At 41.1% G+C, this 66,626-nt stretch overlaps 3 protein-coding genes, 1 long non-coding RNA gene and 2 pseudogenes across 10 annotated transcripts; 2 read left to right on the top strand and 4 right to left on the bottom strand.

Annotated features, from left to right (window-relative positions):
• Positions 1-265: 265 nt before the first annotated feature.
• On the bottom strand, positions 266-3,687 carry LOC120744047 (annotated as a pseudogene).
• Positions 3,688-4,366: 679 nt separating this feature from the next.
• Positions 4,367-10,068, bottom strand: LOC120743948 (annotated as a pseudogene).
• Position 10,069: 1 nt separating this feature from the next.
• Positions 10,070-12,002, bottom strand: LOC120743950. Its single transcript, XR_005698276.1, has 3 exons — positions 11,643-12,002; positions 10,993-11,099; positions 10,070-10,851 (listed from the first exon to the last, which is right to left on the bottom strand). It is a non-coding gene; the product is annotated as an uncharacterized LOC120743950 (long non-coding RNA).
• An 18,992-nt stretch (positions 12,003-30,994) lies between these two features.
• Positions 30,995-45,254, top strand: cdk11b (cyclin-dependent kinase 11B). Of its 6 annotated transcripts, none has more exons than XM_040047799.1 (20): positions 30,995-31,029; positions 31,771-31,901; positions 32,219-32,358; positions 32,936-33,063; positions 33,150-33,294; positions 33,619-33,794; positions 34,023-34,142; positions 34,266-34,364; positions 36,361-36,492; positions 36,567-36,641; positions 37,925-38,154; positions 38,268-38,358; positions 38,454-38,575; positions 38,672-38,777; positions 38,947-39,068; positions 40,400-40,507; positions 40,873-40,989; positions 41,396-41,544; positions 43,887-44,076; positions 44,611-45,254. In XM_040047799.1, exons 2-20 carry the CDS (start codon positions 31,791-31,793, stop codon positions 44,701-44,703), a joined length of 2,454 nt encoding a protein of 817 aa, XP_039903733.1. In that variant the 5' UTR covers positions 30,995-31,029; positions 31,771-31,790; the 3' UTR covers positions 44,704-45,254. The 6 variants fall into 6 exon arrangements, with proteins under 6 accessions (XP_039903733.1, XP_039903732.1, XP_039903737.1 ...); XM_040047798.1 differs by lacking the exon at positions 30,995-31,029 and adding an exon at positions 31,669-31,689; XM_040047803.1 differs by lacking the exon at positions 30,995-31,029 and having other exon boundaries at positions 31,676-31,901; positions 33,153-33,294; positions 33,658-33,794.
• A 1,057-nt stretch (positions 45,255-46,311) lies between these two features.
• On the bottom strand, positions 46,312-55,597 carry mmp23ba (matrix metallopeptidase 23ba). Its single transcript, XM_040047804.1, has 8 exons — positions 55,217-55,597; positions 51,973-52,109; positions 51,127-51,266; positions 50,536-50,703; positions 50,279-50,443; positions 49,327-49,437; positions 46,799-46,925; positions 46,312-46,686 (listed from the first exon to the last, which is right to left on the bottom strand). Exons 1-8 carry the CDS (start codon positions 55,358-55,360, stop codon positions 46,512-46,514), a joined length of 1,167 nt encoding a protein of 388 aa, XP_039903738.1. The 5' UTR covers positions 55,361-55,597; the 3' UTR covers positions 46,312-46,511.
• A 4,748-nt stretch (positions 55,598-60,345) lies between these two features.
• ubiad1 (UbiA prenyltransferase domain containing 1) lies at positions 60,346-66,253 on the top strand. Of its 2 annotated transcripts, none has more exons than XM_040047974.1 (3): positions 60,346-60,549; positions 61,593-62,218; positions 65,318-66,253. In XM_040047974.1, exons 2-3 carry the CDS (start codon positions 61,654-61,656, stop codon positions 65,803-65,805), a joined length of 1,053 nt encoding a protein of 350 aa, XP_039903908.1. In that variant the 5' UTR covers positions 60,346-60,549; positions 61,593-61,653; the 3' UTR covers positions 65,806-66,253. The 2 variants fall into 2 exon arrangements, with proteins under 2 accessions (XP_039903908.1, XP_039903909.1); XM_040047975.1 differs by having other exon boundaries at positions 60,422-60,444.
• Positions 66,254-66,626: the final 373 nt, after the last annotated feature.

The following is a 66,626-nucleotide window of genomic DNA, read 5'->3' as shown; positions in this document are numbered from 1 at the left end:
ATGTCACAAATACATTGCACAAAGCGCATCTGTGGCTGTGTACCATTCGTGGTGCGTTGGCTCCCTCTACTGGTACGCGCCTCATTCAAATGTCGCCACACATTTAAAATTGCAGGGTGTCTTTACACTGTCATAGCTCCTAGATAGATTTCTTCAGAGCTGAAAATCGCTGTGATTATTCACCATAGCCTGCTGAGTCTTACAGTGAAAGAACGATGTCAACGTATAGCATCGTTGGTTACTTTAATTATGTTTGTTTTTTTAAATCAAATCCTACAAAACAGGACCATTGTGACACAAAACCTCTCACACACTAACACAAACTCTTTATACAGATACAGAGCTTTACATGTATAAATAAGGCAGACAAAAATGCATAAAACACAAGCTATCCACAGACTGTCGGTGGACGCCATGTCACTTTATTTTGTTTTTATCTTGTTTCTTTTTGGTGTAGCCTCATTAAACAAAATGTTTATAAAAATGACCACTTTTATTATGAATTATTATGAAATTAATAATTCATTATTAATTATTTATTATGAACACACCTGCCACCCTCAAGTAGAGGTGGCAGAGAGGAGGCACTTGGAGTTTCGGTCGAGAAAGTGTCCGTGTGACTGAGTCCTGTCCCAGCTCTGCTTCAAGGTCTGTCGGTCCAGCTTGTTGAGGGCCTGAGAGCAAAGACGGATATCCTGGACCAGCTCTGACAAACTGTCCAGGTCTTGACTCTCCCAGGGGCCAGAGACCTGACAACCTGCAGGTTAAGCAACAAAGAAACATTTTATTTCATATCCATAATTTCCATTTTCCCCCCTATAAATATTTGACATCCAAATGTAGCCTGTTAGCTAGCATTCAGCAATGTTTTCTGCTCCATAAAATGGAAAATTAATTCACAACTAATTTTTTTTTTTTTAATCTTTAAACCACACTTCTATATTGTAATGTCTGTGTGTGTAATCATCATGTAACACCTCTGTGCATACATACTAAATGTTCAAACTTAGAAATGCGTCAAAAGGAAACGGACTGATAGCAAGAAACAAACTGTTGCCAAGTACAACTTTGCACAGGTGATAAAAACATCAAAGAAATCCAAATTGTGAATTAGTGTGAAACGGTGAATCTAAGAATAGCTTTAGAAAAAAAAAGGAACTCCATGGAGTATCTCCAAGTTCAGACATACCTTCGAGGTTTAGAAGTGTCAGTGGTCGACAGGCCTCTCTGACAGACGCCAGGATGTTGTGAAGTACCGCTGATGTAACAGACGGATTTCCTGACAGATTCAGACTCACCAGTGTGGGACACGACGAGAGGCACCTGTGAAATAATAATAAAAAGTCCAACAGGCCAGTAAAGAGTGACAATTTAAACAAAGGCAAAGCCCCACTAACATGAGTAATAACTGAGCCGTAGAAATGACGCCCTCACACACACACACACACACACACACACACCTCGCCAAGGTAGCTACACTGCTGTCTGTCAGCCCATTTGCAGCCAGGCTGAGGTGGGTCAGAGAGCACTCGTCCTGCAAAAACACAAAAGTCTTAACCTGATTGCACAATTATATCTTTCGACAATAAATGACATTGCATGATTTTTGCGTGCACACCTGTGACAGGACTTTGGCGAGGTGTTCCAGTGCCGGGTAATCAGCAGGCCCTCTGCAGACAGCTGACAGGTCCACGTGTGGGAGGCAGTGGAGGGGCAGAGTCTTTAACACCAGCTCAAAGCCGGTGGAGCCCAGGGGATTGAGGGACAGGCACACTGCTTTCAAATGGCCTGTGCCTGAACGTTCAGAAGATGTAAAGTTAGTTGCATTTTTGCTTATGGGTGGGAGTTCAGTGAAGCTTAAGGCTTCAGTCAGCTGCTTGTTAGAGAGTCACCTGTGAGCGCGCTGGCTAGCAGCAGTCGATGCTGCTGAAGGAAACGAGCAGTGAGGCCGCAGGCCTGCAGAGACCGCTTGGCTAGCACAGGGCAGCAGGACAGCAGACAGGACAGAGACTCAGACACGCCGTCCCCCAGTGGGTTCATACTGAGGTCCAGCTCCTCCAGGCACTTTGAGTGGAAACGAGCAGAAAAAGCAAATGATCACGAGAGCCAATTCTCTCTGACAGATATCATTGATACGAATCAGGTTAGCTTGTTATTAAGATCTAAGGTAGTTATTAGACCAGAGGTACTTAAATACAGGTTAGATGGTAAACCTGGAGCTGCCACTATTGGCTAGCTGAGGCCCTTACCGGGAATGCAGGTGCACTCTGTCCCTTTAAAGCATTTACAGCCTTCTCCAGGCCGTCCCCTGTAATGCAGTTGGCAGAAATGTCCAGCAGCTGCAGACGAGGCATGGTGAGCGTTGTGGCAATCAGCTCAGGGAGAAGGTCGTCAGACATACGGTTTCCAGAAATTCGCAGCTCCGTGAGGCTGGCCTGAAGTTTTAGGGCACGGAGGAGCGGGCCGAGGGAAGAGGCGGCCAAACCGAGACACTTGGAGTCCTGACACGGAGGAACCCCGGTCCCGAACCTCACATAGCCGGGAGACACGCTTGTTCTCATCTACAGGTAGAAAGAGATGGTACTTCATAACAGAATACAAAAATGCACATGTGTGCGTTTCACAATGCATTTCCTCTGTGTTGCTCACCCACTGCCAGACTTTGACAGGCCTTCTTGTATCGCTCAGGGAGAGGAGGGAGATCCCCACGAGCAAACGTCAGCCAGAACCCGCAACACAAACCCATCAGTTATCCTGCACTGGTGCGGGAAAGTGAAGCCAAGGATTCAATCCCAAAAACTGTGATTCCTTCAGTGTCTCCTGGAAGCTGGCTCCAAAAGCAAGTCATCATCCAGTCTGGTAATAGAAATGGTTCTAATCTTTACAGTTTCTCAGATTGTAGTTTCTCAGGCAGCTTGTTAACATAATCAGCCCTTCACCTTCTTACCAGAATCATACAGTCTAAAACCTGCACGCCTCATCTGGGTAAGAAAGATGAAGTCATTGTGGAAGGACCTAGAACCTCCATTCCTTCTATCAGTGATTTAAAAAAGACCTCTGTGTCTATGAGAAAGTCTATTTTATGAATTTGGGCCATACTTTGCCTAAGAAAAGGAGTATGCTCACTGGCTGACATGCAAGCTGTTTCACAGTCATAGCCGTCCTCTTGTCACTGTGGGTTTTTCTTTTTAAATCCAAGATAGCAACGGTGACAACATTTGTCTTAAACACTGGTGATCAGACTTCATCAACCAATCATGGTAGTCTTCAGCATCTTTTAAATTGTCTGTGGTCCAAGTATGGTCACTTCTGGCTCTCCTCAGTGTCACCTCACATCTTCATGTGTGTGCAGGACGGCCAGTAGCTGGTCCTGCGGGGAGAGCAGAGCGCCTTCTTTCTGCAGAGAGAGACGAGGCAGGAGGCCACATTTCTGGTAGTAACGCTGAGCTGCCTGCTCACACAGCCACGACACAGAGCGGGAGTTGGCCTCACTGGGATGCAGAGCAATGAGAGGTGATTAAACAGAAATTAAAAACAACAACAACAACAACAACAACAACAACAACAAAAAAACACTATACCAATCAGATTGGGATTTATTTTTATGTACTGCTCAAACTTAAAACTTTTCACCGACCTTTGTGGAACTGGGATCAGGAAGACGTCTTCCTGAACCCGGACCCTCATTCTGATTGGTGGAGGAAGTGACGTGGGCATAGGAGCGACCAAAGTTTGAGTTGGAGGCTAGAGTAAACAAAATAAAACATTCAAGCACTGTTAAAACATCTGTATTTAATGTCGTCAACTCTTTGTAGAAAGACAAAGCAGAGTCTGTGGAGGGATCAGAAAGTCTAAACATCAGGAAAGTAAAAGTTTGTCAGGTGATGCTACAAAACACCAAGGTATAACTATATATAAGATCCGAAATGGGCGATGTCATCTTTTACTCCTGACAAAGCCCACAGCATCCAGGCTGCAGAAATATGTAAAAACAGCTCGCCCGTTTTGATCAGCTCGCGCTCATTTACTTCCACATTCATCACTGTTCAAAATGAATCAGAAATGAAGACACATCATCATCAAGTTATATCCCCTAGTGACACTGAATTATAGTTATTCTCTCACTGAGTGTGCATTTCCTGAATAATTCATGTGTAGTCTCACTCTGACTATCACCTTTTCACACTTGGAGTGACTTATTCACAATCACTGTGTTGTGTGTGTTTCCTTAGTTAGTGTTACTCCATCCGTAACTAACAAACAGCAAAAGAGCATTCCACTTCTGACCTGAGCATGGATAAGGAGAGGTGGGGGCGGTGTGTCTGATCTCCAATCGTCATCATCTGTATCCCCAAGCTGTTCTTTCTCTGAGAGAGGCCTCTACTGGACAGGGAGGAAACTGCAGATCCTGAAAGAAAAAGGGCACAACAAGCTAGAAAAGTGGGAAAAGCACGAAAAAGAAAAACCAAACAAACCCAGTCTAATCTGCAGGCCGTGTCCGAGTTCAAATACTTGTTTTGAATTCCAGCTGCAGAAGATAAGGCAGTTTCCTCTACTCTTGGCCCAGATGAGTGTGGTAAAAAGCAAACTTACAAATCAGATGTCCTTGCAGAGCCTTAACTCCATCCTGTACATCCGATATGGACTGAAGCTGTCTGGTGAGGCTTGCTATGAACACCAGCTGCCTGATAATGTTGATGACCCACTCTTTCTGTGAGCCAGCACAGCCTGTGTGTGTGGAGGGATGTCGGAAAAAAAACAAAAACAAAAAAACAATTAGCCTGAATTAGGACTAGTTGTCATCATTTTTTTCACATAGCCACGGTTTTTTCTATGGTCTGTTTTTGGGCCATTAATGTAGTTTGGTAACAGCATTATGCTTAAAAATGTTCATCTTTTACTGTTACCTTTTGTGGATCACAAGGTTTAAAACTACTTAAAAACACACACAAACACAACAAAGTAACTCCACCGTGTGTCTATCCGGTCTTTAAGTGATGACGTGATCAATCTGGTCTACTACTACTTTTGGGCCCAAACTACTCTGCGTTTAATAAGGCTGTTGTGTTTTTAACATGTTTTAATGCTTTGTAACTTGTTCTATTTAATCTCAACAAGCCCCTTACAAAAAGTAAGCGATCACTGTCGGCCTCTCTCAGTTTTTATTACAACTATTCATTTTAAAGCTCAGTTTTTAAAACCTTACCATGTAACTACAGCCCAGGCAATGCAGCAGCACATTAATGACTAGCCTGTATGTGGATGGATTATCTCAGTTGTTCTCTTGACTGAAGTTTGGTCCGTTTACAGCATCCTGTCATGCCACTGCATTTGTCCCCAACCATCGGGAACCCTCACCTTAACTCTTATCCAGTGGGAAAAAAGTTCCCCTTCATCACTGTGTTAATGTTATGCTAGCATAGCTGTTTCGCTAGTCACATAGCACATCACTATATACCAGCTAGTCAAACTTCAGTAACCCTACAAACATCACTGCTGCTTACTTTCCTGTCTTCATGTATGTCAGAAGTGATAGCAGAGCTGTGCCTTTTAATTTGTTTTAGAAATCCCTCAGTCAGAACCTGGCATATTATATTTAGACGGAAACTAGCGAGCTAACTCTCTGCTAACTTCTAACTTCAGACAGATTTTTAACTCTCAGTGATCATTTGACTTTGGGACCTGCAGTGTAGTTTGGGTCCAGACACGGCTAATGACCAGACTTAAAGACCAAATTTCGGGTCACTTTTGCTGGTCCCAAGCCCAAATAAAGAAGCTAGCTTGAAGCTTGACATAAAAAACAATAATTGCTAAGAAAAGTGTCATTTGTAGTTCTAAATATATTCTAAATGCATTTAGATCGTTTTTACTCACTTTATGTCTCTTCCACGATGTTACGTCTCTCTCCTATGTTGGTTACAATTACATAGGCACTTAGCAGGACAGTGGAAAAACCCAGGACCACAGTGATACTGAGAATTCCACGGTGTTCACTGTCTTCAGCAACCTTACAAGGGCCGGTTGAACGGCTACAGTCTTATCATACATGTGCAGTGTTCCTACAAGCCATAAGGTTACCTTGAGTGAGGAAGATGATGATTGAATGTCCGTCTGAGTCCATAGGTTGAGGTGCAAGCACATTTCTCCCATTCTCCACAGAGGGCAGTGGCGCATAGGTGTGACGTCACTAACACTTAAGTTGCCTTTTAGAGTGATAGCAGAAAATTGTGAGCGTTACACTTGTATGCGGCTTGAAGTAGGCACACATTGGCAGGGATGTGGTTGGAACGGCTGACTAGATAAGGCCTGGTGTCCAGCTAATGAAAAAGAGCCGAAAATTGGGGTGCGGCTGCGCGGGTGTGCACTTTAAATATAGCACTTTTGCCCTGTCATTCTGGGCCGCCCAAGTGGCTCATGGGAACGTGACAGGCCCTATGGCAGAGACTGAGGACAGAGGGCAGTGGTTCGAATCCCGTGCGGACCATATGTTGGGGACAAAAAAAAAAAAAAAATGTAAATCCCTGGCTCTGAAATTCACCTGCTACGCTTGCTAGAAGCCTACAGGCGAGCCTACAGAATGGGCTCTCTCTGCCTTTTTTTTTTTTTTTTTACCCCTGTCTCAAAATCTCTTCCATCAATCAATATTGGTTGTTATGGTTGCTATGGACGCCAAACACACCATGCATTGTCGCTTTCTCAATCTCTTCTTCATGTCCGAACAAACGCTCAAGTTTGCCTTAATTAACACAAATTATACATCAAAATGTAGGTATTTTTCTTGCCTTTCACAAAATGGCACTGTCATTATTGTAGGAGTTGCCGTTTTCTCGCAAATGGCCTCGAAGCAACACAGTTAAAAAATGTCCACATTCAAAGTCTATGGAGACTTGAGTGAAAATGACAGCTGAAATTCTGTAACAGAGCCGTTTTCAACTCCTCATATCTCCTAGATGTATTTTTCTTTAGAGACCTGAAAACCGCCTTGATTTTTTTTTTCTTTTTTAGTAAAGCCTGCTGATTGTTACAGTGAAAGAATGATGTCGACAGTCCGTGTACTTTTGGAGTTACAGAACATTTTGTAACACGAAGAAACGGCAGTTTTCACCTCTCAGTTGTGGTAAACGCTTGAAATATATTATAGGGCAGGCCGCAGCGTAGAGAACGCGCTTTGGAAGCGAGAGACCCAGGTTGAAATCTAGCCAGTGGCAGTATCTAATATCTTTCCCTAATTCACTTTATAATTACAAATTCTCAACACTTGAACATTCCCACGTGTGTTCTGATCAAAACAGTGCAAGAATGAGCTCTTTAGCTTTTGATTTACAACTTATCCACATTTCTTTGCGGACACTCCTGCATGTCACAAATACATTGCACAAAGCGCATCTGTGGCTGTGTACCATTCGTGGTGCGTTGGCTCCCTCTACTGGTACGCGCCTCATTCAAATGTCGCCACACATTTAAAATTGCAGGGTGTCTTTACACTGTCATAGCTCCTAGATAGATTTCTTCAGAGCTGAAAATCGCTGTGATTATTCACCATAGCCTGCTGAGTCTTACAGTGAAAGAACGATGTCAACGTATAGCATCGTTGGTTACTTTAATTATGTTTGTTTTTTTAAATCAAATCCTACAAAACAGGACCATTGTGACACAAAACCTCTCACACACTAACACAAACTCTTTATACAGATACAGAGCTTTACATGTATAAATAAGGCAGACAAAAATGCATAAAACACAAGCTATCCACAGACTGTCGGTGGACGCCATGTCACTTTATTTTGTTTTTATCTTGTTTCTTTTTGGTGTAGCCTCATTAAACAAAATGTTTATAAAAATGACCACTTTTATTATGAATTATTATGAAATTAATAATTCATTATTAATTATTTATTATGAACACACCTGCCACCCTCAAGTAGAGGTGGCAGAGAGGAGGCACTTGGAGTTTCGGTCGAGAAAGTGTCCGTGTGACTGAGTCCTGTCCCAGCTCTGCTTCAAGGTCTGTCGGTCCAGCTTGTTGAGGGCCTGAGAGCAAAGACGGATATCCTGGACCAGCTCTGACAAACTGTCCAGGTCTTGACTCTCCCAGGGGCCAGAGACCTGACAACCTGCAGGTTAAGCAACAAAGAAACATTTTATTTCATATCCATAATTTCCATTTTCCCCCCTATAAATATTTGACATCCAAATGTAGCCTGTTAGCTAGCATTCAGCAATGTTTTCTGCTCCATAAAATGGAAAATTAATTCACAACTAATTTTTTTTTTTTTAATCTTTAAACCACACTTCTATATTGTAATGTCTGTGTGTGTAATCATCATGTAACACCTCTGTGCATACATACTAAATGTTCAAACTTAGAAATGCGTCAAAAGGAAACGGACTGATAGCAAGAAACAAACTGTTGCCAAGTACAACTTTGCACAGGTGATAAAAACATCAAAGAAATCCAAATTGTGAATTAGTGTGAAACGGTGAATCTAAGAATAGCTTTAGAAAAAAAAAGGAACTCCATGGAGTATCTCCAAGTTCAGACATACCTTCGAGGTTTAGAAGTGTCAGTGGTCGACAGGCCTCTCTGACAGACGCCAGGATGTTGTGAAGTACCGCTGATGTAACAGACGGATTTCCTGACAGATTCAGACTCACCAGTGTGGGACACGACGAGAGGCACCTGTGAAATAATAATAAAAAGTCCAACAGGCCAGTAAAGAGTGACAATTTAAACAAAGGCAAAGCCCCACTAACATGAGTAATAACTGAGCCGTAGAAATGACGCCCTCACACACACACACACACACACACACACACACCTCGCCAAGGTAGCTACACTGCTGTCTGTCAGCCCATTTGCAGCCAGGCTGAGGTGGGTCAGAGAGCACTCGTCCTGCAAAAACACAAAAGTCTTAACCTGATTGCACAATTATATCTTTCGACAATAAATGACATTGCATGATTTTTGCGTGCACACCTGTGACAGGACTTTGGCGAGGTGTTCCAGTGCCGGGTAATCAGCAGGCCCTCTGCAGACAGCTGACAGGTCCACGTGTGGGAGGCAGTGGAGGGGCAGAGTCTTTAACACCAGCTCAAAGCCGGTGGAGCCCAGGGGATTGAGGGACAGGCACACTGCTTTCAAATGGCCTGTGCCTGAACGTTCAGAAGATGTAAAGTTAGTTGCATTTTTGCTTATGGGTGGGAGTTCAGTGAAGCTTAAGGCTTCAGTCAGCTGCTTGTTAGAGAGTCACCTGTGAGCGCGCTGGCTAGCAGCAGTCGATGCTGCTGAAGGAAACGAGCAGTGAGGCCGCAGGCCTGCAGAGACCGCTTGGCTAGCACAGGGCAGCAGGACAGCAGACAGGACAGAGACTCAGACACGCCGTCCCCCAGTGGGTTCATACTGAGGTCCAGCTCCTCCAGGCACTTTGAGTGGAAACGAGCAGAAAAAGCAAATGATCACGAGAGCCAATTCTCTCTGACAGATATCATTGATACGAATCAGGTTAGCTTGTTATTAAGATCTAAGGTAGTTATTAAGACCAGAGGTACTTAAATACAGGTTAGATGGTAAACCTGGAGCTGCCACTATTGGCTAGCTGAGGCCCTTACCGGGAATGCAGGTGCACTCTGTCCCTTTAAAGCATTTACAGCCTTCTCCAGGCCGTCCCCTGTAATGCAGTTGGCAGAAATGTCCAGCAGCTGCAGACGAGGCATGGTGAGCGTTGTGGCAATCAGCTCAGGGAGAAGGTCGTCAGACATACGGTTTCCAGAAATTCGCAGCTCCGTGAGGCTGGCCTGAAGTTTTAGGGCACGGAGGAGCGGGCCGAGGGAAGAGGCGGCCAAACCGAGACACTTGGAGTCCTGACACGGAGGAACCCCGGTCCCGAACCTCACATAGCCGGGAGACACGCTTGTTCTCATCTACAGGTAGAAAGAGATGGTACTTCATAACAGAATACAAAAATGCACATGTGTGCGTTTCACAATGCATTTCCTCTGTGTTGCTCACCCACTGCCAGACTTTGACAGGCCTTGTTGTATCGCTCAGGGAGAGGAGGGAGATCCCCACGAGCAAACGTCAGCCAGAACCCGCAACACAAACCCATCAGTTATCCTGCACTGGTGCGGGAAAGTGAAGCCAAGGATTCAATCCCAAAAACTGTGATTCCTTCAGTGTCTCCTGGAAGCTGGCTCCAAAAGCAAGTCATCATCCAGTCTGGTAATAGAAATGGTTCTAATCTTTACAGTTTCTCAGATTGTAGTTTCTCAGGCAGCTTGTTAACATAATCAGCCCTTCACCTTCTTACCAGAATCATACAGTCTAAAACCTGCACGCCTCATCTGGGTAAGAAAGATGAAGTCATTGTGGAAGGACCTAGAACCTCCATTCCTTCTATCAGTGATTTAAAAAAGACCTCTGTGTCTATGAGAAAGTCTATTTTATGAATTTGGGCCATACTTTGCCTAAGAAAAGGAGTATGCTCACTGGCTGACATGCAAGCTGTTTCACAGTCATAGCCGTCCTCTTGTCACTGTGGGTTTTTCTTTTTAAATCCAAGATAGCAACGGTGACAACATTTGTCTTAAACACTCGTGATCAGACTTCATCAACCAATCATGGTAGTCTTCAGCATCTTTTAAATTGTCTGTGGTCCAAGTATGGTCACTTCTGGCTCTCCTCAGTGTCACCTCACATCTTCATGTGTGTGCAGGACGGCCAGTAGCTGGTCCTGCGGGGAGAGCAGAGCGCCTTCTTTCTGCAGAGAGAGACGAGGCAGGAGGCCACATTTCTGGTAGTAACGCTGAGCTGCCTGCTCACACAGCCACGACACAGAGCGGGAGTTGGCCTCACTGGGATGCAGAGCAATGAGAGGTGATTAAACAGAAATTAAAAACAACAACAACAACAACAACAACAAAAAAAAAAACACTATACCAATCAGATTGGGATTTATTTTTATGTACTGCTCAAACTTAAAACTTTTCACCGACCTTTGTGGAACTGGGATCAGGAAGACGTCTTCCTGAACCCGGACCCTCATTCTGATTGGTGGAGGAAGTGACGTGGGCATAGGAGCGACCAAAGTTTGAGTTGGAGGCTAGAGTAAACAAAATAAAACATTCAAGCACTGTTAAAACATCTGTATTTAATGTCGTCAACTCTTTGTAGAAAGACAAAGCAGAGTCTGTGGAGGGATCAGAAAGTCTAAACATCAGGAAAGTAAAAGTTTGTCAGGTGATGCTACAAAACACCAAGGTATAACTATATATAAGATCCGAAATGGGCGATGTCATCTTTTACTCCTGACAAAGCCCACGGCATCCAGGCTGCAGAAATATGTAAAAACAGCTCGCCCGTTTTGATCAGCTCGCGCTCATTTACTTCCACATTCATCACTGTTCAAAATGAATCAGAAATGAAGACACATCATCATCAAGTTATATCCCCTAGTGACACTGAATTATAGTTATTCTCTCACTGAGTGTGCATTTCCTGAATAATTCATGTGTAGTCTCACTCTGACTATCACCTTTTCACACTTGGAGTGACTTATTCACAATCACTGTGTTGTGTGTGTTTCCTTAGTTAGTGTTACTCCATCCGTAACTAACAAACAGCAAAAGAGCATTCCACTTCTGACCTGAGCATGGATAAGGAGAGGTGGGGGCGGTGTGTCTGATCTCCAATCGTCATCATCTGTATCCCCAAGCTGTTCTTTCTCTGAGAGAGGCCACTACTGGACAGGGAGGAAACTGCAGATCCTGAAAGAAAAAGGGCACAACAAGCTAGAAAAGTGGGAAAAGCACGAAAAAGAAAAACCAAACAAACCCAGTCTAATCTGCAGGCCGTGTCCGAGTTCAAATACTTGTTTTGAATTCCAGCTGCAGAAGATAAGGCAGTTTCCTCTACTCTTGGCCCAGATGAGTGTGGTAAAAAGCAAACTTACAAATCAGATGTCCTTGCAGAGCCTTAACTCCATCCTGTACATCCGATATGGACTGAAGCTGTCTGGTGAGGTTTGCTATGAACACCAGCTGCCTGATAATGTTGATGACCCACTCTTTCTGTGAGCCAGCACAGCCTGTGTGTGTGGAGGGATGTCGGAAAAAAACAAAAACAAAAAAACAATTAGCCTGAATTAGGACTAGTTGTCATCATTTTTTTCACATAGCCACGGTTTTTTCTATGGTCTGTTTTTGGGCCATTAATGTAGTTTGGTAACAGCATTATGCTTAAAAATGTTCATCTTTTACTGTTACCTTTTGTGGATCATAAGGTTTAAAACTACTTAAAAGTAAAAAGTAAGTAAAATTTATTTATATAGCACATTTCACAGATAAAAATCACAAAGTGCTTTACAGTAAGATCAGACATACAAGTTAAAATTAATTAAATTAGTTAAAAGCCCGTTTGTATAAAAATGTCTTCAGCTGCTTTTTAAAGGAGTCAGTAGAGTCTAGACAGCGTAAAGACAATGGCAGAGAGTTCCACAGCCTAGGTGCCAGTGCCTGAAAAGCCCGATCCCCACGTGTTTTAAATCTAGTACGTGGGACCACCAGTAGCTTCTGACCTGAAGACCTAAGTGCTCGGGATGAAGCATGAGGTTTCAACAGGTCAGAGATATACTGGGGAGCTTCACCATGCAGAGCTCTAAAAGTTACAACTAAAATTTTAAAATGAACCCTAAAATTTACAGGCAACCAATGAAGAGAAGCCAAAACTGGAGTAATGTGTGACCTCTTGTTTGTACCAGTTAAAAGTCTTGCCGCTGCATTCTGTACAGACTGAAGGCGATCCAGAGCTGATTTGTTAAGACACGTAAAAAGACCGTTACAATAATCCAAACGAGAAGAGATAAAAGCATGAATAATCATCTCAAGTTCTGCCTTTGACACCAGTAGCCTGAGTTTAGAAATGTTTCTTAGATGATAAAAACAGTTCCGGACAAGTTGTTTAGAGTGTTTCTCAAGAGACATTGAACTGTCAAATATAACACCTAAGTTTCTGAGACTCGACTGAAATGAAGGGTCTAAAAAACTGATATGCTGCCTAATTTCTGAGAGCATATGATCAGGTGCAATAATCAAAGTTTCTGTTTTATCTGCATTTAACTGAAGGAAATTGTCATTTAACCATTGTTTGATTTCTGACAGACAATTATTTAAACAAGACAATTTATACAACTCAGAAGCTTTGAAAGAACAGTACAACTGAATGTCATCAGCATAGAGATGATAAGAAATATTATTGTAACGTCTGATAATGTGGCCTAGAGGGAGTATATACAGCAAAAAGAGAATAGGACCTAAAACAGATCCTTGAGGTACCCCAGAAGACAGAACTGATGTTTCCGACAGCACATGATTTATACAGACAGTAAAGGATCTCTCAGATAGATATGACATAAACCATTTTAAAACAACGCCAGTAATCCCAAACAAGTCCTTCAGCCTATTTATCATGATGCTGTGATCAACAGTATCAAAAGCAGAGCTGAGATCCAACATAACCAGAACAGTGTACTCTCCAGAGTCTGCTGCCATCAGAATGTCACTAGACACTTTAAGCAAAGCGGTTTCAGTGGAGTGCAATTTGCGGAAACCAGACTGGAAAATGTCCAGAACATTGTTCTTTTCCAAAAAGTTGTTAAGTTGTTCTGCAACTGTTTTTTCCAAAATCTTTGACACCAATGGAAGTTTTGATATTGGCCTGTAACTGCTTGGAAGAGATGGATCCAAATTTGGTTTCTTTAATATTGGTTCAACAATAGCTTGTTTAAAATAGCTGGGAACTGAGCCAGTATAAAGAGAAGTATTAATTATTTCCAGAATACAGGGGCCAATAGAATCAAACACACTAATGAAAAATGATGGAGGAAGTACATCAAGGTGGCTTGAAGTCAGTTTCATTCGACCAAGCAGAGCACTGATGTCCTGTAAGGTAACAGGAGTAAAAGAGGACCAGGTATCAGAGGTAAGCAACGTGTCAATGTGATACTGAGAGGATGATGGAGAAATATTAGACCTGACAGCAGCGACCTTATTAATAAAATAGTTTAAAAAGTCATTACAGTCAGATTTAGTATAGACTGGTACATGAGGAATATCAGGAGAGACAAACACACACAAACACAACAAAGTAACTCCACCGTGTGTCTATCCGGTCTTTAAGTGATGACGTGATCAATCTGGTCTACTACTACTTTTGGGCCCAAACTACTCTGCGTTTAATAAGGCTGTTGTGTTTTTAACATGTTTTAATGCTTTGTAACTTGTTCTATTTAATCTCAACAAGCCCCTTACAAAAAGTAAGCGATCACTGTCGGCCTCTCTCAGTTTTTATTACAACTATTCATTTTAAAGCTCAGTTTTTAAAACCTTACCATGTAACTACAGCCCAGGCAATGCAGCAGCACATTAATGACTAACCTGTATGTGGATGGATTATCTCAGTTGTTCTCTTGACTGAAGTTTGGTCCGTTTACAGCATCCTGCCATGCCACTGCATTTGTCCCTAACCATCGGGAACCTACGGTGGCCCTGAGAGGCCAAACGGACTGCAACTTCAGAAAACACTTGCAAAACATTAACAGTGCAGTGAATCCTGCTTGTGCCGTGATATTCAGGACTGCAAACCGAGCAGCATCACTGACTTTCAGCCTGTTGTGTTTGTGGACATATGACTGACTTTAATTATCCACAAAATCATCAGATTCTCTGTAAGATTAAGGTCGACTATCTAACAGCGTATAAAGTAAAGGCTTTAAAACAAAGTAAATGCTGAAAGTACAAACATCGCTAATGTCACATAACTTTGCCGGCATGTGGCCAACAGTAATGTTTTAATGTTCCTCATTATTAAACATTTGCACATAAATAAGTGGCATATTATTCAGAACTTACTTTTGAAAGTTTACTCTTTGGCCGCTCCACTTCTTTGAAGTGTCTCCCAGTCCCAGTGCACTTGTTAGCATGTTTTGGTTCGTGCAACTGGTCCGTCCGGTTATTGTCTCCCCAGAAACATTTCCGTTGTCCTTTTTCCTATTTCCGTTGTGTTGTGTGTGCTCTTTTGCATTGTTTTTCTTTTTGCAGCATTTTTCTTTTTGCAGCGTTTTTCTTTTTGCAGCATTTTTCTTTTTGCAAGTGTTTTTCTTTTTGCAAGTGTTTTTCTTTTTGCAGCATTTTTCTTTTTGCAGCATTTGCATTTTTTGTCTTTTTGCAAGTGTTTTTCTTTTTGCAGCATTTTTCTTTTTGCAAGTGTTTTTCTTTTTGCAGCATTTTTCTTTTTGCAAGTGTTCTCTGAAGTTGCAGTCCGTTTGGCCTCTCAGGGCCACCGTACCTTTGTTTGGCCTGCTAAAATGGTGCCCGGAGGCCACGCCCCCTCCCGTGACATCATGTTCCAAAGCCCTATAGACAATAACACCAAATTTAAAAGAAAGAAGAAAAAAAAAGAATGTTACTGTTACATTTTGTTATGACATCATTATGATGTCATAGTAGTGAATCCATAAGTAGGGGTAAGAATCCCAAACTTTCAGTCAGTTTATTTGCAACACTCAAGATTGCAGCATTCAAAGGTAAACCTGAGAAACATTTTAAAACAGTTGAATCTTTAACACAGTCACTTCATCAACACTCTAACATGTCTCAGAGTAAACACGGCAAAAGTCAACAAGCTTACGCTGGCTTTACTACAATGGACCACCAAAATCCAGAGCCAAATTCTGAAGAAACACATTTCCAGCTTCCACTCAAGAGGAAGCGAGGCCCGGATTATGCTGCACAGAATTGCAGAAGTCCCGACAGCTGCTCTCCACCAAGGAAAAAGAGACGAATCTGTGAAGAAAAAACTGTGTTGAAAAGACGATACAGTCAGATTTCAAAAGGGGCAAAAACAACTCTGAGAGCTACTCTCCAGAGAGAAAGAGGATGAGAATAGACACTGAGAAAAAAGAAACAGCAGTGACTCCGAGCATCCAAAAAGGTTCTTCTTCAAGGACTATCCAACTCCAAGTTCAGAAAAAGAACAATATGAACTTGAGTTATCAAAACCTCTGAAAACACCAAAAGCAACAAGAGGCCAGAACAAGCAGCAGTGACACAGGATCCAGAAAAGTTCTTCGTCAAGACTATCCAACACGTAGTTGAGAAAATGGATGTTACGACCTCGAGTTATACCAAAACCTCTGAAAAGACTCCAAAAGACAACAAGAGGCCAGAACAAGCAGCAGTGACACAGAGCATCCAGAAAAGTTCTTCGTCAAGAGCTATCCAACACGTAGTTGAGAAAATGGATGTTACGACCTCGAGTTATACCAAAACCTCTGAAAAGACTCCAAAATACAACAAGAGGCCAGAACAAGCAGCAGTGACACAGAGCATCCAGAAAAGTTATGCGCCAAGGACTTTCCAACAACTAGTTGAGAAAATGGATGTCACGACCTCGAGTGATACCAAAACCTCTGAAAAGACTCCAAAATACAACAAGAGGCCAGAACAAGCAGCAGTGACACAGAGCATCCAGAAAAGTTCTTCGTCAAGGACTATCCAACACGTAGTTGAGAAAATGGACATTACGACCTCGAGTGATACCAAAACCTCTGAAAACACTCCAAAATACAACAAGAGGCCAGAACAAGCAGCAGTGACACAGAGCAGCCAAAAAAGTTGTTCGCCAAGGACTATCCAACTCCTAGTTGAGAAAATGAACAATATGACCTTGAGTGATACCAAAACATCTGAAAACACACTGAAAGACAACAAGAGGCCAGAACAAGCAGCAGTGACACAGAGCATCCGAAAAAGTTTTCCGCCAAAGAATATCCAATACCTAGTTAAAAAAATGAACGATATGACCTTGGGTGATACCAAAACCTCTGAAAACACACCAAAAGACAACAAGAGGCCAGAACAAGCAGTAGTGACACAGAGCATCCAAAAAAGTCCCTGGTCCAGGACTATCCGACTCCCAGGTCAGAAAACAAACGATACGGCCTTGAGCGATACCAACACCTGTGAAAACACACCGAAAAAGAAAGAGAGTCCAGAAGACCAGAGAGAAACAAACGTGTGGATCATTGGGTCCAGTTACATTAGACGAGCCAAGGGTGAAGCAAAAGAGATTTTCGGAGAAAATTTCGGACTTAATACCAAAGTCCAGTGGTTTGGCAAACGAGGAATGCGCTGGGGGGGAGTCCTTCCTTGTTTTTATAAGGAGCTATCCACACAGAGCCCACCTGACATACTGGTAATCCATGCTGGGGGCAATGATTTGGGACTCTTTTCTGCTTATGAACTTTCTTCTGTCATTGAGAAGGAATTGATGCAATTGCACACAGAGTTCCCCTCAATGACAATTGCATATTCATCCATCAATGAGCGTCAAGTGTGGATATATGGAAATCCAGGCGAAATCAATAAGGACAGGAAGACTGTGAATGCCAGCATCAGAAAGGCTGTCGACCGCTTCGATGGAGTGATTATTGAGCATCCGCACATCAGGTTTTTTGACAACTCCATTTTTTTACGCAACGGAGTTCGTTTCTCCAAGAAAGGAAATGAACTGTTTCTGACAAGCATCCGCACGGCCATCCAGAAAAGTCTTCAGTCACGTCACTGAAAACTGACTTGAGACATTTCTTTCACAGTCCAGAAAACCATACGTTGTTCATTTTAGGCAATGTGAGCAACATATAGCTAACGTGTGCTCTCTTTTTTCTCTTCCTCTGCCTCTCACCCCCCAACCAGTCATGACAGATGGCTGCCCCTTTCTTAGCCTGGTTCTGTCAAAGGTTTCTCCCTTATTATAAGGGAGTTTTTCCTTTCCACCGTTGCCCAGCGCTTGCTATTAAAGGAGATCATTCGATTGTTGGGGTTGATAGTTTAGAATCTAAACTAAACTAATAAACATAAAACATCAGGTGAGGGGTTCACATAGTATGGAGCACTACAAAAATTACAAATAAAAACATGTAATTGGTGGCAAATCAAAAATAAAATAAAAAAATTGAAAAATATCTCTTACTGCTCTGTTTATTTCCTTAAATGAACACTTGTACTTTTTGTCATAGAAGAATAAGAATATTAATATGAATATGAACACCAAGGCGTTCCCAGGCCAGCCGAGAGATATAATCTCTCCAGCCTGTCTTGGGTCTGCCCCGGGGCCAAATGCCTGGTGGCACCCTTGCCTCCATGGGCACCTTAACTCATCACTTTTGGCAGCAGAGAATGTATTTTATGAACTAATATTAGTAGGCTGAAGCCTTTTATTTGAGCTGTGATTGTTTTTGTTATTAAGATACATATTAATATGTTTTTTTAAGGATCAAGATGTGGGTTTGTTTTTCCAGCTTTGTTAACAGTTGTTTTTTCAGAGATCAGATGTCCTCACAGGACAACATATACAAAAATATGATTTTACAGAATATGATGCATTGGTGTGGATTAAACAGTGTAATAGTTTTGATATTTACCTTAAAGAGCAGTAACGTTAATCAATATTGCACAGATAGAGAAAATCAGCAAAGTTATTGGCTTTAGTTTTGATATTTTGCCAGTAAAACAGTTTTATGTCTCCTGAGGTCTTTTCATTGTTTTATTGTTTCTTTTGCTAAAGAAAAATATCCCTGCCATTCCTCATTGTTAGCTAATCATGAATCCATCACTGGATCACACCCAATTGCTAGCACAATAATCATGTTTAAGGTTGTGAGCTGGTGTCTGATTTGTGTTTTCGTTAAATAAAAGACATCATCTGCACAAATGAACAACTTCATCAGAAAACAGAAAACTAAGTGTCTGTCATGGTCCTGAGTCTGTGTTTCCTTATGCTTTTGTTCATTCCGAGTATGTATTCTGTTGTGATTTTGCCATTTGTTAGGTTTCTGTTCTTTGCCTGCCTGCTCCCACTTCTGTGTTCCCTCTGTCTGTCCATGGTGTTATTGTGTCTACTTATGAGTCCGCCTGTCAAGTTCAGTGTCCTGTCTGGTTCTCTGTCTGTTAGTTTCCTGTTTTATTCTGAAAGTTCATGTCTCATGTCAGTGTGTTCAGTTTTACCACTCCCCTGTCTCGTTAGCCTAATTTCTCCCAGTTGTGTCTCCCTCCTGTGGCCCATTCCCTGATTACTCCTCGTGTATTTAAGCCCTGTGTTTTCCTGTGCTCTCTGTTGCGTCGTCTGTTTAACTCCATGTCCGTCTGCATAATTCTGTGTAACCCGGTGTTCAGGCTGCGTCTCTCCGCCAGCTTTCTTTGTGCATTTTGTTCCTCCTCCCGTGCGTGTTTGGTTTAAGTTGAGTTCTTTAGTTTTCCCCAGTTTAGGTTTGTTTGCTCCCCGCTCTGCTCCTCCTGTTTTTGTCACCTTATCACCTCTGCAAATAAACATTCACTCGCACCCCAGCCAGTGCCTGCATTTTGGATCCTTTTCTCAATTCACCACACGACTGCTGCGCAGCCGTGACAGTGTCTGATGCTAAAATACCACATATGTTCCCTCCTATAACAAAAATTAAAAACTAAGGATTATTTACAGTATTATATTTTTTATCAGATATGTTCCCATTAGTTTGTGTAAAAATTATTAAACTGCAGAGTGACAACCAAAAAACTGGTTCACTCACACCTTAGACCGATGTTGGACAACATGCCTTCCTCTAATGTTAAGTCAGTCTTTGCATTTTTTCCAGGTAACTCCCACAGGCATGACACGATGATTAAAGCTTGGATGTGTAATCTGTCGTGTGTATTATGTGCTCTCCAGCAAGATAAATTCATGTTTTTTATATAGTTTAAAAAGACTGTTTGCAACATAGGGTACAGAGGCCTGTTGATTCAAACAGGTTTGTTTAGATGCACCTTTTTTGAGTGCATGTTTTGTATGATAAGTTTTAATCTAAATAAACACTTTAATTAGTAGCTTTAAATAACAGTCATCATACCCTGCAGAATTAGAGACGGAGCAGCCGGGCTATGTAAAAAGCGTAAGGGGGCGTGTTCGCAGTCATGTCCAGAGACACTCCACCACGAGTTACTACTGAGCAGACTCTGGCTCCAAAAGTAGAACATGGCAGCGCCCACAAGCGGGATATTTTGGCTTCATTTTCGCACAATGGGAGGAAGTGCTGTCGCATCGTTCATCTTTTTATACAGTAATTGGTTAGGACCAATCAGCCAAACAGCAATCTTCTCCTTAAGAAATTTCAAAAATATACAAAACAATATATATAACTTCATAAGTCGACAAAAATAAAATCCAGAAAAATCATGTCGCTTTTCAGATTCATGATTCTTTCGGTTGCATCATAAAGATGTTTCAAGTTCAAGTTTATACACTTAACCTTAAGTTGAGGTCTTTCATGTTTCTTTAACAAAAAAAATCCCTATTCAGAAATCTCTCTTCTATATGATGGTATGTGTGTGGAAATGTGTATGCGTGTCTGTGTGTGTACAACGGACCACACGGCAAGCATTTGTTTGGCCTGCTAATATGGCGCGTCGAGCAGAAATCCTGGCCACGCCCCATCCCTTAAGATCCCGCTCCAAAGTCCTGTTAACCTACGGATCTACAAAGAAGACGCTGCACTTTTAACTCTGAGGGAGATGGAGAATGAGCCTATTTCCAAAAAAAGTGGAGTGTGTTCCTTTAAGTACTATATTGTATATATTGTCAAAAACTAAAGTGTACACACACACACACACACACACATACACACACATACACACACATACCATCGAATGGAAGACAGATTTCTGAATGAGGATTTTGTTTTTGTTAAAGAGACATGAAAGACCCCAAGTGTACATAAACAGTTGTTGTATCTTGTTTACTGTATCACTGACAGATAATTTCAAAGTAAAGTTAATGCTACATTATAGTGAGATATTTTGTAATGTGAAATACTGTAAGCAAATGAATAAACAACCTCATTCTTGCTAGACCTTTGACTCAGATGTACATAAAACATTATTACTTTTATTATTATTATTATTATTATTATTATCATTATTATTATTATTTCACTAAATATATTTTAAATAAATGATACTTTGATATACATTCTACTGTAAGGTTGTAAATGTATTTTCTTCACCCTAAAATATCTTTTGAAATGTATTTTGGTCTGAAACTAATAAAGATCACACTAAAGTGATGGTTCATCATAGAAAGGAAGGCCTTCTCTGAATGAGACAAACTCAGAATCTGTGTCTTTCTTTTCTGGTTTAGAGACTTCAGGAACTTATTTTTTTCCATATATGATGATGATCATGATGAATGAATTATGATCACATGGAAAAGATACCGTTTGTATGTTTAATAACATGAAATATTATTTCACACAACTTCTTACTTGTATACGGTAAGTGTTTAAAGCTGCAAAAGCGGTTCCGATCCACACTCCAGTCCAGATGGTGGCGGTAAGGCACCTGAAGTTGTTTGCCATCTGCCATAAATAGATAGAAGAAGACAAAGCAGGATGTCGTGTCACTACCCGATCCGTACCGGAAACCCGATCGGTACCCCGCATGCGCAAAGGTGTCTACTTCCGGTCGAAGCGTTTTACGATAGTTACGGGTCAGAGTATCTGTTAAGATGTTAAGAATAATAAGAATCTCTTAAAATAGTCAAAGGAGCTTGCCAAGAAAAGTGTCTGGACTTCTTTAAGTTACTTGAAGACGTTTCACCTCTCATCCGAGAAGCTTCTTCAGTTCTACAGTTCTTGGCAAGCTCCTTTGACTACGATGACCTGGATGACTGAGAACCTTCACAGACAAATCTCTTAAAATGTTTCCAATAATGAAAAATTTCAATGTAATGTAGACAAAAACGAAAAATAAAAAGATAGTTACGGATCAGGACTCCCCGATCCTTACTGCGCATGTGCAAAGTCGGACCGTACAAATCGGGTCTATCCGAATATGTGATGTCTTGATAAACCAAGCAGATATTTGAAATTTACACAGCTACTTTCTCGCCTGAAGATATGTTAAAAGTTTATTTTGTGACCCAGAAAGATTAATAAGACTAATTTTAAAACTCAGTAGCGGCCGCCATTGTTGGCAGCTGAAATTTGGCTGGGCCGCGCTATGAATTCTGGGATATGGTGAGCCACGAAGGACACACCCGACCCATCCTTCAAATTCGGGGAAATGAAGGACGCATTTGTCGGGGGGGCCAAGATGGCGGAATAAGCGGTTGTACAATCTGCGGGTCTGATTAGGAAACGTGATTTTGATGTCCTGAAAAATACTTTACTGACAAACAGTTACTCCAAAAGGAAGTAGAACGCAATCGAAACCCCCCGGAAGTTACTTTGAAAGACCCTCAGACGGACACAAAGATAAACTTAGAGCGATAAAAATGGCTAACCCCAAGCTAGCAGGTAGCCTTTCCGATCACGATTACAACCTTGCTGCTATGCAAGAAGCATGTGAGGAGGAAGATATAGAAGAGATGGAACTTCAACAAGAAATCGCAAGACCCATGGGTGACCACACTCCGTTACCAAGTCCCAATCCCAAAAAAATGAAAAGCAAAACTACCGGGAAGCAGGTGAGCATCGAGAATATACAGGGAGTGCAGAATTATTAGGCAAATGAGTATTTTGTCCACATCATCCTCTTCATGCATGTTGTCTTACTCCAAGCTGTATAGGCTTGAAAGCCTCCTACCAATTAAGCATATTAGGTGATGTGCATCTCTGTAATGAGAAGGGGTGTGGTCTAATGACATCAACACCCTATATCAGGTGTGCATAATTATTAGGCAACGTCCTTTCCTTTGGCAAAATGGGTCAAAAGAAGGACTTGACAGGCTCAGAAAAGTCAAAAATAGCAGAGGGATGCAGCAGTCTCAAAATTGCAAAGCTTCTGAAGCGTGATCATCGAACAATCAAGCGTTTCATTCAAAATAGTCAACAGGGTCGCAAGAAGCGTGTGGAAAAACCAAGGCGCAAAATAACTGCCCATGAACTGAGAAAAGTCAAGCGTGCAGCTGTCAAGATGCCACTTGCCACCAGTTTGGCCATATTTCAGAGCTGCAACATCACTGGAGTGCCCAAAAGCACAAGGTGTGCAATACTCAGAGACATGGCCAAGGTAAGAAAGGCTGAAAGACGACCACCACTGAACAAGACACACAAGCTGAAACGTCAAGACTGGGCCAAGAAATATCTCAAGACTGGTTTTTCTAAGGTTTCATGGACTGATGACATGGGGCCTTTTCGGGTTGAGGATGGAGTCAAGCTCAACTCCCAGTCCTACTGCCAGTTTCTGGAAGACACCTTCTTCAAGCAGTGGTACAGGAAGAAGTCTGCATCCTTCAAGAAAAACATGATTTTCATGCAGGACAATGCTCCATCACACGCGTCCAAGTACTCCACAGCGTGGCTGGCAAGAAAGGGTATAAAAGAAGAAAAACTAATGACATGGCCACCTTGTTCACCTGATCTGAACCCCATTGAGAACCTGTGGTCCATCATTAAATGTGAGATTTACAAGGAGGGAAAACAGTACACCTCTCTGAACAGTGTCTGGGAGGCTGTGGTTGCTGCTGCACGCAATGTTGATGGTGAACAGATCAAAACACTGACAGAATCCATGGATGGCAGGCTTTTGAGTGTCCTTGCAAAGAAAGGTGGCTATATTGGTCGCTGATTTGTTTTTGTTTTGTTTTTGAATGTCAGAAATGTATATTTGTGAATGTGGATATGTTATATTGGTTTCACTGGTAAAAAATAAATAATTGAAATGGGTATATATTTGTTTTTGTTAAGTTGCCTAATAATTATGCACAGTAATAGTCACCTGCACACACAGATATCCCCCTAAAATAGCTAAAACTAAAAACAAACTAAAAACTACTTCCAAAAACATTCAGCTTTGATATTAATGAGTTTTTTGGGTTCATTGAGAACATGGTTGTTGTTCAATAATAAAATTATTCCTCAAAAATACAACTTGCCTAATAATTCTGCACTCCCTGTATATGAAGTTTTACTTGGCTTCACAAAAAGATGCGAGGAAAGGTTTGATTCGCTTGAAAAGAAGTTGGAAGCCTTTGAACAACGCATTGAAGTAAACACACAGGCAACCCAAAAAAGAGAGAGGAAATTGACAAGCTAAAGAAAAAGGTGGAGTCGCTGGTAAAGGAAAACAAAGAATTAAAGGAGAGCTGTCTGGAGAGTGCACGGTACTGCAGAAGATGGGACCTCAGAATACTGGGTCTGACAGAGAAAGAAAACGAGAATACACATGAAACAGTGATCGGCATTCTAACAAGAGTGGTTCCTTTGTCAGTGGAAAAACTGCAGCTTATGGTTGATACAGTACACCGACTGGGGAAGAAAGACAATGCTGTGAGCAACAAGGTGCCAAGACCAATCATCATACAGTTCAGCATGAGGACAGCTAGGGATGAAGTATGGAAGAAATCCAAAGAGGCCAGGGTCTGCAAAGAACTGAACATAAAATTTAAAGAGGACTTCTCCAAAGAAGACCGTGAAGCTCGGATCAAGCTGTGGCCCAAGGTGCAGGAAGCTCGAAACAACGGCAGAAGAGCATTCCTGAAGGAGGGTTATGCAATAATAGACAGTAAAAGAATTGATCCGTGAGATGCACTTGAAAAAGTCACTGCAAGTTAACTAAAAAAATGTATGTATGTATATATATGTGTATGCATATGTGTATATATATATATATATATATACGATCGTGGCTCAAGAGTTGGGAGTTCGCCTTGTAATCGGAAGGTTGCCGTTTCGAGCCCCGGCTTGGACAGTCTCGTTGTTGTGCCCTTGGGCAAGACACTTCACCCGTTGCCACCTACTGGTGGTGGTCAGAGGGCCCGGTGGCGCCAGTGTCCAGCAGCCTCACCTCTGTCAGTGCGCCCCAGAGTGGCTGTGGCTACAACGTAGCTTGCCATCACCAGTGTGTGAATGTGTGTGTGAATGGGTGGATGACTGGATATGTAAAGCGCTTTGGGGTCCTTAGGGACTAGTAAAGCGCTATATAAATACAGGCCATTTACCATTTATATATATATATATATATATTAAAAAGAAATAAAAAATAAATAAAAAATATGAGAGGGTCATAAAGCAATGTCTTAGTTAGATGTGAGCTATAGAGAGCTAGAATTGCTACTTATATAAAGGGGGTAGTACTGTGATACGGTCTATGTACTGTTATGATTACCTATGTAGGACACTAGGCTTATTCCTGCTTCAAGCATTCTTTTCTTCTAGTAAGTGCCAAAGAAGCCGATACTGTTCTTGTTTTGTATTTTGTTTTCTTGTTTTTTCCCCTTCATCTTATATATGGCTGTTCTATTAAGTTCTTTAAATGTTCGAGGCTTAAAAAACAATGTCAAATGTAAGGCCATGTTTCTATTCTGCAAAGAAATTAAGGCAAACATTCTTTTTTTTTTTACAAGAAACACATTCTAGTAAGGAAGAGGAAACATTTTGGAAACATCAGAAAGTATTCTTTATTCGCATGGTACTACTCACTCAGCAGGAGTGATGATTTTAATTAACAAATTTGCAGGGAAGGTTATTGATCATAAAAGCGATGGAATGGGACATTGGATCATGGTGTTGGTAGAAGTCTGTGAACAGAAAATTATTCTTATCAACGTGAATGGATACAATAACAGGTCTCTAAACAGAAACATGATGTCAAACTTAAGTAAATTAATTGCAAACTGGAGTAATGAGGACGGCTAGTTCTACCCAGGTAATAACTGGAGGCAATTTTAACCTGGCACCTAACTCATGGCTTGACAGGCAACACAGAGAGGGAAACAACCAGAACACGATAGCATTATTTGTGACTTTTGTACAACAACTAATATGATGGATTATTGGAGGATGACAAACCCAAATACGAAGAAATACACTTGGTTTAGTCCAACAAATAAGAACGTATGTTCAAGATTAGATTATTGGCTTGTCTCCCAAACAGTATCATCATATGTTACTAAATGTGAAACCTAATCAACCCCACTTACTGATCATTGTCTGATAAGTCTGTCATTATCTCTACGTAAACAACAAAGATCTGAAAACATATGGAAATGTAACAATAGTTTATTGCAAAACAAGCACTTCTGTACACAAGTTAAAAAACTTAAATTAGAAATTAACAATATGAGGATGACTAATGTCAGTAAATGGGAATGGTTTAAATATAGTGTTAAAAAACTAGCTATAGAAACGGGAAAGAAAGTGTCTGCCCTACGCATACGTAAACAGAAAAATCTAATTGAACAAATACATTTATTATGTGGTAAACCTTGTATGATTGCAGAAGAGCCAGAATGCTTACAATCTTTAAAAAATCAACTAGATGAGGTGTACTTGATTAAGGCTAAAGGAGCATATGTAAGGTCTAAAGCCAAGTGGATTGAGCATGGGGAAAAAAATTCATCTTATTTCTATGGTCTAGAGAAGCGTAGACAAACAAAGAAAAAAATAACTAAATTGAGTAAGGATGGCACTATGATAGAGGAACCAAACCAAATTAGTGAGGAAATTAACATATTCTATAGTAATCTGTATAAACCAAGAACCGAAAAAGAGAATGCAGACATCTTTTTTGATATGATTAAAGACCAGGTAAAAAAATTGGAAGAGGAAGATAAAATATGGTTAGAAGAAGATTTGAATATATCAGAATTAGAAACGGCTCTAAAACAAATGAAAAATGGAAAATCGCCTGGAATTGACGGTCTAACGATTGAATTTTATAAAACCTTTTGGCAAGACATTAAAGATTTGTTATTTAATGGCTTTTTGGATTGTTTAAAAAATGAAGAACTATCCCCAACAATGAAAACAGGATTAATAACCTTATTGCCCAAACCAAGCAAAAATTTACAAGTGCTAGACAATTGGAGACCCATAACACTTTTATGTAACGATTACAAATTATTAGCCTTAGCATATGCAAATAGGATTAAGAGCGTCTTAACCAACATAATCGATGAGTGCCAATCAGCGTTTATTAAAGGAAGGCAGATTCATAATAACATAAGATTAATATTAGATGTGATTGACTACCGATCCTTTATTAATTCAGAAAGTTTAATATTATTTGTTGACTTTTTTAAAGCATTTGATTCAATAGACCATAATTTTTTATATAGATCTTTAGAACTTTTTGGATTTGGAAACAAATTTTGCAAAGTGATCAAACTGTTCTACAAGCAGATTTATAGTTATGTTTCGCTCAATCCAGGCACAACACCTAGGATAGACGTATTCCGTGGAATTCGACAGGGTTGCCCAATTTCTCCAAAATTATTTATTCTTTGCACTTTGCAATTTTTGGACGCAATCAATTATCCAAATCAGAGGGCGTCTCAAAGATGGTTTATCCAGCTTACTCATTATACATTACCCCAAAAAGTATTAAAAAGATTAACTCCATAATCTATCAATTCATTTGGCGCAATAAAACACATTACATTAAAAAAATCACAACTCGTCAAAGATTACACCAAAGGTGGTATAAAGACAATGGATTTTCAATCAATGGTTGGAGTATTTAAAATAAACTGAATAAAAGCCTTCCTCTTGAAACCTGACTCCATATGGTTCCATATCCCTAAAAATATTTTCAAAAAGGTGGGAGGGTTGGATTTTCTCCTGAAATGTGATTTTGATATATTGAAGTTGCCTGTGAAACTGTCAGACTATCATAAGCAGGTCTTGTCTTATTGGAAGATGGTTTTTGCCCATAACTTTTCGCCACATTGCTCCACCTTGGAAGTTTAGGGGGTTTTTTTTCGCTGTAAAGAGAAGTTTTCTTCCCACACACAATGGACGCTAATGTTTTTATCACGGAATGAAACTCAAAGTAAGGTCAGTACTTACATGCTTTAAACGCTGCATGCTCATACTCTCTCCCGCACTCGATATATTATCCATTGTTGATCTGCACACAGCTGTTGCCACGAATGTTGCACTTGCTTACGTCATTGTCATGACACATTCTGGTAAAAAAAAAAAATCACGATTTTAGTAACGCAGTAATGCAGCGTGCTTACGGGAAAGTGTTGGCAGAGGTATGAAAATGCGCAGGAAAATCTGATGTGCATGGCAAACTTCACCGATGACATTTAGGGAGGAATAAACACACATCAGCCATCGGCCATTTTGATGAACGCATACGCCCCCTAGAGCGCATTGACTTTATTAACAGCCACACAAATGTAAACCACACATCAAACATAAATGAACCATTTGCCTGTCTCCATAATTGAGAGCATTTTCTCTTCTTATGTCAACACCCCCACTTGCTCTCATATTATGATGCTCTTAAGTAAACAAAAAAACAACAAACAAAGGGTTTCTTCCTCAGTACTGTATACATGTCCGTATACCATGTTAATGCCCAAACATAAACTTCTCAAACTTGAACAACTTAACTTTTGTTGCAGGTTTTGTCATTACATCTGCAACCATCTCTTCTGTTGAACAATAATCCAGAGTTATTTTTCCTGCACTCACAGTTGACCTCACAAAGTGGTACTTTATGTCAACATGTTTACATCTCTGTCTCGTCACAGGATTCTTGGCCAACGCAATTGCACCCTGATTATCTTCATGAACTTTTGGCAGTGCATATTTTTGTCCATCAATACCTTGTAACAGTTGCATTAGGTACAAAACTTCTTGTAGGGTTGCAGCTAAAGCCATGTACTCCGCTTCACAGGTAGATAATGCAACAGTAGGTTGTCTTTTGGTTTTCCATGAGATTAAAGGACCATCTACAGACAAGCTTATGCAGTAACCAGTTGTACTCCGTCTGTCTGTTACATCAGCTGCCCAATCAGCATCGCTGTATGCCCACAACCTCAGTTCTTTGTTGTCACATTTCCTGTAACACAGTTCTTTCTCGGTTGTCCCTTTCAGATACCTCAGTACATGTTTTACTGTAGTCCATTGGTCTTCAGTTGGCTCAGTAAAGTACTGTGAAAGTTTACTGACTATAAAACTCAAGTCTGGTCTTGTGCATGTAGTCAAATAGATCAGACTACCAACTGCCTCTCTGTACCTTTTGACATCACTCATCCTTTCTGCATCATCAGCATAGTTTAGTTTTTGCTCACAGTTTCCTATTGAAAAAACAAAAGTTGTATCCAAGATGGCCGACTTCTAAATGGCCACCACCTATCTTGAGGAGTTTGCCCCCTCACATATACTAATGTGCCACAAACAGGACTTTAATATCAACAACCATTCCCATTTTATTACGGTGTATCCATATAAATGGCCCACCCTGTACATGCAGTCATTCACACACACACACTGGTGATGGCATGTAGCCACAGATGCCCTGGGGCGCACTGACAGAGGCGAGGCTGCCGGACACAGGCACCACCGGGCCCTCTGACCACCACCAGTAGGTGGTGGACACAACAAGGACACAACAACCTGGGCTCGAACCGGCAATCTTCCGATTACAAGACGAACTGCCAACTCTTGAGCCACAATCGCCCATATGAGTGGTACAAGCCAGATTGTTTTATTTAGCAAAACTGATTAATAGTTAAATATTATTGTTGAGGGGCACAGACAGGACTCTGCACGCACACACATTTAAAAAAATTGCGTCAACAAAAGGGCACTTTGGGCACCTACCAGGAAAGGGACAGGTGTTCAAGCCCCCCCTTTGCATGTGTCAAAGTATATTTTAAATATTTATTCAATTCTTTTCCAAACCCCAGCAGCTTTCTGTTCTAAGTTTTGAGTCTCTACTAAAATAAAAATAAAAGCATTCTAAGTTATTTGTTTTTATTCAATAAGCAGCAAAGCTATATACTATTTTTGTGAACTGTGACTTTCCCCTGTTAACCTTTGATCACCCCCTCACCTGTATGTATCATCCACAGGTGTCTTATCAGTTTGCATTTGCCTTTCCTCACTGTTTTTAGTCAAAAACTTAACCAGCCTAAACATTTGGACTGTTTTTGTTGTAACCTACAAAAATCCCTTTTGCCCAGAATGCAATACCACCAAAAGGTAAGGTGTCTATCCTGTGCTGGCACTTTTAAATTTAAGCCAGAGATCAAAAGCCCTGCCTCCTGTGATAACTTGGCTATAGTACATGTCAGTCTGTCATAAATTCTGCTGTAATCTTGCTCTTCTTTTTTCACCTCATTATATGACTCTATCTCAGTTATAAACCCCAGTGTGGTTCATTATGGTTTCATCCTGTGCAGATAGTAGGCTACATATGAACTAAAGATGTTAATGATGATGCTCATGATACTCCCCTGTGCCAGTGAAAACTCGATTTGATGTCTTTTGTTGTCTTTTCTTTGGCTACACTGCAAAGAATGTTAGTGATCCAGTTTGATGGAGTTGGAATAACAGCTCCCTCTGGTGTCTGTAGCATGAATAAATTCAGCAATCACTCATTTTGAGGCATGTACTCCACCCTGAGAAGAAAGCGTTTAATGTAGTTTTCTTTGACAAATATTATATGTTAACTTCTCTATGCTCTACTCTGCCGATGACCTTACATCAGCAAGGTGCTTTTAAGCCCCCTCCCCGACCCTCTGTGACTGTAAGTTTGGTAAGATGCTAAGATCTTCCGTGCACAAATAGATGTTATATCTGCACTTATAATCAAAAAAGACCTGCACTCCCTCCCTTCTGGCCCACTGTACAGCACTGTAAAAAGTGAAGGAGGGCATGCATTTTGGACTTTTAACTGTATTTTCATTAGTTTTACGCTATTTATAGACATTTAAAATGACACCTGTTTTTTCACTATCTATTATTGAAATACAACTTTGTTTTATAATTGCAAGACAGCCTGGGAAATAAGCCACCAGAATTCTTTCTTTAGTTTTTACATTTAATTCTTACAATAAAGATTTGTGATATTATATTATATTATATTATATTATATTATATTATATTATATTATATTTGACCTTGTTGTTTTACACCGGAAGTATTACATACGTTACCAGCGCGTTGTAACTTCCGGTGTGCCATAATACCGCTGCGCATATTTCAGGTTTGTTTGACCATTTCATTCGCTCGGTCAATAATTTTAAAGTTAACTGCATTTATGCTTTCAATTTTAGATATGCACACGCCTATATGTGTGTAATTGATTAACATTATTGGCAATATGAGTAGTTTCTTTCAACACCATCTTATTAGCTGTTGAAGTTGTTTAGCAGTGATTCCCCATGTTAGCTTTCGCTAACTAACGTTTAGTAGCTAGCTTGTTAGCATCCACCGCTTTAGTCAGCCGATTTAGCAAGAAGTCGCTTTTCGACTGTGTTGCTCTATGTATTGGCATGTTTTCCCACACCATAAAGTTAATATTGGGTATTTTATTTTTGGTGGCGACCTGTACGTGTCTAACTACACTTGGTTGGCGTCTCTGATATATGAAAGTGGTAAAAATGACTGACGGCTGAGCAGCACTTGAACTCTCCGACACACTGCACGAGGGCATTAAACAGCGTGTACACAGTGTATGTTATGTCCACCGGCTAAAATTGGAAATCCGCAAGTCTTTCATTGTCTTCCGTTACTTTATTTAATTATTTCAAAAGCCGTAATCTGTTTTTTATTAGTAGTTGTCCAAAGCAAAGACGGGGGTGGGATTCTGAAGCGTTGATCCTAATTCAGTTGAATGGTAAATTAAATCAGTAATTAACAAATGGTAAGCCCCTTTCTCTGATTCAAACAAAGCTAAGCTAAGGAGACAGTACTGAACCCTCTGTGTGTTTGTGTTGCAAAGCAGGCGGTGGAGAGCAGACGCCGATGGGGGACGAAAAAGACACCTGGAAAGTTAAAACTCTTGATGAAATCTTACTAGAGAAGAAACGCAGAAAAGAATTACAAGAGAAAACTGATCCGAAACGCCAGAAAAATGTAAAGTATCTAAAAGCTAATATACAATCTATGTTACACATGCATGCTGACACAGAATGCAACAAACAGATTTGTGAATTAATGTCTTAGGTCTCAGTTATTGTCATGTTAGCATTTTTATCTTAAAACCCAGATGTTAATTTAGGATAGGAATATAGAATTTATTAAGAAACATAGCCTAATTAATTTAGTCTAAACATTAGTGAAGTTGCTAAATACAAAAATGTTGTGGTCTTTTTTTTGTATGTTAGCCCTCTTGTACTCACTGTCTTCTTGTAGGCTTTAACCCCAAATTCTGGATTTCTTGTCTTGGCCAGTTCTCAAAGGGCCTTGCTTCACAGGCGGATGATCGGGAAGCCAAACGAGACACTCCGGAGGAAGGAGAACTTCGGGATCAAAGAATGGAAATAACAATTCGTAACTCGCCATATGCACGTCAAGACTCAATGGAGGACAGGTACTTGGAAGTTGGGGGAAATTATGAGTGGGTAAACTGATCCATGACTTTTTCTTCTTTTTTTAAATGTGGAAATTAGTATACATAACCAGCAGAAGCTACTATAACATACAGCTAGCATGCAGGTTAGCAGCAATAACTTATTACAAAGTTATAAGAGCTTAAAGCTGCTGTATAATGTTAATTCAGGTCACGTTTTGTTGTTGTTGTTGTTGTTGTTGGGCTTTTTTTGTTATTGTGCGGCAAAGCAAATTTGCTGTATCAGTTGGGACAGCACAACAATGCAGAGGACACACTAAACATGCAATGCAAAATTACAACATAAGGGCAAAATTATGAACATGCAAAATATAGTACAATACAGTACAGAGTACTATAAATAATATAATTAATATAAATAGCAGCAGATTATTGACTTTTAAGTAGTCTGCTATTGCTTATAAGTGGTTATAAAGCCAATTCTGAACAGATTTATTTTATTTTATTTTTTTAGTGGAATGATCCATAAGGGTATTAGACAGATATTGGTTCTGAATCGGTGCAACTCTCCTCACAATGTTTTCTTTGTTTCTTTTAGAGGGGAAGAAGACGAATCACTAGCAATTAAGCCTCCACAGCAAATAGCAAGGAAGGACAAATCTCACCACAGAAAAGAGGAGAAGCGAAAAGATAAAAGACGTCATCGCAGTCACTCAGCTGAAGGAGGTTCAGAGACTCTGCTTCACATGTTTTACAGATACATATTTTTATTTTTAGGGCTGTTTTTTCATGTCTGTTTGTTACTTAAACAGCAGGAAAACATGCACGACTCAAAGATAAAGAAAAAGAGCGCGAAAGCGATCGCAGGAAACGTCACTGGGAAGAGGACAAAGCCCGGCGAGACTGGGAAAGGCAGAAAAGAAGGGAACAGGCCAGAGCTCATTCACGTAGAGAGAGGTGAGCACCAACTTTGGCCAGAAGTAAATAATCTCATGTCAGTTCAGATAATTTCTGATAATTTTGCCTCTTTGATATTGTCAACGCTAACTTGTTTGAAAATCTGTTTTGTTGAACTTTTGTTGATTGCATGTCAGAATGTTAAATCCTGTCAGCGCTAATGTGTTTGATCCTTTAAAAAAAACACTAATTTTATATGTGATGTTCCTTTTTAAATTAAATAAAGATGTGAAACATAAATAATTCAAGTTAATACTTAACTACTGTCCATTTAAAGAACCAAAGAAAGCAGTGACAAGAGTGAACTTTGGATTATCCAAACAGACCTCCAGTGGACTCTGCTGGGTTTTTTTTGGATCACAGGGACCGACTGGAGCAGCTCGAGCGCCAGCGGGAGCGTGACCGAAAGCTCTGGGAACAGCAGAAAGAGCAACGAGAGCTAAAGGACCGGGAGAGGAGGGCTGAAGAGCGACGCAAAGAAAGAGGGACTCGACGAGAAGGTCAGTGAGTGTAACTAAACATGGTGTCCTTTCCCAGCTGTGTAATTTCAACACAGAAGAAGAGTCATAATTTTATTCTCATGTAACTGGGGAAGCAAATGTATTTAAGCAAGTAAGCAAATGTCTCAAAATGCTAAACTGTGACTTGATGGATTGGGATTTTTAGACCCTGCAGCCTGTCAGGCAAACCTGCATCAGTGATTACCTAATAATTTTTCTCATCTAAAGTGCCATCTCGGATGCTACCTGAGGAATATGATGACAAGCCAAAACAAAGTCACCGCAGCCGTAGTCCAGTACGTGTTCCCAGAGAAAGGTCTGATCACAGTGAAACACGGAAAAGCGGATGTGAGTTTTAAATTTTTCTTGTTTTTTTTTATTTTTTATCAATGGTTATTGTTGAGACTATTAAGAGATTATTGTGGCTCCAACGTAACTCATACTAATTTTAATTTTTTTTCTTTTCTGCAGCATCAAAAGAAGAGAAGCCTGAGAGCAAAGATCTGCTTGCTGATCTGCAGGATATCAGTGATAATGAAAGGAAGACTAGCACTGCAGAATCCTCCCTGGGTGAGTTAAATTGTAACCTACAGATTTAGCAATTAGCAGATAATAATAATAATACATTTTATTTATAGGCGCCTTTCAGACCCTCAAGGTCACCTTACAGTAACACGTAAACAATACCATAAAAAACATAAGAAAAATGTATATATAGCAAACATGGTAGATAAAATTTAGACATAAACAGTCATAAAAGTATAAAAGCAAATATAAAAACTGAGCAAGGTAAAAATGGCCTAAGACAGATCAGGTGTATGCAATTCTAAATAGATGAGTTTTGAGTAGTGATTTAAAAGTGGGGAGACAGTGTGTGGTCCGTAGAGCAAGTGGAAGTGCATTCCAAAGTCTCGGGGCAGAACAACTAAAGGCTCTGAGTCCCATGGTAGTCAGGCGAGCAGGTGGAACTGACAGAAGGGAGGCTGAAGAAGAGCGGAGTGTACGAAGGGGTGAGTATGTATGGAGAAGATCGGATAGATATGGAGGAGCAAGGTTATGAAGTGCTTTGAAAGTGAGAAGCAGGATCTTGAAATTGACACGGAGGTGAATTGGGAGCCAATGGAGCTGTTTAAGAACAGGTGTTATATGTTCAGTGGATCTAGTTCTGGAAATAATATGAGCAGCTGTATTTTGAACCAACTGCAATTTATGGAGGGATTTATGAGGTAAACCATAGAGAAGAGAATTACAGTAATCCAGACGAGATGTGACAAGAGCATTGACAAATATGGCGGTACTGTGTAGTGTGAGTGAGGGACGAAGACGGTTATTACGGAGATGAAAGTAGGAAGACCGAGTGATATTATTTATATGTGCTGTGAAAGACAGAGTGCTATCGAGGATGACACAAAGGATGGTGTGACAACAGAGTTATCAATGGATAACGAAAGACTGGTTGGAACTGTAGTCAGTTTTGATCTGGTGCCTATTAAAATGAATTCTGTTTTATTGCCATTAAGTTTAAGAAAGTTAAACTTAATGGATGTCAAAAACTCCACTACAGCAGACGATTAATATTGATAGGGATGTTCGTTGATTGGTCAAACTTGGTAAGACTTCTGATCATCATCAGAAGAATAGGATGACAACAAATATCTACCACAGCTCATTGTGTTAGGAAGGCTCTGTAGATTTGCAATAGGGCTGCACGATTTTGCATAAAATGAGAATCACGATTTTTTGGCTTAGAATTGAGATCACGATTCTCTCACGATTTTCTTTTCCAGTATAAATATTTATTGCACTTATCAACTGCACATCAACTTCGTAACAGTTGAGACTGAACATAAAAACAATAAATAAACATAAAAACAACAAATGTCTCACGTTTTGCTGTTGCCGCAAAATGTTGTACTGCTTGAAATTCCGTCTCCACCGTTGCTCGACACTGCATGTACAGAGCAGGTAGTGCAACAATAGAAAAATAGTTGCGGGACGGCACTGTGTAGCATTTGTCTAGGGTGTTGATCATTTTCCTAAATCCCTCGTTTTGCACAGTGTTGATGGGAGCCATATCTTTGGTCAGGTGATAAGTAATAGCCTCCGTAATTTCTTTGTGCCTGCGGGAGTTTGACGGGTATAGGGAAGCGCTGTATAAGGTTCCCGTTATTGATGTTTGGGTGGTTGACCGGGACGGATTTTCTCTTGTCACTTTCTCTCGTCATCCCTGACGTGCTCTCCGTTGTTTTTTCCCTGCTAATTTTAGCATCACACGGCACAGCTTCTGTATCACGTGGTATAAGGCTCCGCCCTTGTCATTTGTTGAGCAGGAAGAGTGAGCGCTTGTTTTCATGCAGATTACGTCCCGGATCAAAATGCAGTACAATCGTGGTCGTCGTCGTCTTTTTTTTTTTTTTTTTTTTTTTTAATCGTTGTCATTTGGAAATGAGATCGCACATAAGTATGAATCGAGATCGCGATTTTCTAACGATTAATCGTGCAGCCCTAATTTGCAGTTAATTTCCAGTTTTTAAACTGTTTTTTTATCTTTCCTTATTTCATTTAGCATCAGCGTCTGTTTCTGAGGAAGAGGAAGATGAGGAGGAAGATGAAGAAGAGTCCAGCAGCCAGAGTGAGGGTGAAGAAGAAGAAGAGGAGGAATCTGCTTCAGGCTCAGGGCGGTCTGAGCAGAGTGCAGGTACAAATATTTGTGGCCCATACGGTTCTATCACTGCCATCAGATGCTTATCAAAGTGGCTTTCTTCCTCTCAGAAGATGTGAGTGAGGACGAGCAGTCTGGGGAAGATTTTGAACAGGAGAGGGAAAATGGAAATCACATACCTGCAGGTGAGTAAACCTCAGATATCAAAGAGAGTAGAAATCATATTTGGAGAAGTAGAGAGTTTTTTTTTTTTCTTAGCTTTTTATACCCAGCCAGGACTCTAACACTGCAGACTGTGCCTTTAAGAAACAATCGCACCACCATAAGGGCAAAACACAGAAATAGTATGAAATAGTATTCAGGCAAGAATGAAAAAAAAAGTTCCTTAAATTAAGCCCTTTACTTTACTTTAGTTTTATATTCGGTAATTAGATGACATCAAGGCATCTGTATAGCTAGAAGATTTTATCAGCCAAATGTTACTGTGCAAAAAATTCAGTACTGTTAAAAATGTACAGAATTTTCACATTTAAGAGAACACATTTTTTGATGGTGTTTTGAAGATGTGTATAGATTTTTTTATTTGATTGTTTTGACCTTATGTCACTAAATTAATTACAACATTAGCATGGCAAAAGAAAAGAATCTTTAAAGTCATCATTTTTAACTCAAACTATGGCTGTTTTTTGTTTTTAACTACTGTGCTTTAGTAATGATGCAAAATAAATACTCTCTGTAGCACATTCATAAATGACTAAACTTCTGATAAAAACTCCCCTCGATCACAATCTACACAACATTATCAACATTATTATTTTAGTTCACAAACACTTCTTATAATGACTAACTGCTCCTGAAATTTTGGCGATGTTAGCTGTTTATACAGTAAAGTTACAGCGGGATACAAATAATATCAGGCTGATCCTGCCACCATTTGTTCCCCCGGTTCAAATCACGGACAAACAGTATCACGCAGCTGTTTGTTTTTGAACCCATTTTGCACATAGAGGCATTTTTTTTGAAAAATGTATTGATAGCAATGTTGAATATTATTACACAGAAAAACAACTACATGTAAAATTACGCCGTGACGCCTCTGCCTTTCTAAATGGAGGGACAGTAACTGCGTGTGTATATGTAAGCGTGTAAAAACTGAAGATAGTCAGATTAACAGTAGCAGTATTTTGTCTATCTGCTATTGTAGAAATTCATCTCATGTAAACAATAACATGGCGCACAGCGTGACGTCAAAAAAGGCACACACCTTTGATGTTGCGTGACAAACTCCGTATTCCTCATCCACACGTAAACGCAAAAACAGAGTTTTCGAAAATCTCCAACCTGGCAGGAGTTTTTCAAAATCTTGTAAAACAAGATTTTGTAATACATTACAATTTAGAAACTAAATTGTAATGTATTCATTTAAAATGCATACCTTATTTATAACATGTAACCGTTTGCCACACAGTACCAGAGTCCCGTTTTGACCATGACTCAGAAGAGAGTGGTGAGGACATGGAGGAGGAGGAGGAGGAGGAAGATGAGGAGGAAGAAGAAGCAGGAGAGGGGGAACCCACCCCTCACTCTCAAACTCATTCCCGTTCAGCCACTCCAGAAGGGAACTACATCCCAGAGTCTCCCCCAGTCTCACCTGTGGAGCTGAAGAAGGAGCTGCCCAAATATCTGCCGGCTTTTCAGGTTAGGGTCACAAGTGTTGCGCATCATCCATATGAGCGCAAATTATGGATGTATGTTATTATTTTTGGCCCATTTTCTGTATGTTATAATCTTGACTTGCATTTTGTGTTCAGGGTTGCCGCAGTGTTGAGGAATTTCAGTGTTTGAATCGCATAGAGGAGGGAACCTACGGCGTGGTGTACAGAGCCAAGGACAAAAAGACCGGTATGAAAAGAAAGATACTCATCTATTTACTTTTGTGCTCTTCAGCTGGGTTTATTGTTTTTAGTAAAACACTGATTATAGTATCATGTTCACAGATGAGATTGTTGCGCTGAAAAGGCTGAAGATGGAGAAGGAGAAGGAGGGCTTTCCCATCACATCTTTAAGAGAAATCAATACAATTCTCAAAGCTCAACATCCAAACATCGTCACAGTAAGGGTAAGAAAACATTTTGATATTTGCTTAGCTATTAACATTTCACCATTTACAGCTTCTACTAATGATTTGTACATACAACTAATCCTTTCCTATCAGGAAATAGTTGTTGGAAGCAATATGGACAAGATCTACATTGTGATGAACTATGTAGAACATGATCTGAAGAGTCTGATGGAAACAATGAAGCAGCCCTTCCTGCCAGGTAGAATGGATACATTGCTTGAATCCATTTTCGTGTATGTCTGTGTGAGAGAAAGGTTGAAAAAAGATCTTCTGACTTCAGTAGAATGTAAGATCTCATAGATGTTTCTTTGCTTCTGGGTTTACCTCTGAAGGTAGTTAACTGTACAATGTGCCACCTTCTCTTCCAGGAGAAGTAAAGACTCTGATGATTCAGTTGCTCCGAGGAGTCCGACACCTCCACGATAATTGGATTCTTCACCGTGATCTGAAGACGTCCAATTTGCTGCTGAGCCACAAGGGTATTCTCAAGGTATACCAGGAGAGCAATTCTAACTCTGAGGGACTAATGGTGTGGTAACCTTAGGCTACGTTCACACTGCAGGCGAAAGCGCATCAAGTCCAAATTTTTTGACCCTGTGCGACCTATATCCGATCATGGTATGACAGTGTGAACAGCACAAATCCAACATTTTCAAAACCGATCTGGGTCACTTTCGTATGTGGCACTGAATCAGATACATATCTGATGTTTTAGAAAGCAACTGCTGTTTGAATGGTCAGGTCGCATTAAATCAGTCTTTTACGTCACTGACACAAGACAGACGCCAATTATCAGTGCCGGAGAAGCGCCCGAGAAGACATCGTGAACGCTTCTTGGCCATCCAGTGAAACTGTTGGGAAGACAATGTTGGAGAAACGTGAACATGTTATTTGTACTGTATAATCTGCAGATTCGGACAGAAATCAGCAACTATCCTTTGAAGCACCGCTCCTCTCTAAAACAGCAATAAGGATAATTATTAGGCCATATGTAAATAACAAAATAACTTTATAACTTAAAGCAAAATTCTAAATGTAAAGTCAGAAACAAGTCTTTATATTAAGGGCCATCAGTCAAACAATACTGTTTGCTCTGGGTCTAAATAGAGCGCGTTGTGTGTGACGTCTTCTTTTGCACATGCGGGCCGCTTTGAGGGTTCACACTAGAGTGCGTTTGCTGTCGCATTTTATTTGTAGTGTCAACAAGCAGACAAAAAAAATCGGATTTGATCAAAAAATCGGAATTGACCTGCAGTGTGAACGTAGCCTGAGACACCGATAGTTGGTTTATCACTAGTCTTCATTAAGAACAGTCACTAGATGACAACACTTAAAAGTCCTGGTTTTTGACTCTTAAATACTGTCTCACTTTTTTTTTCATTTTTTTTAATCTTTCACATTTGTTTTTAAAGCATAGTAATGGAGGAAATCCAAAAGGTGATTTCATTAATCTGTCTTTCCAACAAGCTAGCAGCATGAACACAGTTGCATAAAGAACACATGATTAGTAGAATTCAATTAGAGCATGAATTTCTGGCAAAGTGTAGTGAAGACTGGGTCCATGTGTAAATAAACAAAATTTTTACAGACACTTGTTGGTGTGAATTTTATGCAAATTGGCAGTAGATAATGTGAATTACACTCGATTGTGTAATTTTTTTTTCAAATTGAATATGACTCCCTGCTGCCAGGATTTGCAGTCATTTGATTTCTTCTTTAATGGTCAGATGATTTTGATATAAACATCTTTAATGCTGAAATACTGTTATTTAGCCCAAACTAGAGCATTTCAAAGGTCTCCTCATCCGTCTTGGATTGTAGATTGGTGACTTTGGTTTGGCCCGGGAGTACGGTTCCCCCCTGAAGCCTTACACCCCGGTGGTGGTTACCCTGTGGTACAGATCGCCTGAGCTGCTGCTTGGAGCCAAGGTGAGAATTCAAATTCACACACTGCAGGAGTCTGATGAATCCTGAATACAATAGCTGAAACTACAGACAGTAAAGTGATGGCCTTTCATAGATAATAGTTATATCATCCTGACTGATTGTTTTACACAAAGGCATATCTCTCCAATAGAAGACAACATCTGTTGAGCATTTGGCTTGTAACACACCAAATACCACAAAATGCTGTTAGAGTTTTACAGTGCATGATTTATGCCGTCAGACGGCAGAGGCCTAGCGACCCGTCAGTGTGCATCCACTTTCACATAAACTCCAGGAGGAACGTGCCAGGCAGACAGTCTACTTTATGTTTCTGTGGACTGCCACTGTGTTTGTTCTTCTCTCCGCAGGAATACTCCACAGCTGTGGACATGTGGTCAGTGGGCTGCATATTTGGCGAGCTTCTTACCCAGAAGCCTCTCTTCCCTGGAAAATCTGAAATTGACCAAATTAACAAGATTTTCAAGGTAAATGCTTTCATTTGTGCTTATAAAAGGTGGGGTATTGTCACTATAAATATTAAAGCTTTTCTTTTTACTGCTTGTAAGGTTTTCTGTCAGAGTGCAGTTCTGCAGTGAACCACAGGGTGGAGCTGCTGGTAGCTGTCACCCCAGATGATGTTGTTATACCTTACACTAAATGATCTAAATTAGGCATAACAGCAATATGAAGCGATGTTACCTGGGCCTCCCATGTTGTTGTTACCAGTGATCAGTTTTGAAATGCACCAAGGACTGGCTACTTGCCACTTCTGCAGTTAATGAGCACATCAGCCAAACTGGGAATCTCTCGTGTCCACTTTTTGTTTTTGTTTTGTTTTTTGGGGGGAGTGGACTAAAAGTATGTCTGCTGACTTGTCTGTGTTGACTCTAGGATCTAGGGTCGCCCAGCGAGAAGATCTGGCCCGGCTACAGCGAGCTGCCCGCTGTGAAGAAGATGACTTTCACAGAGTACCCCTACAACAACCTGCGAAAGCGCTTTGGAGCACTGCTGTCAGACCAAGGCTTTGACCTCATGAACAAGTAGGATTTTTAGAGACTTTTTTTTTACTCTTGCATAAGAAACATAACTCCTTTCACTGCACTGCAGTCAGGTTGTAGTATTGCAGCTATTGTCTGTTTTCATGTGTCTGTAGATTCTGTGTTTTCAAAAGATACTAAAGAGGTTATAAACCATAAAGACACCATTTGAAAAAAAAGGTCAAATACATTATAAATTAGCCATTTTTAAGGAATAGAGAATAAGTCCCATAGACTTGTGTAAATATTTGATGGCAAATTTTCAGTGTTGAGAGAACACATATCACTGGTATACAGTGATGAAGAGCATGTATTAGGTAACAATCAGCACGGCTCCTGCAGTGGAAATTGCCTTACTTGGACGAACCCTTTTCTACCCTGTCAAATTCTGTTACTCTTTCCACAGCTTTTTATTTAGTCGGTGCACTTCTGGCAAGCTTTCTTAAAACATGACAGCAGTAGTGGATATATCCCAGCAGGAGTCCAGTTCCATCCCCCTTGTTTCGTTTCACACACACGCACTCACCATGGTGACGCTCCACAGTACAGGAAAATGTTTTAGAAAACACACATTTAATAGGGAAAATCAGTGATGGCTTCATAATTCTTTCTCTCACATTCCAAAGATCAGCTTTGTTCTGCACTGTGCAGATGAGCTTCTCAACTCTCCTCTCAGGTCTTTAACCAGCCACAGAAACTTTTCTCTACACCTGTAAATGACAAAACCATGCTGGTCAGCTAGCTCCCAGCTGCAGAGGATGGTAACAACATGTTTGCTGTGCTGCTGTGTGAGGAACCACAATTTGGTGGAAATTTGGTTCATTTCCAAAATTGCTGAAACTTCAGCTGTCAGTGTACAACACGTAGGGAAGTGCTGTTAGAAAAGCTTCACAACGGAGCAGTACAGAGAAACTTTGGAGATGTATCTGGCAGGTTGACATTGCAGAGCAATGGTTTTTTTGGTTGTTGTTTGCAATATCACACCTCTCCTGTGTGTGAAAGCATTTGAAGACCCAGATTCAGTGTCTAACTGAAGAAGGTTTCAATTCACAACTCTTTAACCTGTTATACGTTTACCATTTCAACATGTAGTAGTTAAGAGATCCCAATTTTAATCCTCCTAGAGAGCCAGAATCCTGCCTGTTTTCTGTCCTGTTTCTATCCTGTTAGATAATGAGTTTCCATTACCTGGTGTCCCGTGCATAAATAGGACCGTAGTCCTCAAATGAAAAGCAGCTGGGTCCTCAGTCAAGAAAAGGAACAAGCTTACAGGACAGGAAGAGTGCACATTTTTGTAATTCCATAACAAAATGGTGCATTGGACACAAGTAGCAGGTTTTGTCTTATGTTGCTAGTATAGTGCTCTTGTCTTCTAGACCTGGTGTCTGTCTAATCCCAGCCATTAATCCTCCTGTAGATATCCTCTCACGTTAAATTAGAGATCATTTGTTTTGTAAAATCTTTTATGTTTAATGTCTGCACTCACTTACGGAGGGTTCCCCTCAGACACAGTCTGAGTCTGTGTTGCTCCTGTCATGTATAATTACGACTGTTTGCAGAAACTCTCTGGCCTTTGGCATCAGCACCACACCTTGTGTTCAGACTGTGTCACTACAGGGCCTGTTATACACTGTTATACACTAAACACTAAACATTTTTGTTCTTTGACTATGTAAGAGTAACTTTGCAGAATAATCAGACTGATCCTTGTTAATATTATTTGGGGGCGTTGAAGATTAGGTGGGTAGTCCTTCTGTAGACAACCACATTGTGAATATGAATTTTTTGACATCATTTAGAGTAGAAAAAGTAGGGAAAACAACGGTGAAATGGAGCTTTTCAAGCATTTTGATGCCAGTTATATGCCAGTGTTACCCAGTGTGACTGTGACCCAATAAAGTAAAAGTCAGCTGGCACATGTGTAATCTTCAAATTTTCGCATCAGACACAACTATCAGCAGGACTTTGATTACACAGAAACCATTAATTAGCTGTTAGGCGCTGTTAACTTACAGCAACCTGTAAAGCTGCGTCAATCCCATCCATGCATGCGTCATTCTGCTGGCCATTTCTCGTCACTATTTTTTGGCCATGGCACAGAAAGATCGCTCCTTCATGGTTAATCCTACCTACAGAGCCCTGATTGGTTTTCCAACTGTGGAACTGGCCTTCATTGAGCTAAAAGGCAGACCCGTTTGAATAGCAGAGAAAAAAAAAAACCTGAGGTGAGAGCAGGTCTGGCAGTTTTGTCCACACAAGAAGCCTGAGTTCTCCGAGGCAGTTTGGCATCTCTGATGAAACGCTGCTAAAACATAAGTTTAAAATTATTATTGATTGTTTTCCAGGTTCCTCACCTACTGCCCCAGTAAGAGGATTTCATCAGATGAGGCTCTCAAACATGAGTACTTCAGGGAGTCTCCTCTCCCCATTGACTCCTCGATGTTCCCCACCTGGCCGGCTAAGAGCGAGCAGCAGAGGGTGAAGCGAGGCACCAGTCCTCGTCCACCCGAGGGAGGCCTGGGCTACAGTCACCTGGTAAGAGCATTAGGCCTGACTTTTCTCCATTACACACAGCTACCAGGCTTTCTGAACGCTGCCTGTGTTAAATAGATTACAGACCTACAGGCTTCTGCTTTGTGTCCGCGTATTTCCTCCTCGTGTTTTCCATGATGAGCACTTTTTAGTTCCTAATGTTTTCAGCAGTGGTCCGGCTCACCCAGCAGCTTAAGGCCACTACTGAGATTTTTCAGTGGAATTAAGTGTTGGTATTTGCTGCCTTACACGCCAATTAGACCATGACAAGTGTATTTTTGTCTCACTTTTCTTCTCGTCAGGGTGAAAAAAAAGCTTGAGCTTGTGATTAAGTATTTGGAGTGTTAATAATAATAGTCTTAATACAAACTGTTAGTTGTAATCAAATCCATCATTAAATTCAGGTTAGGGGTTTCCAAAGGTAACTAGAGTCATAAAATAATATTGGTCAGTTTTGTAATAAGCATGTAAGAAGTGCAAGATTTCAAAAGTTTTTGTTAATGTTACAAGTTGTGAATGTTTCCATTGTCTCTGTAGGGCGATGATGACCTGAGAGATACTGGCTTCCACCTGACAACCAGCTATCAGGGGGCATCTGCAGTCGGTCCAGGATTCAGCCTCAAGTTCTGAGCCTCAGGCTTCAGGACGCCCAGCTGGAAAACAGAAAAAGATCCAGCAAAGACTCGTGGGACTTCTTGTTTTGTTGGGTTTTTTTTGTTTGGAACTGGATCGTATCACTGGTTTACAGCTTTAGAGCAGATCAGTATCTGATCATTTACAACTGTTACCACATAGTCAAGACTGTCTCACAGCAAGACTGATGGCTCAAACCTGTTGAATTTCCACTCTTCCTGTTTGTTTTTTTGTGGGTTTTTTTTTTATTATTAAGCCATTTAGCTAACTGAAATGTGACCTTTGTAGCTCTTAAAGAGGAGAAACAACCATAAATCTATTCAAAAGTGTTTCTCTCATGTTTGACTTTTATTTTCCCTTTTATATTTCATGAGAGAGGACCAGGTTTTATAAATGGTTGGTATTTCCTGGCTGCCTGAGCTACTGTATAATGATGCAGCATTTGCTGTGTGTTCCATCCAGCATAATGTTAAAATTTAAATGGGAATGTCAGCTCTCCTGATGACAGGGAACTGATGTTTTTGCTAGAAATAAAGTTTGAAACTTTGTTTTGTCTGCCTTTTTTCCCATATTTATAAACTCTGTCCAAGCTATGCAAACACAACCGCACACTGCCAAAGGAGGGGGAAAAAAAATGAAGGGAAGTCGAGCCTGAAAGAAATGCAGCCTTCAAACCAGCTTGGTAGCTGCTGTCCAAAAGTGATGTCATTCCTTGTGCTGCACACTTTGTCTCAGTACTTTGTTCTTTCAGGGGAAAAAAAGATGCCCCGGCTTGCTTTGCTTTTGTTTTTAAATGACTCTGACTTCAGAATGAAACCAATAAATTCTTTGATTTTGAGCCAAAGAAAAATAAACAGTGCAGCTCGGGTCCCTGCACGACTGGAACAGGTACTGAAAAAAGGCCCCTCCTGTCCTGGGGCTCGCAGAGCCAGCACTAAATGGAAATATTCATTAATCAATTTTATCTATCCCCTGGACCCACCGTAGGCCTTTGTGCAGAATATTACACCTGATGTGTTGAATAAGCTTGGACAGAGAGCTGCGAGTGGAACTGACTGCTCAGTCCCTGGAGGCAGACTATTGGCCTCAGCGTGCGACTAGTAAAGTAAGCTAGACGTCTGAGGTGTTCCATATGCGGTTTAAGGTCCAAATGGTTCCAAAGGCTGTAGACAACATTGTTTATTCTGGCTTTAGTAGCTTACTTGGGGCAGTGTGTAAATTATTTGAATGCTATGCATCTAAAGCAAGGGCTTCTGTAAGTTTTTCAGGTCCATTAAAAAAAAACAAACAAGACATTTGGGACATTTTGTAGAAGGCTATGGTGAGTTCTCCCAACAGTACTAATATCTTCTGGGTTTCTGTGCAACTAATTAGTCCCTATTTTTCAGAGGAATCCCGTGGGTGGCCTTGGACTCCTTCAGCTGCCTTAGCTGAAAGAGCTTTGAAGAAGTCCAGGCTTGATGAATCCAGACTGACGTCATTGTCCCGAACAGCTGATGAGAGCTGCACAGAACTTTCATCACCAAATAAAATGCAAACCACAGCATCTGCCACAAACAGCTTTTTACAGTCAGGTAGTGTTTTCCACAAAAAAAAAGTAAAAAATATCTGTCACAGAGCATTTATTCTTTGCACAGATGTAAACGCATTTACACAAAGACGGTCAACAATTTTACGTGGATACAGGAAGAACGTTTAAAAAACAAAACAAAAAATACTAGTATGTGCCCTAGTGAGTGAGGTCTCCTGGTGACCATCTGTGAATATGTCCTGTTCAGTGTGCAGAGGAGCTGGGCTGTTCTGCTTCAGAAGCGCACGCGTACCCTCCACGAGTAGTTAGTGAGAATTTTGTTCTTCTTCTTAACGATGCAGGTGTACGTGCCTTCGTTGATGGCGTTGGCCACTATAGTAATGTGGTCGTCTTTCAGTGAGATGTAGTTTGGGTGAGAGAACTCCAGCAGCTCCCCGTCCTTGTACCAGCTGAAACAGGAGTCACACGTTAGAGACGGCGCTCAGCAACTGCAATACTGTAGCATCACTGTAGCCAGGTAAACTGATAACATATTGGAGGGAGAGAGAGAGAGACACTCACTGTACTTTGCCTTTCTTTGATGCTATTTTCTTCCCGCAACGAAATGTCAGTTTCTTGCCCTCGACCACCAGCTTGTGTTTGGTCCTTGGGGGAGCCGGGGTGGGAGCTACGGTGGGGAAAGGGAATTCTGAAGAGGATAGAAAAGAAAACACTGGTGAGCTGGTGCACCACAACAGGAAATGTAAAGGTCCTAACTTGGTGTTCTTAACCATAAAATGATTATCTTAAGATACACATGTGCAGTGTGACAACTTGCAAGATGTGGGCTAATTTAAACGATAATACAACGTTTGGGTTGAATATTAGTAATTTAATCACTCTAACCTGTAGCTGTGTTTCCATTCATATAGCCGGTGTGTGGCTCTTGGCTGACTTTATCTAACTTAGTCAGTGTGGCTGTATGAAATAAATGTTTCCCACCCGTGATCAAAGAGGAACTAAAAGATTTGTGATAACCATAAACCTCAGTTTCTTTCACTGTCTCCAGCTGTCACAGCCTTTCCTCACACAGCAGTGCCTGAAAGGAAAATGTGAACTAGGTGCAACAGTTTATTGAAATTATGCAATCATACATGGAAATACTGTATATACGGCAAAAACAGAGTTTGTGTGCAATTCTAGTGAGCTTGAAAGTCATTATTGTTATGACCACCTTTATTCTTCCACACAGCCTGAACTCTCTTGTCATTTCTTTAAGTAGTCATCAGGAATAGTTCTCCAGGGTTCTTAAAGGGCATTCAAAGCTCTTCTTTGGATTTTGGCTGCCTTTTGTCAAGATAATCCCACACTGCTTCAATAATGTCGAGGTCCGAGATATGCCAAGTTTTTGTCTAATAGCTCTTTGGGAATCATCTTGTTGGTGCAAAAATACGATTCCATGCCTGTCAAATTGTGTTATCTTTGGTATTTTTCATAGATTTGACTAAAGAAATGGAAAAGATGATGCTTTTTTTTTTACATACTGGCAGTAATTCTAAGATTGTCTGTTATGTGTAGACACAACACTGATTCATCCCTTGAGTTAAGCATCTTTTTATGATTGAATGATTGATAGGTCAGTCTTATGAGACTTAACAAACAAACAAACGAGTGAAAAAGCAGCCAATGTCCAAAGAGAAGCTGTGAAAAATCTTCAGAAAGCCTGGCGAACCATTCATCAAGAGAACTTTAAAAAAAAGTACAAGAAAGTCTTGTTTATTGGAGCAAAAAATTAAGAAATTAAGTCATCCTGCTTTCTGCTTTCCACTATATTTTGGATGCACATAGTGTCATTTGTACTCCATATTTTCTAAGGTTTAGTTACTTATTAGTTATTGTTTTAATCTGCTGAAACGCTGTATAAATGTAGAATTACTGTAGGTAAAACTACCCGAGAGTACATAAGTAAATAATATCCTCTCTAGCAGCAACATTAAAGAGAAACACAGATGAATGAATGCATGTTCCTGCCTGATGAGTCATTTTCCTTTAGTACTTTAAAGATATTCTGTGTGGGCACTACGCAGACTTTTGATATAATACTCTATCTGGGCGTCGGGCTGCACATGAGAGATTTTGATCAGTGTTTTCTACGCCAGGTTTCTTCACTCTGTTTATTTATTTTTCACCAAATATATAGATTTCTTGATTTGAGCCCCCGTGCGTTCCCCATGTTTTGTTTGTTTTTAAATCCCAGAAACGCCCATGCTTTCACAAACGCCTCGCCAAAATGCTGATTACTGTCAAAATCATTGATAGCAGCATTATCACGTCAGGCATCCATGCTGCTAACCTGCTGGCGGTGTGCCTGTGTTATCAGTGTAATCTCTCCCATCTGGTGACAAGCGCAACAGGCCGCCTCGTGATCAACTCAGAGTCTGCCTAAAAAACAGTCGCTCTCGTTAATGCTGCAAAAATCCAAATTGACCTTGTGTGTCTCTAACCCTCAAGCCACAGTCTGAAATTCCAGCGGTTTGGAGTCACTCAGGAATTTTCCACAGCCGTACAACGTCTCCCAATCAGCAATGAGGAACAGATTACTGTGAGCCAGGAATCGTATCCTCTTGCCTCTCTCCACACTGTCCCCCTGTTGCTGACAAAAAAATCTCAGAAAGCCACAGTCTGTGGGGCTGTGATAGTTAAAACTGAGCCACTTCTTGTTGTGCAAAAAAAGGAGATCTCTGCACCACAGCATCCCACAATAAACCTACAGAGGCAGTTGTCTGATGAGTAACACTTGTGTAAAGCAGCCCTCACTGAGAGAGCAATCGACAGGTAGCGGCCCTGCTGTGTGAGCATTCTGAAACGCTGCCACTCTCCAGAAATAAAACACAGACTCTCCCAGCGCCAAGTGTAATCTCCCTACAAATCAGACCCTTGAAAACCTCCAGCGCAGCTCTGCATGGCTGGACCTGTTGGCTCCCGTTGCTCCATTGGCAAACGGTTCACAGCAGCTCCTTGTGCTGCTCAATTGAGAGAAAACTTTCTCTGTCTTCTTTTTTTTCCCTTCCCCCTGGACTCCTGCTGCCGTTGCCACTTCTGCTTCTTACCGTAACAGAAATCACAGCTGGAGGGGCAGTGCTTCTGCATCAGTCTGCGCTTGCTCTCGCAGTAGCCTTTCCGAGCCCAGGCCGGACAGATAAATAGACGATCCAAACATCCTGGAGGAGGGGGGAGAGATGAAGTGAGGAGGAGGGTCAGATGGCAGCTCTTAGTCAGGCAAAAGAATTGGAACACCTCCAAACACAAACACACAATCTGCTTTTTGTGCCAGTGAAAATGACTCATTATGACACACGCTAAAGACCACTCGTGAGTATTTTGTACAGTATTCATTAATGTTTCGCTTTCAGCCATCAAACGCAAACATTGTGCTCTACATTATGATTGGTTTTGATCAGAAGCGCGCAGGAATACTCCTTTACAGGAATATCTAGATGCTTCTAATACCAGCATCAGACTACATTCTGAGAAAGCGTCCGATCCGGGCAATGCCTTAAATCATCCCGGTGGGATGTTGGACAGCGTCCTTTACAGGACATATGCAGTTTGAAGGCCAGTTGGAGTCTAGACCCAATTCGTCATCTCATCTGACAGCGGCAGCATCAATCTTGTTTTCCCTCGGCAATGTTTAACAACAACGTTAAGGAATTCTTGAACCTGTCAAACTGCCCGAGGGAATGAATTCTCCTGCAGGTTCTTCTGTCAGGCTGTTGAGAGGCTTCCCAGATGCACCGTCAGTTTTCTGCCCTTGTGAAATACCAGTCGACACTCAATGCTCATTTTCGTTCCTGATGCTGCCATACGTGTCATCAGCCTCATCATGTGTCTTGATCCCAGCTCTTTATGGGCCTCATTCAGTCAATCAAGAGGCTTTGGGATGCCTTTCAATGTGTCATCTAGACCACATAAGTCCCCCCAAATCCTCAGATGTGTTATGAAAGTACAAAAAGAAGACCTTTAATGTTTGTGTGAGAGAAAACATAAGGACTGTGAACAAACCGTAGAGCCGGTGCAAACCCCACACCTCATCCTGTGTGATGAGCTTGCGCCCTGTCAGAGTTGCATTCAGGTGCATCAAAGCTTTGGGATCCATGGAGTGCATGAGTCCCAGGACGTGACCGATTTCGTGAGCCGCCACGTGGACGAGATCCGTCAGCCAAACCCCTGCAACAGAGACAGCTCAGCTCGGTGTCTGCTGCATTCATTACTTCACGCATGAAATATTAAAAGTTTCAGCAAACAATAAAGATGCGTGCCTTTCTTCCAGCTGAAGCGCATGTTTCCCAGAATCCAATATTCGTGGTCGTCAAAGTGGATCTCGCCTGTTGGCGGGAAGAACGCGTGAGCCAGTTCTCCTGTGATGCCATCGAAACAATGGTGCAAGTGGGACTGCCAACAGTCTGTGTGGTTGACTGGATAGAAGCCTGCCAAAACAGAGAAACGGAGAGAAATAGCTCAGAGCCAAGGAGGGAAGCCCTCCCTCCATTATTCCTGCTCCGTGGAGACTGGAGTGGGGAGATGATGGATCACAAACGACAAACTCAGAGGATGACGACCATTCCTCTCACTCTGAGAATTTATGCAGGACTCTCGAGTTTGCACCCAAAGGGGGCAGATAAAGCGGAATTTAGGGACTTTTGCCATGAGCTGATATGTCTGGAAGTTGTTAGACTTTTTTTTTTCATTAAGAATTATGAATATGTGTTGAATATGAGCTTGGTAATGTCGTTGCAGTGCTGCGATTTAATGAGGCAAAGAAATTGCGGCGACAACAGCAGGGAGAAACAGAAAAGTCTGGCACTCAGAACTAACCAAGCAAACATCTTTTGAGGGAGAGATGCACCCACCGATCTTGATGTCCGCCTCTTGGTCGGCCGGCACCTCTCTGAAGGTGAACGGCGAGACGTCGCTCCACATGCCAAAAGCCTTGGCGATTCCCCGACGTGTATCGCTGGCGTTCATCAAGTTTGTAGGGAAGGAGAGCAACCTGCTCGGAAACAACAGCATGGTGTGGTTAATAGTTGTCCCTCAACACATTCCTCTACAGCTGAGGAATCTGCCAAAACACAATAGCTACTGTTCAGACACAAAAGAATTCCCACATTCCTCAGCACAGCTCTGTTTTAGTGAGACCAGATAGTTTCTAATATTACAGTTAGACAGTAACTTAATAAATTGTTGATACCATCCATTTTACTAGTGCGAAAATTACTTAAATTAAGCTGTTTAAAAAAAAAAAAGTTTGTCTACCACCAACCAACGGTTTTTGGAGCTCCTCTAGCTCAATCTAATCTTCCCGTTAGCGGATCATTTTACAGCTCCAGGATGAATAAAGTTACTGGATCTTCTCCTGACAGTTAACACAGCTCAATCCAACTCTTTGGAAGCCAAGCAACTGTGGCGTGACTTTCAGAGTCCCCTATGTGCTCACTATTTTACAGTGTTCACAGTCAGATGATAATTCAGACCACTTTTTGGTGCTTCGACAAACTTTTGGTGGACAAGGTTCAGTGCAAACAGTGACTTAAGATTAGAAAATGTAGCAGCTGACCCACATCAACAGTAGTTATAGTGCATGATTGTTTGAAATCTGGAGCCTCGGTCTCTCATCTCGGTTTCTTTTAGCACTAATATTCGCCCTCCCTTTGCCTAATTTGTATTGCTTTTGTGCATCGCAGGCTGTAAATAAATACTTGTATGTGAGCTTGAACTTGTCCCATTTGAGCTTCTCCGGGGTGAGGGTGTAGCGCTTGTTCCTGGAGAGGTGAAGTACTTGTGACCGGGCCTCTTTGCGGATCCCGATGAGCAGCACAGTGGTGTGAGCTTCTTCCTTGGACAAAGAGAAACTTTGAATGAATGACCTCACACTGTGACAGGAGTAACTGAATCCTAAAGACTCATTTGGCTTTCCTAAGAATTCAATGAGATTCAACTGGTCACATTAGTGAATATTATATTTTCAACTTTCCATCTCAGGAAAGAAGTAAGAAAAAAGCTGCATTAAGTTTGATACTTTTCACCAGTATGTTGAGTCTGATATCTCTTCGGGGGGATGACAGCTGGAGTCTGGACTCTGTTATAACACTGAAATGCTGCCTATGGGTGCTTTGAGTTTTAATGCTTTCATAAATATTCTGCGGCTGATGTTGAGTTGCAGAGATATTCCATAATAGTGATCACACCTCGCAATAAATCTATAACTTTCTATGGAAATGGGTTTGAGCAATAAATCCGCTTTTCGGCACTAGAAGAGAGGCTGCGATTTCTCAGTTGAGGAGCCCATTCCTGTGCTTGACAACAGGAATGTTTCTCGCACTGCCTGATGGCTTTAATGGGGTTTTAAGGAGGCAGACATTTAAAAAGAGAAACTGCTGAGGGTACACAACTGGCAGTCATTGGGAGACACGTGCACAGCACACGCTTTTGAAGGCGCTGGGTGAATATAGGCTTAAACCTGACTTTGTTGAAAAGTACCACTTGGTCTGTTATACCTGGCTCTTTACAAGAGCCTGACTGATGAGCAGGAATACCGTGTGTCAGGTGAAATGCAAGGGGATGAACAAGATTTTATAGTAGAGAGCGGAGCAAAGTGAAAGTTTTCAGTATGCTTCAGACTAAGTGTTTCTTCTGTGGTCTGACAACAAGATTAGAAATGTCCTTTCAGGGTCTAACATGCAGCCAACATGAGGCTATGGGTCATGCTCGCCAAGTCTCTTTGGGTGTGAAACTAACCAGTGTCTCCATGTGACTGCAATCATCGTCTGAGTGAAAAACAGAGAGCAAGACACCACAAATTCTTAAGAGTATTGGGATTCTTTTTCACGAGCATTCAGAACATGCATAAATACTGATACATTTAGATTTTTTCAGGCAAGAAATGACACAACCTCTGTTAAATCGTGGATGCGCTGATTAAAAATGGCTAAAGGTTCAAATAAAAAGGTCAGATTATGTACAAATTGTCCCCGTGAGCCATTCAGTTTCAGACAATTTTTCCTTCTCTTGCCTCTCTATGATGTCATTAAGCGTGGATATCTTTAATATGGTCATATCAGGCACTCTGCTCTGATTGTCACCACTGAAGCCCCAAACCATTGGCTGTTTGCATCATCTGCTTGTGAGGGGCAGCCAATCAGAGAAAAACCTTACTTTTACAGGGGTACGGTCCTACTTCAGAAGTCACTTGGATATAAAGCTGGATTCTACTGTAAAACCACAACCCCAGGATTCTTTGAGTACCATGCCTCTTTTTTTTTTATAATATCTCTGACACTAAAGCCCAGTACAAATATAATTTTCTTTTACAAATATAAGTTTCTTGCTGAGGAAAAACACTGAAGATGGAGAGAAAATATCAAAGTCTCTCCCTTCATTTTGGAATCTACGCCCAGTCCTCCAGTTCCTGTTCCTGCTTCACCCAGTCAAGACAAACAGATGCAGTACTTCCTTCATTTCCTTTCCAAAATAGTACTTTGGGTGGCCAGACTGTCCCACACCGTTATTAAACTTCACGATCTCTCGTGGTTTGGTGTTAAATATAACATTTCACTACCAGATTAAAGGCATAGGTCACTGTTTTATACAAAAGTTGCTTTTCCCGACCTCAGCTGACATGCTGGAGTCATGCGTTCAGTGACTTATGAGGTGTTAAAGCCAGCGCGTTTCTTAATGTGTCACGTCTTGTTATATTCACCACAAAGCTCATCTGGCATGTTTGCCACAAATAAAGATGAACCGCAAACCCACTAGTCCTCTAGACTAAACCTCAGAGCCGGCGGTGAGAGCTGACAGAGGGCGAAACATCTGAGGACAAATCCCACATGGATCGTTTGGGGAGTCTGGAAGAGTTTAACCTCGTTTCCAGAAATTTCTAAACAAGAGATTATGATTTTCATCTGAACCTCAGAGACTTTGAGGGTTCTAGTCAACAAAAGCGATTTTCTGTACACAAATCAAAACACAGACTGTCTGTCGCACTTTTTGTCAACACGCACATATTCATGTTAAAATGAAACAGAGTGAGGCTGAACATTGTCAAAACAAATATTGTTAATCTCGTTTAGTAATATAGAAATAATAAGTATGTTACAGCGGATAATTGCCGATTCATTTCAGTATAAATCAATGAGAAATGCTCTTTGGTTGTTCTGTTACTTAACTTCATGAAGTTGTGTAATCCCCACCAGCGGGCTTCTTGACTGACACATAATGAGAGCGTGTGGCAAAGGCAGTGACATAAAGCGATCCCTCAGGCTTTATGTCACAGCGGGTGGGTGGCACTGAGTGAAATGTGTGGAGAAACACATTTATCCAATTCGCTGAAGATATTACTGCACAGAGACCCATTCCATAGACATAACCTAATAGCAGCATTCATCTAACTTCACATAATTGAATCTGATGCCTATTACCATCACTCACTGATTTCATGTGAGGATTTCCAGCTAAAAATATATTTGAAGATCCAGACGAATGGCTTGAAATTGCACGGATTCTTGCATAATGTAACAGTGAAAGAAAATGATGTGCATCGTTCCTAAATGATCTGGTATTTTCCTGATACCCGCTGCTCTGTTTTGCTGATTGTCAAGTGGGCACAGCCAGCACAACTAATAATAAAGCCGATAATAACCTTTGTGGATTTGTGGTAAATATATGGTGCGTTGCTTTTACCTTACCTCTTACTCTCAATATAAAACAGCGTTTCATTGCTGGGTTCACCACTACTGCCACTTTCACCATGAACTTTCAATAAGCCTTACTTTTCTACCCCCGTATGTAGTCTCCTGTTACATAAACAGTTTTGCAAATGGAGCAGAATTCTGAATGGAGTTTGGCGTTATGTGACTTCAAAAGGTAACCAGCATCTTAATAACTTCATAAGCACAACTATGTGCCGGACTCTGCAGCTGCAGGGAAAAAGTGGTCACAGCATACCTCTAACCTCCAGGTGGGAAACGCTGTGGTCTGCTGCATCCCTGCAAGCAGAAAGCTGAGCAGCACAGCAGCCAGCAGAGGTGCGAAGCCCCAGTCGCCGTTTCGTAAACTTCTGCCACTCTGACAGCTCACCATGGCTGCCATAGCGCACCTCCAGGGGAGACAAAAACAAGAAGAATCCCTTCTGCAAAAGACTGCTTCACCATCTATTCCAGTGAATGCTACTGCGTGGCCATAGCACGCATCGCTGCTGGTGGGTCACTACTTGGGGAGCTTGTGGTCGCTGTGCGCAGCAGGCAGCGCAGTCCAGCCCCGCGGACCGACCGGGTTGTGAAAGCAGTGCAGACTGCATCAGCTCTGCTCGCCTCTCTTCCGCACAGAGCGCCTGCCAGCGGGCTGGTTTCACGTTACTGTAGACGGGGCAGGGGGTCAGTGTCGAGACGACCTAATGAAAACCAAACATCCGTCAAACCACTTGTTGCAACCGCCGGAGATGCAGCCAAAGCGGAGTCAAAGGCTGATTTTTTATTTTTTGGACAAGATTATTTTTTGCACGTTTATGTAACGCTGCTGAGTTTATTCTTCTCCTCCTTACAGCGTGGCAGATATTTTTAGGTCAGAATAAAATCAGGGCTTTGTTTAGTCGGCTGTTCTGTTTAAATTACTCTATAAGAGACAGTTTTAAGTGTTTATTTTAAACATTTTATTTTAGTTTTACAGCTTGCATGTCCAGGAAGAAGAGTATGATATGAACAATGAATGTACCACAGATAATAGATTTTACTTGTAGTTTTCCAGCTCCAGAGGTGACAGTAATATCGTGTACATGGTGAAACTTGAGGGGGTATGGACAAATAAGTATATACTTCTGCCTACTCCTTTTCAAACAAATAATGTAATGATATTTTGTAATGATTGTGAAGGCACATGTTTGAAATGTTTGAAATAAAAATGAACTGAACTGAACTGAGGTGGTCATAAAAAATATTGATGATACCAACCTGCTATTGGTAGTGGATCGATAGTGCGATAGGATCAATATTTTGTTTCTATTTTTCAAGTTCAGTATGGCAGGGCAGTGCCCATCTGAGCCTGATAAACTTTGTCCAGCTGGGATGTGAAGAATCTGCAGCGCTTGGAGAGAAGAGTTGAGCTTTTGTGAGGGAGCCACAGGAAGTGGGTTAACTAAGCCACCCTCCTCTGTACTATCCACCTCCAGATACTGTCTAAAGCTGGGCACAGTGACACAGGCAGCCCTTTATGGTTCTGGTTTGTGCTTGTCTAATCCATTAACATGCAATCAGTCCAGCTAGCTGCAGGGACATCAACTGAATACTCTAGACCTTTGGCCTCAGATAAAACTGTGTCCCTGGACTCAGAGAAGAGAGAGCCCTACCATGCAACAGCAGTTTTCCCTGACACTTTCTCCAAAAGTGTGACCTTTTTTTCCAAGATGGAGCACTGGAGCAGGCAACATGCAGGCAAATGTCCATGCACACGTTGTGCTGGTCTTCGTCATGCAAAGAAACCAAACCGGTGAGGACAAGTGCAAACAAAACTACTGCTTAAAATCTCTCGAAGGCACAGTTTCCAGAGGCAATCTGCAAGTCCTTCACTTATCACGTTTGTGTTTTTTAGAAAGGAAAAAAATGTGCTTGCTAGACTGAATTCGTATCAGGCCTCTCTGCATTGGGGGTTTATTTGTGTCCAGTTTTAAGGAGGGATCTGTTTGTTGGAACCTTTCACACTTTGCTTCAGAATAGTGTTACTCTGTCACTCTCCGGTCGACCTCACTGCTGCTTCGTTTCTCTCTCTGCTCATCAGCAACTTCTGCCGATTCCCCTTTGTTAACACCAAAGCAGAAAAACTGCAGATTTAGTTTTTTCTAGTACACCCTTGGGTGAAGCCAACAACAAAATGTCCGGGCACATTTCGTGCTTGTCCTTGTCATGCAAAGAAACCGGGATGTTCATCACTGAGATTTTTTTTATATTCAAAAAGTCCAAAACCCACTTTTTTCCCACCCCAAGTTTGGAAGTCTTCCTAGTTTATCAACTGAACTTGTTGTCTGTTCTTCCTTTTTCAGCCAGACTCAAAATGCATAGTTGATTCCCAGAAATCATCACAAAACACAGACACGCAACATTTTAAATTAACTGTTGTTGTTCAGACGTTGATTAATGAAAATAAATTCGTTTTTTATTTACTTCAGAGGTTCCCATAAAGAGATTAAAGATGCCACTAATAGCTTGGTAAACAGTCAGTTCATTACACTGTCAATCTGAGCTGACACAAAATAACACAGAAGAGTAAATCTGTACAGGTGTTGATTTAGTACTGATGATATTAAACTTTCCCTTTTCATACATAAAGACACTTCCAACCATGATGCATAAAAGGTGGAAAATGGTGCAGACAAAATCCACCAAAATGCAGGAAAGGATGTGTCAGAAATTTAAACTTGAGAGAAACCTGCTGCTTCTGGGATGAAAGTCAAACCATAAGCAGTGAGTCAAAAATAAGGTTGAGTCTAATCACAAAAATGTTCCATGAAGTTGTTCCCCTACAAGACGTAGTGACACTTAAATGGCAGTTTACATTTGCACCCTCTGTGTGACCCTGTTATGACTCTGTATTTAAATAGCGTAGAGGTATTTCTATCATGTGATCATTTTTGTGGCTTTTGGGTCAAATCTTGTTTGAGTGTCTCTGACTCCGGTTGGTAAATAGTTGCTTTTTCCCCCGACACACAGTCTGACTGACAGGAAAATTGGTGGAATTTCTCGAATTAATAAATACTTCATAATGTCATGCCAGTTTCAGGGTTCTGGTATTATGCATGCTGACTCGCATGCTTGGCCCCGAGGACACATAAATGATATTTAATGATGATTCTGCCCGTGTTTTTCCTTCCCGTGACAAGCCAAGATGCTCTAAAGAAGACAGATCAACAAAAGTAGAAGGTAATCAACATTTTTTTTTCCTGAACTTAACTTTCAACAAACTAGAAGCATTACTGCAGCATTAAAATGCTTTATCTGTTTGATTTGGTACAGTGACCAAACCCAGAAGTTATTTCATAGAAATGATTCCACTGGATCCTTTTCTAAAGTGATGTAGCTGAATGCACTCCCACATTATTTGTCTTAGATAACCCAGTAGCTGGAGCGACCAATCCATTTTTGTAGTATACATTTGTGTAAAATGTTACAACTTCTTTCTCTCTCTTTTTTTTTTTTTACATTTTCTTACCGAGTATATCGTGTGCAGCCCAACTGCTCGAGGGGGGAGATTTTCTTTTTCCCCTGGTCTGATGACCTTCCCCTGAGTTTGTTGTTCTAGTACACCCTTGGGTGAAGCTGGGAAAGGTCCTCAGCCAGCTGACTGTCATCTCTGGCCAGACCTGGCTAATCTTTTTTCCCTTAAATGGCTGGAAGCTAGACCGCTTGAACTCATGCGTCACTCATCCAACCACAAACCACTCTACTTACACACTGATTTTCTTTTTTAAGTAGCTTAACTGTGATTAACTGAGGTGAGTAAATCACTCTTTGTTATATGGCCAAGCCACATGTTTAGATTTCTTTCCCTGTGTTTGTCAGTTTGTTTGTTTCTTCCAATCATCTGTTTTGGATTTTTTTCATGGCTATGAGCACAAACAGCTTCTTGTGACCTCAGTATGCATATGATAACTATGGCTATAACCCCTTTTTACTTTAAATTGTATATGTCATTGGAGGGTTGACATTTTGCCTGATTACATCATTGTGTGTGTTTGATGATGACATAATAAATATATATACAATACTGTGCAAAAGTCTTGAGCCACCCTCATTTCTTTACATTTTGCTTGCAATGAGTCAGGCCTTCTTGGGATTTTTTAAATGGTCTTGAACAATAGTTCTCCAGGCTTTCTGAAGGACTTCATGAGTTGTTGGTTATTTTTGTTGTTGTTGTTGTTGTTGTTGTTGTTGTTTTATATTGGCTGCTTTTTCACTTATTTTCAGTCCAGTCCTTGTACCTGACCATTGTCAGAGAAATGTTGTTAAGCCACTTAACACTGACCTATACATCATTCAAGCACACAAAAATGCATCTAGCTCAAGGGGTGAACCAGTGCTGTGTTCACACATAACACAGTTTAGCAAAGAAGCATTTTTAAATTGTATCTTTAGGCATTTTATTACCATCTGCTTCTCACAAAAAAAACCCCCAAAACAAAACACAAAAATCTTTTTTTCTTTCTTTAGTTGAATCTACAAACAATGAAATAACACAGTCTGACAAACATAAAATAGTGTTTTCACCCTAACATGGTGACTCCCAAAGGGCTATTAGCTAAAGAAGTTTCATATCTTGGTTTGATGTCCAGTGTCTCCTTAAATATTTGAGGAAACTGGACAAGTTGGAGGTCTGGAGAGAGGTACAGTGAGTGTCTGCAGCCACCCGTAAAACACGGTGGAGGATCTGTTGCAGTGGGGCTGCATTTCAGCCAGTGGTGCTGGAGACCTTCTTAAAACAGATGGAATTATTAAAAAAGCAGAAAAGTCCTGTCAGATTTTGATCCTCCACCACCATTGATCTGCTATCTGTATTCGGGTTAGCTATATATTTTTTAAGCATAGCAGTGATCACAAACACACTGTCAGTGGAGTAAAAGCATTGACAATGTGTTTGGGAACACCATCAGTCATGGATAGGCCTCCACGGAGCCCGGACCTCAACACTACTGCTGTACTGTCGGATCGTCAAATGACAGCCAACGTCCAAAGAAGAGCTGTGAATGTTCAAGAAGCCTGAACTATTCATGAAGATGACTTAAAGAAATAAATGGAAGACAGTTCAGGCTGCGTTGAAGAACAAAGGCGTTCACATCAAATATTGTCGTTCAAGCTGGATAGAATTTTACAAACACGTTTTTGGTTTTTTTTTTACGTTTTTGTGCCCTATATTCTGTGTCTTTGCTTATGTTCCAATAAACTATTTCCCATTTTCCTAACAACATATAAAGACTTTCCCAGTGCTGTATCCATCCATCCGTCCACTTATTTTCTGCCTCTTATCCGGGTTTATATCTAAGAATAAAAAAAGGAGGGCGGAACCTTTTTTACGACGCTTGTTTTCTTCGACCTTTGTACGCGGTTACACTCGTGGCGGAGGAAATGGCACCCGTCTGGTCTCGCAGGCTTTACAGTGGCCAGCCAGTCGAGTACTGTCGAAGCTGACACGTAAGCTTTCTAACTGCCTCCTGCAACACAGAGCTCACCTTGAAGAGAAATATGGTTTTAAGTGGAGAGAGTGCAGGTGTGTGTGGGATATTGAAAACATAGCAGGTAAGAACTGCTGTCAGACATTTCCTCCCCTCCGTCCCCGTACACACAGCCATTAGCTCGGATGGCTAGCACTTAGCTTTAATCCCATAATCTCAGTCGTTAGCTTCATGTTGTTTACCCCCTTTTGAGTGCCGTGTCCTTGTCTGGGTAGCACCTGAGCCGTTTTTCTCCCGAGGGTAGTTTCACCCAAATTTCAAATGAAGTTTGCATTGGCAGTAAGCCGGAGTTTGGCTTTTAAACTACCCACTTAAAAATAAATTCCCTGGCATTACTTTCGCGGAACTTAACAAACAAACTCAACATGGTGTGTACATGTCTACAAACAGCCTTAAACTGTGTGAACATTTGCCAGAAGATGGAGGATGTGACGTGGTTGTGGACGTCAGTAACAAAGTCTGTGTGAAACTTTTGGAAAAAAAAAATGCGTAAAAGTTTTTAGTTCTTCGCCAAAACCAAAACAGGATAGCATGTCACTCCTGTTTTAGTTTATCTTAACTTTTGGATTGTTTTTATGATGACTTTTAAGGCCCTCTCTGGACTTCCGTCAAAATATAATTGAAATCATATGATACCATAAACTTGTGGTTTCAAGTCAAGACTCTGCTAGCCATCCCTGTCTTTTTAAATCTCTCTTATAGACATTTTTTTTTAAATAATTGGGCTTTCTCAGTGTTGAGTTACTTTTATGTTGTGTTGTATAATGTGATCCCTTTGGGTGATTATTTTTCAATATGTTATATTTGCTTCTGCTTTTCATGTGCCCAATACATGTGTCAGCCTCAAACAGCTAAGAGTACTAAGTTGTGACCTCTTGAAGCTGGCATTCATTTCTTTCTTAAAACTGGGGATCTTTTGTGTGTAAGGCAAATGGTGTAAACCATTACACCAAAATTCTTGACGTATTTCCTCAAAGTACTAAAGTTTACTACCTGGCTTTGTTTAGCGTATTGGAAATGACATGCTCATATGATGGCTGTGGTCTTGTAAACACTGTCAGGTGTCTATTTTGTAAATTTATATTTTGTGTTTTTTGTTTCTTGCAGAAAATCCCAGACTCGGAACATTTGGGAACATTGCTCGTGTTGCAGACCGCCTTGAAGGACAATGGCCAAAGAGCAGAAACAAAGCAGGGCGGAAACGTTTTTACTTGCAGGGTCGAATGGTCATAATGGCCAGCAATGGGCGACTGGTATGAGTAACTCTGTGCAAAATCATCCTGCACCTGCTAACAAAATGTCAAGGATGGCTCGCGTTGCCTCGGATGTAAGGCACAAGTGTGCGGCCTACGTGCTAGCATTGAGGCCATGGAGCTTCAGCGCCTCACTTACGCCCGTGGCCCTTGGCAGCGCCTTGGCGTACAAACTGGATGGCTCCGTGGACTTGGTCGTTCTGATGGTGTGTGCTGTGGCCGTCCTCGTGGTTCACGGGGCGGGTAACCTTGTAAACACCTACTATGACTTCTCCAAAGGGATTGACCACAAGAAGAGTGATGATAGGACTCTTGTGGACGAAATCCTGGCACCACAGGATGTTGTTATGTTTGGCGCTTTGTTATATTCTCTGGGGTGCTTGTGTGCCACTCTGCTTTTCTTCCTGTCTACGCTGAGGCTGGAGCACCTAGCCCTAATTTACTTTGGGGGTCTCTCCAGCTCCTTCTTATACACCGGTGGTGAGTGAAACGTTAAATTGAGTATTAATCACTGCTTAGCTGTTTGTCAACACACATCTTAAATTTAAGCTGTCCTACGCAACTTGTTGGAGGGTCACTTTTGGTTCATAGCTTTGCAGATAATTTGTACTGTGCATCTACCCTAAAATCATTGAGGTGCGATTCAACGCTGAAAAAATATATTTCACAATCTGGTGGCAGATGTTTGAGAGACAGATGACTGAAAACTGGCAGAAAACCCATCCCCACAGTTACCTGTTTGTTGAGTTTGGGTGAACTGGCTTTTTAAGAAAGCATTTCTTTAAAAACATGACAGAGATGTGTCACATTTTTTCATGAGGTGATGTTTATGCTTTCCAACAGAATGTAGTTCATCGGGACTTTTTTTTTTTTTTTAAGTGTGATATTATTTTGTTTTAGGAAAAAAAGTTCAGGTGATCAGGATTCATATGTAACAAAACATTTCTGTCAACCTATCAGAGCTGATTTTCAGGAAAAATGTTTGTCTACCAGCACAAGATGTTGAATAACTTCTATTACCAGATATTTGCAAATGCAAAGGACACGAGTTTTGGTATGAGAAGCTTTCTGGTTTCTGTTTGTAGTCTTATGTAATCGTATGAAGGTAAACACTTCATACAAGGACTGGATTTGCTTTAATGCAGTCTGAAAACCAGATCATCTCATGACAGTGTAACTATTTATTGGCTTTTGAAAATATTTCTGCCTTGCTAAATAATGAGCGCTAGATGGAACACAAAGTATTGGCCTGAATTTACTATGATTATAGCAGAGTGCTTATAAGATTGGTGAGCTTAAGCAGAATTTATGGGCCCGCAAATGTGTTGGATCTGTGTACATTAGGGCTGCCACAAACGATTATTTTGATAGTCAACTAGTCACCAATTATTTTTGCGATTAGTCGACTAATCAGATCATGCATCCATTGGACGTAAAACGTACAGCTTATTGCACCAGCAGCATCTGCTCTTATATAACTATCATTAGCTTACAGTTTTAAGTGTTTAAGGTATGTGCTAACTAAAAATAAAGACAAGATGATAGTTTATTAAATTTTAATGAAATTTACAGATTGTTTCGGTGAAGTTTAATAAACTCCTTGCTATCTAAAATATAATGGGACACTGGAGTAAATTCTCGAGCATCTCACACTTCTGATAATCAGCTGTCTGCTTGACTTTTACTCAGCTGTGTAAAAACTATAACTTTAATCTCAGCCAAACCGATTTACTCAGGAACAAATAAAATACTAAAAAAAAGCCAAACAATAACATTTTAAGTTATCTAAGTGACTTATGTATGTTTAACCTGAGTAGCGAAAGACGGCGGTGGGTTTGAAAACGATTTGCCGGGAGTCCGGTGTTCTCACCGGCTCTAGTGAGCCTGTAACCCCGGCTCGCTATCGAGCTGGTGGGTAACAGACGTCTCCGAAAACGTCGGAGCGCTTTTGAAAATATGCGGTGTCTTGATAAACTGAGCAGATATTTGAGGTTTACACAGCTACATTCTCGCCTGAAAATATTTTCAACGTTTATTTTGTGACCCAGAAAGAATAATAAGAGTAATATTAAAACTAACTAGCTGCCGCCATTGTTGACAACTGAGCTGGGCTGCGCTATGAATTCTGGGACACAGCTTCTTCTTCTTCTTCGGGTTTAACGGCAGCTGGCATCCTTGTACATGCAGTGCTGCCATCTTCTGTTTCAGTCCGTTATTACACTCTTAAATCCTACTACTTATTCCTGCGTCTTTTGGGATCTTACAAAGCTTCAAACGACGCGTCGACTATTAAATCAGTCGTTGACGATTTTGATAGTCGACGTAATCGTGATTAGTCGACATAATCGTGATTAGTCGACTAATCGTGGCAGCCCTAGTGTACATGTTTCCATTCGGACAGTGATGCCTACACCATAACCTTCCATGTAACATGATGTGCATCTCCCGTCGTCACGTTGCTGAAAATGGCGGATGTAAGCATCAAGTAAGCCGGAGTAGGAAGGGACTGACAGCAAAGTTCAGTTGGAATGGGGAAAAGCACCCAAGAAACCGCAATAAAAACGCAGACAGTAGCTGCAGTGGACTTTTGTAACTGTTTTTACCACTGTGTTAGTAGACAGTGCACATGTTGCCTCTGTTGGACTGCAGGCAGAATTTATGGTCCAGGAGAGGTGGCACATTCGCTGACTGCTGGCACTTCAGGGATGGCCTGGATGCCTGCAGAGAGCTTCTGTTGTCAGATGGAGGCGATGTACAAAGTATGTCGTACAACTGGTCTAAGGGTTACTCCAGCTTGTGGTGTTGGTCAGTGAGCCACAGCGAAAAGCGAAGTTTTCTCTGTGAAGCAGCCACTGTCTGTGCTTTTCTTTCTGTATTTATTTGCAGTTCTGCTGTTCCATGTGTATTCCACTGTCACTCTCTTCACTATTCCCTTCCACTTTTCAGCCAGTCACCATATGTCCAGATGATAAATTACGCTTCAGTATGCACACTAGCTGGTGGGTTCCTAGATTGGCTGTTTGATAACATAGTCAGGCTAAGGGATCACTTTATCTATCACTTAAATTTCTAACATTGTGTTAGTTGCAGTGAGGTGGTGGAGGGGTCGGGTATTCATAGATCCACTCAGGCTGAAGTAGGCAGAGGTGTAGGGTTACATTTATTCCTGAAAGACTTTACCATTACAAATAATAAAGTAAAATGCATCATTTGAATGAACGGTGATGTGTTTTTAGGAATTTGATCACTGCTAAGGGAAAAAAAGTTGGTGTTGGGGAACATCACTGATATAAAAACAGCAGTTTACTGGCTGTGGTAGGTACTGGTGAGTGTGTGATAATAGTTGGTCAGTTTTTCAAACTGGCTTGAAAGACTTTACATGGCAGTGAGGCACTAATGAAAGGCTTAAAAAAAATCGTGATGATTCTGACCAAACTAAGACTAACCCAAACTTTTTAACAATGCAGTATCCAGACTGCTGGAATACTCTTTTAAATGTACTGCCAAACTTTTGACTGTGAGACTCGGTGGAACTCAATTTGCTGTTTTTGACCGATCCTGTTTTCTCTTCTTCTCCAGGCATTGGCCTCAAGTATGTGGCCCTGGGAGATGTAGTCATCCTCATTACCTTCGGCCCACTGGCAGTCATGTTTGCCCACGCGGTGCAGGTCGGGTACCTCTCCGTGCTCCCGTTGGTGTATGCCGTCCCGCTGGCCCTCAACACAGAAGCTATCCTCCACAGCAACAACACGCGAGACATGGACTCTGACAAGCAAGCGGGGATCGTCACGCTGGCCATCCTCATTGGACCTATGCTGTCTTACATCCTCTACAACCTCCTGCTCTTTGTCCCTTACGTGCTCTTTTGCATCCTCGCCACCCGTTACACCATCAGCATGGCACTGCCTCTGCTCACGCTGCCCATGGCCTTCTCCCTGGAGAAGCAGTTCAGGAGCCGATGCTACGCCAAGATCCCCCAGAAAACAGCCAAGCTCAACCTCCTGATGGGACTTTTCTATGTATTCGGGATCATTCTGGCTCCTTCTGGCAGCCTGCCATTACTGTGATTTAGTATAAAATTCAAATTTTGTCGATTTAATACTGACTAGTTTACGTACTGATTTGTATTTGTATTCATACAAAACTGTCTAAAGGCTCTCGCTGGCTTTAATTTATTGTTTAATTTATGACCTGAACAGACTTAGCTCCTCCTTCGGGATGCTGAAAACATAATCAAGATGCTTTTATCGAGTATTAAGCCTGCTGTAATGTGTTGGTAAAAGTACGAAGTGTTGGTGTTGATTTGTAGGGGCGGGCAACATTTTCATCATATAAAGACTAAAAGTAAACCTACTGTTGCCATATTTCTAGACATGACATATAACATGATCCTACAAACATCAGTAAACCATTGCTGTCCTCTCATTATGGTACATACTCTTAATTTGTTCATTGTGGTTTTTATTTTGGAGAGCCTAATAGTATTTTGTCAGTAATAAAAGTTACTCATACTGATGTGCCATGTCTTCACTTTGAATCAATGGTAAGATCGCTTACTCATCTTTAATCCAGATCGGTTGAGACAAGTAAACATCACTAAACACTTAGAAATCCTTAGTTTTACATTGGGTGGGGAAAAAAAACAACCTCCAAATATGAAAAAGAAAATGCATCACACATAATGACAGAGCAACTAATGCTTCATAATATGGACACTTCTCTCATGTTCTTGGAGCGATACAAAGCTGGCATGACTAGTAGCACAGTCTTATTCATACCACGGGGAAAGATCATTTACATGTCTAAGGAACTTAGAAAAGTGACTGAACTTCTTTAGGGTTTCTTTTTTTGGGGATGATGATGTTTCACCTCTCTTCCAAGGGGCTTC

The sequence above is a fragment of the Simochromis diagramma genome, unplaced genomic scaffold (assembly GCF_900408965.1).
Source record: "Simochromis diagramma unplaced genomic scaffold, fSimDia1.1 OVJJ01000387.1, whole genome shotgun sequence".
Classification (NCBI taxonomy): Eukaryota; Metazoa; Chordata; class Actinopteri; order Cichliformes; family Cichlidae; genus Simochromis; species Simochromis diagramma.
This window is presented reverse-complemented; position numbering and strand designations above follow the sequence as displayed.

Bases quoted from the DNA above. Each gene is read 5' to 3' on its own strand.
- cdk11b (XM_040047799.1), top strand. From the start codon at position 31,791: ATGGGGGACGAAAAAGACACCTGGAAAGTTAAAACTCTTGATGAAATC. The intron at 34,143-34,265 runs GTGAGTTTTAAA...TCTTTTCTGCAG, and splicing joins TGAAACACGGAAAAGCGGAT to CATCAAAAGAAGAGAAGCCT. The intron at 44,077-44,610 runs GTAAGAGCATTA...TTGTCTCTGTAG, and splicing joins GCCTGGGCTACAGTCACCTG to GGCGATGATGACCTGAGAGA.
- mmp23ba (XM_040047804.1), bottom strand. From the start codon at position 55,360: ATGGCAGCCATGGTGAGCTGTCAGAGTGGCAGAAGTTTACGAAACGGC. The intron at 51,267-51,972 runs GTATTTATTTAC...GTTTCCGAGCAG, and splicing joins AAGTTCAAGCTCACATACAA to GTTGCTCTCCTTCCCTACAA. The intron at 49,438-50,278 runs GTTTGTTCACAG...CCCCTCCTCCAG, and splicing joins GGGTTTGCACCGGCTCTACG to GATGTTTGGATCGTCTATTT.
- ubiad1 (XM_040047974.1), top strand. From the start codon at position 61,654: ATGGCCAAAGAGCAGAAACAAAGCAGGGCGGAAACGTTTTTACTTGCA. The intron at 62,219-65,317 runs GTGAGTGAAACG...CTTCTTCTCCAG, and splicing joins CTCCTTCTTATACACCGGTG to GCATTGGCCTCAAGTATGTG.